At 35.8% G+C, this 72,089-nt stretch overlaps 4 protein-coding genes across 8 annotated transcripts; 2 read left to right on the forward strand and 2 right to left on the reverse strand.

Annotated features, from left to right (window-relative positions):
* Window positions 1-3,540: 3,540 nt before the first annotated feature.
* Window positions 3,541-4,317, reverse strand: LOC110935352 (transcription factor ILI6). The gene is made up of 2 exons (XM_022177759.2): window positions 4,028-4,317; window positions 3,541-3,829 (listed from the first exon to the last, which is right to left on the reverse strand). Exons 1-2 carry the CDS (start codon window positions 4,142-4,144, stop codon window positions 3,671-3,673), a joined length of 276 nt encoding a protein of 91 aa, XP_022033451.1. The 5' UTR covers window positions 4,145-4,317; the 3' UTR covers window positions 3,541-3,670.
* A 31,233-nt stretch (window positions 4,318-35,550) lies between these two features.
* LOC110935351 (aldehyde dehydrogenase family 2 member B4, mitochondrial-like) lies at window positions 35,551-39,164 on the forward strand. 5 transcript variants are annotated; one of them, XR_004885542.1, is made up of 10 exons: window positions 35,551-35,907; window positions 36,012-36,078; window positions 36,715-36,777; window positions 36,851-37,024; window positions 37,319-37,380; window positions 37,473-37,599; window positions 37,735-37,862; window positions 37,957-38,091; window positions 38,682-38,784; window positions 38,858-39,161. XR_004885542.1 is itself a non-coding variant. In XM_035986462.1 (7 exons), the coding sequence occupies exons 3-6, from the start codon at window positions 37,010-37,012 to the stop codon at window positions 37,855-37,857; spliced, it is 327 nt and encodes a 108-aa protein (XP_035842355.1). In that variant the 5' UTR covers window positions 35,551-35,907; window positions 36,012-36,078; window positions 36,715-37,009; the 3' UTR covers window positions 37,858-37,862; window positions 37,957-38,240. The 5 variants fall into 5 exon arrangements, 1 of the variants encoding a protein (XP_035842355.1); XR_004885543.1 differs by having other exon boundaries at window positions 36,864-37,024; XR_004885544.1 differs by having other exon boundaries at window positions 36,715-37,024; window positions 38,888-39,164.
* Window positions 39,165-48,965: 9,801 nt separating this feature from the next.
* Window positions 48,966-51,947, reverse strand: LOC118488980. Its single transcript, XM_035986463.1, has 3 exons — window positions 50,925-51,947; window positions 49,794-50,847; window positions 48,966-49,712 (listed from the first exon to the last, which is right to left on the reverse strand). Exons 2-3 carry the CDS (start codon window positions 50,242-50,244, stop codon window positions 49,648-49,650), a joined length of 516 nt encoding a protein of 171 aa, XP_035842356.1. The 5' UTR covers window positions 50,245-50,847; window positions 50,925-51,947; the 3' UTR covers window positions 48,966-49,647.
* A 6,090-nt stretch (window positions 51,948-58,037) lies between these two features.
* On the forward strand, window positions 58,038-61,274 carry LOC118488944 (protein FAR1-RELATED SEQUENCE 5-like). The gene is made up of 4 exons (XM_035986391.1): window positions 58,038-58,323; window positions 59,630-60,416; window positions 60,537-60,767; window positions 61,112-61,274. The coding sequence occupies exons 1-4, from the start codon at window positions 58,038-58,040 to the stop codon at window positions 61,272-61,274; spliced, it is 1,467 nt and encodes a 488-aa protein (XP_035842284.1).
* The last annotated feature ends 10,815 nt before the right edge of the window (window positions 61,275-72,089 follow it).

Here is a 72,089-nt window from a genome sequence, read left to right on the forward strand (position 1 = left end):
TTACTCATAATGGGACTTAAGTGAACCCTCACCAATTTGAGAGATAGAAAACATTCATCAGTTAGCTACATGCCATTTTGGATGATTGTTGTTTACTAAATCATAAAGTTTATGATTACAATAAAGTTGGCTGAAACAATGCATTGACTAATTGCAACCATCCAATGTCGTATTCATTTCCTAGTATATGGTGTTCTTAACATTGTTGTTTACTTGATGTTGAAATAGCAAGCATTATTGACTGCTTTCCATGTGGACTTACATTTGAAGACATATGGGTGGGCTCGAGAAACACATGTAACCGACAGACCATAGCTCGTTAATTACATTACAATATTTAAAAACTAAAATCATACACAAAAGTTCATAAATATAATGAATATCCCTATGTTCAACTCTTTTCTGAGTTCTTATATATTATGTTGCCCAGTGGCGAAGCTTGAGATTTTCGATCGGGGGGTCGAAAACGTATATACCTAAAAAAAATATAAAATCGGGGATCGAAAACGTATATACCTAAAAAAAATCTATACAAAAACTACATACCGAACACTACTGAACGAAAAGTTCGGGGTCCCGTCCCCCCCCCCCCCCCCACAAAGCTGCGCGCCCCTGATGCTCCTGGTTTACAAGAAGTACTAAACAAACAATTTACTCAAATATTGAATCATATATAAAAGTTCATAAATTTAAAATGATGTGTGATTTAGCTAAGATATAAAGATGACACTTATTACAAAGATGGGTTTTATAAACGTTTTTTTATGGTGAAATTACAATTCAGGTGGATTATATTTCAATCATTTCGTTATTTTTCGTACGGATTATGTATCGGCTTTTATTGTATAAAATTGATGCACAACGATAATATTCATGCATCAAGTACATTAGTTTTAGTGCATCAACTTTATATTAGTTGTGCCCCATATTCATGCATCAAGTTTTTTTTATAATTAGTATGAATCAGAAGTAATTTGATTCCTATAGAAGGATGATTGTAAACAAATCACTTTGTTTATTTTATTGATTACTTTATATCCCCCTCTCTTCTTCCCATTTTTTTTGGAAATTATTGTAACTTGGGCTATGCTTCTAATTGTTGTTCATTTCAATTATTCACATTTGTGTCTCATTTGTTTAATTTATCATACATGAATTGAAGTCTCACATTTTATTTATAGTTTTGATGTTTGTTTATTCTTGTGTTTAATTTTAGTATATAATGATCAATATTACACACGACTATATATGTGTCAACTTTGTAATATATATACTAACTTACTAAGTTTCTTAATAAATATTTCCACATGTTTCAATATTGTGCTTTTTTATGTAAAAATAAATGTTAATTAAAAAAATCACTTAAAAGGAACACATATAAATCTTTGATTACTATATAGTAATTATTTATTTTTTCAATTTAAGTTAAACTGAACCGTTATGAAACTTGCTTATTTGCTATTACGTGAATTTTCCCATATAGGTAGAGGATCCGGTAAAAAGTGGGACTTTTGTGAGAAGTGTGAGAAATAATTTGGGAATGACAAGTGTCCTTTATCCTAATTAATTCAAAAGGGTATATTAGTAATTTGACATTTTTATCATTTAATTGATTTCCAAGAATAACTGCCAAAAAAAAAAAAAAAACTGCCGATGAGTTTTTTAAGGTTTGAATCGAATTTTGAATTAGGAGAAATTTTAGGAAACATTATACATCTAATTGTTTTATATTCTTCATCATCTTTTAATCTCAACATCTTTTAATCATACATTGTTCATGGCGTGGTGTTTTAAAAAACTGGAGACATTGACTATGATTCAAGTTATGGTGTTTTATCTGGAGACATTGTTCATGGCGTGGTGTTTTATCTATGACTTGAATCATAGATGTTTAAAACACCACGCCATGAACAATGTCTCCAGATAAAACATCATGACTTGAATCATAGTCATGGTGTTTTAAAATCTGGGAATGTTTTGTATTGATAAAACACCACGCCATGAACAATGTCTCCAGATAAAACACCATGACTTGAATCATAGATGTTTAAAACACCACGCCATGAACAATGTCTCCAGATAAAACACCATGACTTGAATCATAGATATTTAAAACACCACGCCATGAACAATGTCTCCAGATAAAATACCATGACTTGAATCATAGTCAATTTTATCCAGTTGTTTTAAAACACCACGCCATGAATCTGATTACAGTTCTCTTTATGATAATGTATGACGAATATGTAACCAAAGACCTCCTACAATTAAGGTGAATCATTAATTCCTATATTTAAGGAAAAATGAGTGAATGTAGGAGTTTTTGGTCGTGTATGATATGGTTACCATATTTCAAACATTGAAAAAGACACTATTGCCCTTCAATTTTACATAAGGTCCCTCTAATTAAAACACAATTTACATTTTTATACCCTATTAATCTCAACCATTAGATCAAATATCCAATGGTTTAAAACACTTCTTACCCTTCTTACATTTTAGACACTTTTTACCATATCCTTACCCTTCCCATATATATTCATATTCTTATATTATGCATATTTTGTCGTGTGTTAGTGCATCAATTTAGTAATAGTTGCGCATGTGATATTTCTTTATAATTAATAATATTTTACAAACGAACTTGTACCAAAACATGTTGCAGATTCAAAGATTGGGGATTATTTGTTTGACTCAATAATATGATGACAGTTGCTTTCAAAATATGTTTTATGAGAATATTTCGTTTTCTTAATAAAATGATTAGAAGATCAAATTAAAATTCTGTTATGTTTGAAATGTTATCCCATCCAAATTGTTAAATGATTAAAATGTATATTATTTCAAGCCATGTTTCTAATGTGCATGGAAATAACAATTTGTCTTTTGCAACTAGCCATTTATCATAATAAATTATAATTTCTTATGTTAATTCAAAGAAAAAAATAACATCCAACCATCATTATTATAGGATTTGGTTCAAATACATAATCTCATATAACAAGAAGTCGTAAGAAGAGTATCAAACGGACACCAATTGAACTCATTCTAGCGCTGAAACCATCTCCTCGAACTTTAGGTTTTCGCTTTTGGATTTTTAGGTTCTAATTATATGATTTTTGTTTCAGATTATTGTGTCTTTTATTTGACATTATGTTTTTTTTCGTCACCGTGCCTTTTTTGCTATTCATTGTAACTTTTTTCGAAGTCGTTGTATTATATTTTGCTTAGCATTGTGTTATATTTAATTATTTATTGTATTTTTGTCCCTTTCTAGATTTATAAATTTATAAGACTACGTATAATAACTCAACCCTATTATTATAATTGCATTTTATCTATATATTTTATAAATACATCAAGGGATACTAAAGAAAACAATTATGATCCTTTGTTTCTTTTATAGAGAGACATAAGACTAAGACTGCTACCTGGCCACATAATCACATTTTTTTTCCTTTCTCATAATATCTTTAAAATATTACGTATAATTAAGTTCTTATTTAAAAAAAAAAAATTGGTATGTATAAACACAATCCTATATATATTGTGTGTATGTTTTGAGAAATTCTTAGCAATTGAACATACTCAAGGAAAATGTACGTACATGCAGAAGAAATCAAAATGACATTGATCAAATAACATATATAGAGATAAATAAATATATTAGCTAGGGTGACATAAGTAAGGTTCTAATGATGGCTGCTTGTGGACTGTTGGTGTCCATGGACTGCAAAAGCTCTGATAGCCTTTGACTCAAGTCTTCAACTTCTCTCTGTAAACTTCTAACGTAACTACATGTCTCCTCCAATACCTTTGCACTTGAACCCTACACATTATTAGTATTTTAATTATTCAAAAAACTATGTTCAAAAAACTATGTACTATTAATATAAACAAAACTAGTACTTAAAGTAATATCTTTAATGCAAATGTGTGATACACAACACTTGTAAACTGAAGTTGCTAATTCAATGTACTTTTATTAGTGTTCATGTAGACGATAAGAAATACTTAAGATCGAAACCTTGCGACGATGATCGTTAGGAATGAGTTGTTGTAACTTGTATATGAGATCCGCGATTTGATCGTCGGTGATCCTCGATGGTCTGGTTTGTCGGTAGCGTGATCTTGAGGTAGACATGGATGAGTTTGCAAAGAGATGAGGTGATAACTAAGATAGTAGATGGTTTGATATAGTGGTATTCGTGTGAAAGTGGTATATATGAAGGTGTTGAATGATTCCGACAAGTTATGGGGAGAAAAATAATGGAGAAGATGAGAAAAATAAAGACACTTGGAGGTGATCAAACAAACTCAAGTGTGCATGGAAGAAAGACTATGAGTTATCGCTAGTTTTTATATAGAAGTTTTAATGAGTGGGGTGGGGTGGGGTGGGGTACGGTCATTCTAATTCTAAATAGTTATCAAATTAACAACAAACAATGTGGATACAACTTCGATGAAGTTGTTATTTTTGATACAAAGTCTCTCAAAAAAATATTGTAAGAAGAGTTTTAAACGGACTCTAATTGGCCTTTTTTAAGCTACATTATAACTGTTTTATCGAACTCTACGATGTTAGATTTTAAGTTTATGTTTTTAGATGTTTAGCTTGTAGATTTTAGACTTTTTATTTACAACATTGTATCTTTTTATTTATCATTGTGTTTTTTCTATATAGGCGTACTAGGTTAGAACCCCGTGTAATACTCGGGTTGGATAAATGTAATTTTTTATACCAAATAATAAAACAATATATCTTTGAAAATCCCGTTTATTACATTGGAAATAAATGTATTTTTTATATTAAATAATAGAAAAATTATATCTTTAAAAACCTCGTGTATTGTACGGGTTGAGTAAATTTAATTTTCTATATTAAATAATGAAAAAAATTACATTTTTAAGAACCTCGGGTTGAGCACATATAATTTTATATACCAATCAATAAAAAATTATATCTTGTTATATCTTTATATACCATGTGTATTATACAGATTGAATAAATCTAATTTTAGATCATAATAATTTTTAGAAACCCGGTGTATTACACGAGTTGTATAAAATGTAATTTTGTATAGTAAATAATAAAAAAATATATCTTTAAAAAACCTCATTTATTACACGGGTTGAACAAATCTAATAAAAAATTATATCTTTAAAAAAACTAATGGATATACTCGATATATGATGGATTGGGTGATTGTTCTTATAAATGTCACGTAAACATAGTGAATACCGCATTTGAGTTGAGAGATGAACACGAAAATAAAAGTATAGAACCAAAAAAATATTGATTAATGTTTTTGTTTACCCCTTATAAACATTTTTTTATATGGGTTCTACCTTAACTACTTTAGTTTAATAAAATAAATAAATCATTTACATTATATTAGTTTATATTTAGTGTATGTCTTTTGTTAATTTCAGGATAAATAATTTTGAAATCTAATAATATTTCAAAATATTATATTATCTCCTATACGAATTGTTTAAATTTATATTAAATTAAATTTTATAGTTATCTTTTAACTAATATTAATTATTTATAATTAAGTAGGATAGAGAGGAAAAAACTAAAATATATATGGCTACAATAAATGATATGTGTCCCCTCATTAGTTTCTTTTATTATATAGTCAGTTGCGCAGTATAGAAGCGGCAGGGAGGGGCGTCCGACCCCCCGAACTTTTCGCTCAGTAGTGTTATATATACGGTTTTCGTATAGAAATTTTTGGGTATATATGTTTTCGACCCCCCGGTTCTATAATTTTTTTTTTTGGTATATACGTTTTCAACCCCTCCCCCTTGGTCATTCGGGTAAAGCTTCGCCACTGTATATAGTATAGGTATAGATGATCTTCTATACAACAATAATATTATTTTATATATTATCTTACATAGTATAGATTTTTTATCATACAAAAATATATATTTAAGCTATAGTACGTATTTATCTATTTATTTATATATTGTTTTTGAACAATCATTAGGGATTATAATACACTCATAATTTAAATGGTTACGGAATGGAAATTTGAAGTTAAATATAAGTCCTCAACAACCTATTTTATTAATTTTGTAAATAATAAATAATTATTGATTATAATAGGATTTTAATCCTATACGAATTGTTTAAATTTATATTAAATTTAATTTTATAATTATCTTTTAATTAATATTAATTATTTATAATTAAGTAGGATAAAGAGGAAAAAACTAAAAAATAGATGGCTTAAATGAATGACATGTGTCCCAAAGTTGGTTTCTTTTATTATATAGTATAGATTGTGTTTTTTTTTTTTTTTTTGGTGACATCGTGTCTTTTTTCTTCAACGCGGTGTTATGTTTTTCGTCAATGTTTTATATTTTGCTCGACATTGTATTATATTTTGTGATCCATTATGTGTTTGTACACTTCTTATTTGTAGGAGGCTTTTAAAATAACTTTACCCATTTTTCAAAAGATAGTGAAGTAGTTGTTAAAAAAATAAATATAGAAGACACAACTTAATACCCGTATTACATTGTACGTAATTGTTGCTTTCTTATACATTGAACCTGGAAGTGCCCATCGTTCAGAAAAACCTGTTCCACAAACTCGAAAACCTTGTAGACAGGCACAAATTATCATCAATGACAAAAATTCTTGTCAATGTAGTATCCAAGTTATTTAGGGTGTGTTATGAATACATCACACAAAATCAAGTAAAACGTATATATCAATTTATGTTTCTATATATTGCATCTTGTGTATATTTGTGTCTTGATATTATAAATATCATATCATTTTTCATGTTTATATATCATATCATTTTCATATAAAGTAACAAAATTCAGTTACATACAACTTGATATAGATTTCTATAGCAAAATCCGTGAGCATTGGAGATAAGTTGGTGATCAGATAGAGATGAGGATTAATCTACTAAAAATCTTTCCAAAGATTTTTCTCTTATCATGATAGTCTTAGCTCTCATATACCTCCTTAGCTTTTGTCTCCTAATGTGGGTGTCTAAGTCATCTGGATTTTTTTTTTAATTATTAAAGAAGTAGCATTATATTTGCTTTTAACAAATATTAAAAAAGAATTAAGAAGTATTTCTTTGTTGAGATTCTTTTAATGTTTCTGATGATCTTGATTTTCGCATATCAACTTTTAGATAACTTAACAAGAAACATCTACATAAATTATTTATCAAGCCAAAAGTTAGAAACTATAGTATCTTTATTAAATTATTTATGATAAAGCCAAAAGTTAGAAGTGTAAAATTGGTACAGATCTAACACAATCTCAAACAGAAATATACAAAACACCAGAAATAGTGACAAAACTTTATTAATTATCCAACCCGAAAATAACCCAACCAAACCCTAGATCTCAAAAGTATGAGATCTTAACAATACAAGATACAGGTTCAACAGATTGAAGAGATCTGTTGAACATAAACTTGAACAATACAAAAAATACATGAAATATAAAAGGATATAAACGAAGAGATTAACACAATCTCTTATACAACAATGATCTCAACACAGAGATCTAAACCGCACGACGATCAACTTCAGATGATGATCTTCAACACCAGACGCCGTGTACGAATCACACAGAGAGCACAAGTGAACAAGTGAAACCCTAGAAAATATCACAACTGATCTGAACCTTCTCTCTCTTCTATTATATATCCAGATCCAAGCTCAAGTTACACTTTAACCCTTGTACTTCCAAAGATGATACAAAACAACCTTGAGCCCATAACAAAGTCTGTTAACAACTAACAGACTAATAACAACCATAACAGCCCAATAATTGATAAAGCCCAATAACAGATATAAGTCCAATATGTCCAATATGTTTATAATATGAATTAGAGAAAATAGTAACACTACTTTTAACACCCCCCATAATTCATGCACTAAACATATTGTACAAACCTAATTTTTCACATAAACTCTCATGTTGGGCAACACTTAAACCTTTAGTGAAAATGTCTGCAATCTGGTTTTCAGATGCAATTTTTTGTGGGTCAATAATGCCACTTGCAATTTTTTCTCTCAAAAAATGCAAGTCCAATTCAAAATGTTTTGTTCTTTCGTGGAACACATGATTTTGTGAAATTAAGATAGCAGATTTGCTATCACAAAACAGTAAAACAGGTAATGTACAATTTATTCTTAACTCAGATAAAACATTTTTAATCCACATTACTTCACAAGTAGCAGAGCACATTGCCCTGTACTCAGCCTCAGCAGTAGATCTTGAAACAAAACCTTGTTTCTTGCTTTTCCAAGACACAAGAGTATTTCCAAGAAATATGCCAAAACCAGTGACTGATTTCCTGGTTGACAAACACTTAGCCCAATCTGAATCAACAAAACCTGATATATCAAAATTACCTGTTTTCCTGAACATAACACCCTTTCCTGGACTTTGCTTTAAGTATCTTAACAATCTTAGAGCAATGTCCAGATGTGACTGACATGGTTTGTGCATGTATTGACTCAAAAACTGTACAGCATAACTTATATCAGGACGTGTCAAAGACAAGTATATCAATTTACCTATTAACTTTTGAAAACCACTAATATTTTCTAAAAAACTTTTGTCCTTATCAACCTTGTTTGTAATAACATGTGACTGTTCAATAGGAGTCCCAACAGGTTTGCACCCAAGATATCCGAACTCATTCAAAAGTTCAAGACAATATTTTCGTTGGGACAAACAAACAGATTCACCTGAATACAAAACCTCAATACCAAGAAAATATTTAAGCACACCCAAATCTTTTATCAAGAAACTTTCACTTAAACACCTTTTAACCCTAGTAATTTCAGTAGAACTGTTTCCAGTAACTACTATGTCATCAACATAAACTAACAGAACAACAAGAATATCACCTTTACTCAAAATGAACAAAGAATGATCACATAGACTTTGGGTAAAACCCATATCAAGAAGCACAGAAGTTAGTTTTTCATTCCATTTTCTGGGGGCTTGTTTAAGTCCATAAAGGGACTTAACAAGCTTACACACCTTATTTTTATCTTCGTTAAAATATCCTAAAGGTAATGTCATATACACATCTTCAGACAATGACCCATACAAGAAAGCATTGTTTATATCAAGCTGATACAAAGGCCATCCATTATTTACAGCCATTTTCAATACAATTCTTACAGTTACCATTTTAACAACTGGAGAGAATGTTTCTCCAAAATCAATTCCCTCCTTTTGGTTAAAACCCTTTGCTACCAGCCTAGCCTTATACCTTTCAACCTCCCCATTGGCTTTATATTTTATTTTGTATACCCATTTACAGCCTATGGGTTTTCTACCTTTAGGTAAATCAACAACAACCCATGTATTATTTCTATTAAGAGCTTCCATCTCTTTATTCATAGCTTCTATCCACCTAGGATCTCTAATAGTCTCATTAATGAGCTAGGCTCAACAGATTTGTTCAAAGAAGAAACTAAGCACAAATTGTCAACAGATAAACTAGCATAGTTTACAACTTTTTCAATTCCATATTTTACTTTTCCTTCAACAACAAACTCATTAAATCTTTGTGGAAAAACAACTTTCCTAGAAGATTTCCTTGTAACCTGTCCCTCAGATGGGTTGGTCTCATCATGAGATCCTACAATGTCCTCTGCCCCATCAGTGTTACCTTGCAAACTACTACCTAACTGTTCATCCCCATGTTGTACACTATCAACATTAGGTACAGTGGCAGATGTAGAGGGCAACACTGGTGGCTGATCATCACTGTAGTGATCTTGAACACCAGCTGTACCCTCTTCATCATTGGGAACTACAGGAACTTCAGGTGTTTTTGTTTCAGTAATATCAAAAAAATTTATCTGATTTAACTCAATGTTAGAATTTGTACCTTGACTTTTATTCAAAATAGATTTGAAAGGATACACAGTTTCATAAAATTTCACATCTCTTGAATAAAACACCTTTTTACTATCTAAACACAGCAACTTATATCCCTTTTTAACATTTGAATAACCAACTAAAACACACTTATCAGCATAATAAGCAAATTTATCAGACTCACTTAAGACAGTACTAAAACATAAACAACCAAAGTTCCTTAGATGAATAAGTGAGGGTTTAAAACCATAAACAACTTCATAAGGACTCCTACCATTTAAAACAGATGATGGTAACCTGTTGATTAAGTAAACAGCAGTTAAAACACAATCAGACCAATACCTAAGAGGCAAATTACTCTGAAACAACAAAGCTTTAGCTGTGTTAAGAAGATGTCTATGCTTTCTTTCCACCACACCATTCTGTTGTGGTGTATAAGAACATGATGTTTGATGCAAAATACCTTTGTTTTTACAAAATAAATTCATCTGATTATTCACAAACTCTGTTCCATTATCACTTCTTATAATTTTTACTTTTGTCTCAAACTGTGTTAAGATCAATTCATAAAAACTACACACACTTTCAAACACTTCTGTTTTATTCATCAACATGTAATACCAAACAGTTCTAGAGAAGTCATCAACTATAGTTAAAAAATATTTAAAACCCTCATAACTTGTAACTTTATAGGGTCCCCAAACATCAAGATGAATTAACTCTCCTACTGACTTTGTTTTGTGCTCACTAAGTGGAAAAGGAACTCTTACTTGTTTTGCCCTATGACACACATCACAAGGACCATATTCAATGCTTTTAACATCAAAATGATCTTTTAACACAGCTAGGACTTGATCAGAAGGGTGGCCTAATCTACTATGCCACAAATTTGCCTTAACATAACTATTAAAGCACACATTCATGGAATTACCATTTTTTCCAACAAAATAAAGACCACTGTCCTGACTACCAGTCACCAGGACTTTCTTTGATTTGGAATCCTGTAACACACAACTATCCTCATTAAACACCACTTTTATATCATTATCTCTTGCAAGTCTATGAACAGACAATAAATTTACATGATACTCTGGGACATAAAACACATCTTTTAAAACAATATCATTTGTTAACTTGACATTCCCAATTTTTAACACTTTAACATTAGTTCCATTTGGATGACCTACTTTAATGTCAAACTCAGAAACATCAACAGTATTAAACATATCCTTATCATTATTTATCATGTGTTGACTTGCCCCAGAGTCAACAATCCAGCTAAACACACCTCCATAAAACAAAGAACTGGAACAACTAACACAATTATTAACAATACAAGACTCACCTCCTACACTTGTTGATTCCACACCAGACTTTTCACCAACTAAACTTAACAACTTTGCTATCTGCTCAGATGTAAAAGGTAAACCAGAAGTAGACATACTAGTAGAAGAACCAACAGCAACATTTGACTTATTCGTTTTACCAGATACAGTATTAGATTTTTTTCTAAAACCTGGTGGATAGCCAATTAACTCAAAACATCTATCAATAGTATGACCAATCATGTTACAATGTGTACACTTTAAGTTTGGATTAGGTCCTCTTTGATTAGTTGTTTTCTTCTTAGACTCAAATGACTGATTTGGTTTAGACACAAATGATACATTCTGTCCTTTTGACCCACTACTAGCCAGTCTATGTGATTCCTCCCTAGAAACCACAGAATAAGCAACCTTGACAGATGGAAAGACTTCTCTGGTTAACAGATTTGTTCTAACTGGTTGATAAACATCATCTAACCCCATTAGAAACTGCATTAATTTGATTAACATAGAAAAATCATTGTAATCTTTTGCTGCTTTACAAGAACATGTGGACAGTTGAAGCATAGCATCAAACTGTTTCCACATAGTAGTTAACCTATTATAATAATCTGCCACAGTAGAACCATTTTGTGAGATACAATTAATTTTTTTGAACAAATCATAAACCACAGAACCATCTATCTTGTCATAGGTTTCTTTTAGATCCTCCCAAACCTCTGAAGCAAGACTAGAAAACACTTGACCTAAGAAAAGTTCCTCAGACACAGAGTTTAACAGCCAAGTTAACACCACAGAATTACACCTATCCCATTGACTAGCAAGCACAAGATCCTCTGTGGATCTCTTACATTTCCCATTAACAAACCCAAACTTGTTTTTAGCTTCTAAAGCTAACTTCATAGAAGTTGACCACACAGAATAGTTCTCAGTACCTTTTAGTTTAACACTAACAATAGTTAAGGCACTAGAATCACTAGGATGAAGATACAAAGGATCTCCAATATCTAACTTGCTAATCAAGGTCTGAGACGTACTAGCATCAACCATGATAACACACAAGATCAAGAAGAAGAACACACCACAACAAGAAGACAGATAAGACTCACAAACAAAGCGACAGACAAAACAGAAATACAACACACTATGGCGAAGCTGTATCAGTGTCCAGATTTCAGGTTCATCACTTATAGTGCCTGAACAAGTCTTAATACAGGAGCCAAAACCCTAAAAGAAAAAAAACCACAAAGACAGACAATCAAAAAACAAACAATAACAAGCAACAATGGTGCCGGTCCTCACTACCCCGACTTCAACTAATCAACCATCAAAAAACAGAAAACTAACTACAGAGAGAAGGAAAGATCTCACAGTGGGTGCAATATCTTCACACACGATGAAGACTGTAACCTTCTAGGGTTACAAGTCAACACCAAGAACAAAGAACAAACACTGGTTAGTTTGCTCTGAATCCTTCTAGGGTTTCAGAGACCAACACAGCCTCCACACGAATCCCAAGAACAGTGTTAAGATCCACACCGTTACACTCCCAAGATCAGATGAAAGAACACAGATCTACAAGAAACAAACAAATATCAGAACAAATCTATACAAGATCTAACAGCGGAAGACTTAGATCTGAGTAAAAGAGCTTTCAAGCTCTGATACCATGTAAAATTGGTACAGATCTAACACAATCTCAAACAGAAATATACAAAACACCAGAAATAGTGACAAAATCAGTGACAAAACTTTATTAATTATCCAACCCGAAAATAACCCAACCAAACCCTAGATCTCAAAAGTATGAGATCTTAATAATACAAGATACAGGTTCAACAGATTGAAGAGATCTGTTGAACATAAACTTGAACAATACAAAAAATACAAGAAATATAAAAGGATATAAACGAAGAGATTAACACAATCTCTTATACAACAATGATCTCAACACAGAGATCTAAACCACACGACGATCAACTTCAAATGATGATCTTCAACACCAGACGCCGTGTACGAATCACACAGAGAGCACAAGTGAACAAGTGAAACCCTAGAAAATATCACAACTGATCTGAACCTTCTCTCTCTTCTATTATATATCCAGATCCAAGCTCAAGTTACACTTTAACCCTTGTACTTCCAAAGATGATACAAAACAACCTTGAGCCCATAACAAAGTCTGTTAACAACTAATAGACTAATAACAACCATAACAGCCCAATAATTGATAAAGCCCAATAACAGATATAAGTCCAATATGTCCAATATGTTTATAATATGAATTAGAGAAAATAGTAACACTACTTTTAACAAGAAGCTATACTAGGAAAAAAAAGAGTGATATCAACACTACACATTTGAAAGAGTGAAATGTATTAAATATAGGATAAATTACATTTTTCGTACTTTATGTTTGTAGCGGGTTGCAATGTATGACCTTTAACTTTCATAATTACAATCACAATCCTTTATTTGGAAAACTCATTACGCATTTCGTCCTTTTGCACTAACTAGGTTAAAAATTTTAGTTAAGTCTATTCACTTAAGGGTATTCTGGTCATTTCATGTTTTTATTTAAAGTGTTTATTAATAATAATGCCAAAAAATATATATACACATCAATTTCTCCAATTTCCCTAATTTCCCCAATTCCCCATTCCTAGCCCTAGAATATCTCTCTCCTTTCTCTGTCTATCTTCAACTAACCTCCATCACCACCACCACCACCAGTCCACCACCACCATATCCCACCTGAATCCTCTCATTGTCGTCGGATGCCTCCGCCACTAGTAGTTTTTCCGGTGGTGGTGAATTGAGCGTGCTTGTCGGCTGCCACCGGTCATCTGAAGCGTGCCACCGCCCTTGGTCGTTTTTCCAATTCACCATCTGTTTCAGATCTGCTCTAAGCAATATCTTCTACAAACCGTTTTATCGCAAATGGTTGTTTGATCTGAGTATTGGATGTCCTATGATTACTTTTAAAAAACACATTCAAACACCACATTCTGTTGGTATTCTCATGTGAGCTGCAAGTTTAGTGGATAAGCTCTGTTGATAGTATTATTAGATTTCACCTTCTGTTGCTCTGTGGAGATGGCCAAATGTCAATATGAAGACAAGAAAAAATCGACATATGAAGAAAAGAACCAATATCAGTGATACATTCTTAGAAAATTAGAAAGGTATACATTTGACCCTTTAAATCTTATTATTTAGTTCCAAGATTTTTTTTTATTTTAGACAAAATGGTGTCCTAACAGTGAGAGGGAGACAACGACGATGGTAGGTTCATTGAAGACTTGGAGATTAAGCGCTCAACGAATTTCATATTTGCGTCTCTCTCTGTTGTTTATGTTCCTATTTCTCTCGCTTATTTAATGTAATTAATACATATGTATGGCAGGAGGGAGTAGTGGTGATGGTTGGCAGCAGATGGTGGTGGTTGGCGGTGGGGTGATGGTGGTGGTCGTAACTGTCAGTGGTGGTTGTTTTAATTTAGATACATTTTAAATAAAAGTGTGAAATGACCAGAATACCCTTAAGTGACCAGACTTAACTAAAATTTTTAACCTAGTTAGTGCTAAAGGACGAAATGTGTAATGAGTTTTTCAAATAAAGGATTTTGATTGTAATTATGAAAGTTAAAGGTCATCCATTGAAACCGCTACAAACATAAAGGACGAAAAATGTAATTTACCCTTAAATATAACATGAAGATACACTTTTGAAATAAAAAAAAATAATCATTTTCAAAATATATACATAAATAAAATAAGGTATAATTTTCAAAATTGTAAATTCCAAAAATTGTTTTAACATGACACTATTACAAATTACAATTACAAATATTTATTTATTATTGATCAAAAGCTACAGTATTCATAATACACCTTAAATCGTTTTAACATTATATTATATTATATTATTGATCAAAAGCTACATCATTCATAATTCTTTTGAGTTTGTAATACGAGAGTTCTTGGTTCTGTAAATTTAAACATGGCAACAACGTAATTTAATTTAACTGAATCAGTAGGGAAGTGTCAGGCTGTCTAATACTATTTTTCTCTATGCCTTTTGTATGTATATAAAATAAAATGTATGTATCTTATAATATAATTTTTTTAGTTTGTGAAATAAGAGAGAGAAGCCATGCTTGGTGTTTCCAAAATGGGGTTAATGTTGAAGTGGGTTAGAGAAGGGTTCAAACCTCCTTTGTGTCAGTCTGACCACGCAAACCCATGTTATTATTATCTTCTATCCCTATTTGTCTTTCTAAAATTTAATATAAAAAACTGTCACATGTGTATACAACACCATGGGGGAGTTATTATGGTTTTCAAAAAATAATCATTTAAGATGAACACATCTGGAGCTTATAAAAAATGATAGGACTAATACGTATCATGACAAATCTTCGTAACACAAGTTCATCTCAATATAAATAATTAAATACACTTATTTTTTAATAGTTTAAAATAAAGAATATTATAACTTTGAATTTCAAAAGATGGATCAATCGGTTGAACGAGGTTGTATCGGGCGGTTCAACTGAGTTGACTAATTAACCCTATAAATCCATATAATATAATTTCAACTCAAAAAATAATCCAAAACTATATCATTTCATAGTAAAAAAAATATTCCAAAAATTAATCCATAATAATAAAAAAAAATAATCTAAAGATTCACTATTGGTGCGTACCTATTTTGGCGCTAAGTTTTACTAAGAAGGTAAATCGTCATCTTTTTTGCCCATAAAGATTAAAAGTCCAAATTTTAACCTTTGAACAAGTATACCGGTTTAAACTGATATAACCTAATTTACCGGCGATACAACTTCTTTGTCGTTCCCTTAATTTACTGGTGTGATTCGTGTCGGCCAAGGTTCTGACATCCGGTTAATCGGCCGGTATAAACCAGATTTTAACCTTGCCTCTAGTTGATGTTTGGGACACACATTCTAGCTTGGAATCATCGAATTTTGGGGTTCTCTAACCCTATTCTCTCTATGACTCTACCTTATGATTTGACATCAAGATATTTTTTTCTCTTCATTCTAAATACGGTCCCAATTACCCTACTAAAAGCTTTGCGTTGAAAATTCAAAGGGTTTGACAACTAAAACAATTGTGGCCCTATAAATTTCTATTTACAACTTTTATACTATTTTTTTTATGTTTTTCCTTCTTTTACCTTTTTTTTACTTGAAATATAACCGGTGGAGAATTGTTGCGGTGGAGTCAACTATTTACAGCGTTGTACTCATTTTCCGTTTGTTTATCACTGTTTCAATTTTGCTAGGTTATGAATTACTTAGCGGTGGAATCAACAATTTAAAGCGTGGTACTACTTTTTCGTTTGTTTATCATTGTTTCGATTTTGCTAGGTTCGGAATTACTTAAAAGATCGAATTAGTAACAACATGAGTTATGCTTATTTTTTTGTTCATTTATTTATGTTTAATTGTTTTTAATTGCTTAAATACCAAAACTCACTTAAATTACAAAATTATGTCATAAATACCAAAATCATTAAATACTTTTGTTTAAATACTAAAATTGCATTAAATAACAAAACTATGTTACAATAAATATCAAAGTTATTAAATACAAAAAGTGTCCCTGGTAAAAGTGTCTTAAAATTAAGTGAAAGGACGTGAAAAAGGACGGGCAATTCACTGTTGCGTCAGCCAAAAGACTTACGGCAAGCAACTCCTTGGGGGACGGTAGTTATGGGATTAGATGGAAAGGTTGGGTGCCGCTGAAGTGTAAAATTCTGGTTTGGAGGGTCGCTCGGAACCGTATCCCCACCATCGCTAAACTCATCAAACAGGGAGTAAGTATTCAACACACCGGTTGCAGCCTTTGTCAAGACGATATGGAGACAACTTTACACTTATTTACCGGGTGTATTTTTTCGCATGAAGTGTGGTTTCGTATTGAAGATTGGTGCAGGCTAAGCCACAATTTCGTGTTTGATATTCCGGCTCTTCTTCAAATGTCGGAGTCTCAATCGCTTTCTAAGGAGTCGAAGTACATCTTAAGAGGCATTGTTTATACTACCATTTGGATGCTTTAGAATTGAACGCAATGAACGTGTTTTCAACGACAAGAAGCGGCGGCCTATTCAAATCGTGGAGAACATCAAAGCGACGGCCTACTTTTGGATTCGTAATAGGTCTAGATGGAAAACTATTGATTGGAAAACTTGGTGTAATTTTCCTTTGAATTGATGTAATTTCGGTGTTATAGCTCGTTAAATCCTTGCTTTGAGGCCTTCCGAGGTTGTGTTTATAAAATTCTCCTTTAAAAAAAAGTGAAATATCAATAAATATAGTATAATTTATAATCAGCTGCCTCAATATTTTATATTATTACATCACAATAGGTCGTATAAATAAAATCACCATCGCAACACCTTTCAATAAATATAGTATAATTTATAATCACCTGCCTCAATATTTTATATTATTACATCACAATATATTTTAAAAATCTTGATTTTATGTTGGTGCTACCTCTCCCAGCTACATGAGATTTTCTATCATCTAACCTCTTCATATCATCTTCTAACTTTTATACTTTTACCTTAGTGTCTCTCTCTTTTTTTTTTTTTTTTTTTTTTTTTTTTTTTTTTTTTTTGTCATTGCACTTTTACTAAACTATTTCTATATTCCTCTAGTTATTCGTTTTCGGACGAGAACTGTTATCGATTTATAGGTTGAAACCTCTTCATATCATCTTCTAACTTTTAAACCTTTATTTGTTGTCGCGTCTCTTCTGCCGTCATTACACTTTCACTAAATCTATTTTTATATTTACTGATTATTCGTTTTCGGTCAGAATTGTTGCCGATTCTTTAACATAATTAAATTTATATTTTCATCAATCTTGGTGTGGTCTTGAGTCGCATACATTGCTTTCCTAAATGTGAAACATGGAAGGTGATATGTATCAACTCTTTTCGTTGACTAATTTCAATTGATACGCATTGGCGGACCTACTTTTACGGGTGGGTGGGCGGACGCACCTCTTGAAAAAAAGAATTTAGTGTATTTTTTAGGCAAAAAACCCGATCGCATCCCTCGAAAATATGGTTGAACCCTATACACCCACACCCTCAGAAAAAAATTCTTGGGTCTGCCATTGTTTATACGTTGTTTTCGTCACAAGCCACCACTTTAAATGGTCCAATAAACCTTTAACTTAAGTTTTCACTTTCAGAATTGAGTCATCCTTTACATGGCGAGACCTTCAACGTCATATGATCTTTCACACTATATACATTTGTCTTTTTCTATTATCTGCAATAACTTTTTTTATAGTGGGTCATTCTCATTATTTCTCAAATTTGTTTGATCTTGTTGGTAGCCTTATGAATTGATATGTTGAATATTTCTCATATGACTTTTGGTGCTCAATCAATGTGGTTAACTTCCTTCTCCTTTGGTTTCCATTTAACCGACATTTTTTAGTTCGAGTCCATTTTTGTCCGAATTGTTACGTTTATATGATCTCAGTTGTCGGTCACTCACTCATGGCATTATAGTCTAGTGACATCTTGGGGTGGGACGATGAGGCTTAGAAACCATTAGGTTCTGGATTTGATTCACACAAGGGAGTTTTTCCTAGATTTATTAGGTTTTCGCTTGAATTGATGTATAGATATTGTTGTTTAGTGGAGATGGATATGATTGGGTGGTTCCGCTGGTGACACGATGATATACTCCATTGGCCCATTAGTGATTCAAATTTGCCGTTAGAAAATTTTTTGTCGGTCATTCACACTGTAAGAAAGCATCTATAGGATTTTTCGGACAGGAGTTTTAATTTTGGAATATTAGGTAGTGATTCAAATTTGCCGTTAAATTTTTTTTTGTCGGTCATTCACACGGTAAGAAAACATCTATAGGTTTTTTCGGATAAAAGTTTCAATTTTTGGAATATTAAGTTTTGAGCCCACCCGGGTATTCGACACACTGTGTGTCACGCCAGAGAGTTCTTCTCTTGTGGTGGCACAACGATTGTCAAGTGGCAGCCGACGATATGGTTTCCCGGGGGAACGCCCAAGCCAAACTCTGAAGCCAGCGTGGGCCCGGTTAAGACAAGATAGTCTGGCCGGAGTGAGGTAACGAGTCTCTTTAATTTAATGAGTGCGATAGCCTAATACAAGAAAATCATCGTTAAAAAAAAGTTTTCAACGATTTGACCAAATAATTGTACTACATTTGTTTCATTAAACCCTTGATTTTTGTAAATTTACCTTTCTTTTTTACCCTTGTTTGACATTTGAAATCTTTGGTACAATTATCTCTTTACTTAGTGTTTCTTTATTCAAATTTTCTTCTCACATATAGGGTATGTTTGGCATGGAGCTTTTAGTAGCATCTTGCTTTAAACTTTAAAAAAAAACTCCTACTCAATAAAAAGCTTTGTTTGGTTGAAAGATGTGACAACCCTCACAAAACCAGGTATCCGTACGACTTGATTAACTATTAATTGTTGCCTAATTACTGTGCTTAACTGAGATTTCTGATAAATTGCTACTTGATTGTTGATACTTGTACATATCTGCATCATACTTTGATTTCCGTCACTACATTATTTACTTACTGAACTCTAGTGACAAACATGATGCACAAAAGCACAGTAGCATTTGAACGGATAACCTATTGAACATGCTGATATAGCCAGCATCAGGCAACCACTGCCTCTAAAGGCCTGAATGAGCCAGAAATATTTTACTGCACCCATAGTGTGTGTAGAAATACAAGGGTTGTATAATTGCGTCTCTAGGAATAAGATATAGAGATTGGATGTGCCTAAAACGTACTCTAAGCACAAAACACAGCACTTTTATTTACATACTAGCTTCTAGCTAACTAATAAAGTGCCAAAAACATGAGGAAATATTCCTGAAACTTTGCAGAATAAATTGTGTCGCTAAAAATATTATTTACGACGCTTAAAGGATTACTTAAGCACTTTAACGGATTACTATCCAACCGAACAACCGGACTATACCCGGAACATAAAAATATTGCCAGAAATATTATTGGTATTTTTCTGAGCCAGTTAGGGTCCCTGATTACCCTAACACCCGCTCTATAACGCATCAAACAACTAACGGGGTTAATCTCTAAAAGTAACCGACTTAACCAAACTAAACACTAACTGAACGATCGAGATCCAACCGGGTGACCCCACCCCCTTTTGGGCCGGTTTGGTCCCTTTGTAACTAAGGGTACACCTTTTGATTATTTAATTAGATTACGTGGATATCTAGACGACATAAACCGATGGACGATAGCACTTGAATTCTCTATAAAAACCCTCCACACACACACACACACACAAGACATCACCATCTCACCTTCACTCTCTCTCTTGCCCTCCTCTCCTCTCGGCCGTGACCACCCACCCCCATCCATCATACTTTCGGTTCTTGTCTTGCCATTCCAATTGTACACAAGTGTCGGGGATCACGCATTAGGAGCTTTGAAGCAAACGGAAGTTGGAGGACCTCGTTCATTTGCTTTTATCCACGCCATTTTCGCCAAAGATCTTCCCTAGCCCCGAGCTAGAGGTATAACATTTAAAACTTGTTCTTGATCGTATCTAAAGTGGTTAAAAGGATTTTTAACGGTTAAAAGTCGGTAACCCATCTTTTGAATCTAAAAAGTCTACTAAAACTCGAATATTGTTGGTTAAAAGCATATAACGCGTGTAAAAGTCGTAGTATTCGAATATGTTGGTTGTAGAGACCCGATCTACGATGTGGTGGCTCTTATCATCGTTTAACCCGACTTTGTTAAGATCCCGAATCTTGACATACACTTGTTTCTTTTGTACAAGGGTTAAAAGGTGAAACTCCACCACACGGGAAACATGAACTTGTGTAAAAGTGTTTTGACATGTAAAATAGTATTTAAAACGAGCCGATCTACGTATGTACAGGTGGTATATTCGTAGAACCAAGTGTCGAGAAAATCATGTTTTATATAAGTTGGATGACATGTTAATAAAGATGATTTTTACAAACTACAAGTGTATAAACACTTGTGAAACGAAAGATCCGACAAAATAACAATTTTTATAAAAATTGTCGGGAAGTTGTAAAGAGTGATTTATTCCAAAAACGGGGTTTTTGCAAGACTAAACTATTTTATACATAGATCCACTAAATATAACGAGATCTACACAATAGTTTTAGAAAAACTACAAGTTCATGTAACAATGTGATGTTACATACTAGTCTACAAGTTTGAAGTGTTGAAACTTGTTTAATGTGTTGGAAATTGATTGGTTGATTTAAAAGAAGTGTTGAAATGATTTTGTAAAAGAAAATGATACGCTTGATAGCGTGGCCACCTCCAGTTACAGGGGAAACTCTGGCGAAATTTTCTAAAATCTAACACTTAGAATTATTTACAAGTGTTAGACTACTTTTGACATATTTTCAAATATATTTCGCTATGACTTTATTTACAAATATTCGGAGGTGGGGTTTTCACAAAAATAAACGTGATAAATATTTATTCGATAAATATATTTTTCACAACACTGTTTATGATTATTTTGTGAAAATGTATAAATATTATTTTTAGAGTAAAAATAATATTTACTAACTTTGTCGAACCCAAAATAATACAAACGCTTATACGACAAACATATAAGTTACAACGGTAATTACTATTACCATTTAATCGCCAAAACGTAACTTACGCATTATCCGGAAATATTCATAAATACGGATATTGTCAACATATTATTTTGGAAAGTACTATGCGAAGAGAAAATATATTATTTTTGAGAAAAATAATTATATTTTGGAATGAGAAATAAAATATATTAAGTGAGACTTAATATTATAAACACGCATGTATTAATTCCCCCATCCTTGGGAAGGAGATTTTCTACCAAGTATATACACGGAACGGTTGTCTAACCGTTTCCCGAAAAATTAAACTATAAAGCTAAGGCACGGCCATCCGTCTAATAGAATTAGCACATGTAGGTCGTTGCGCAGCAGTTGGATATTTGGATTACTTGGTATTGTGACGCACTCACTGTGAGTTCATGTCCCCCTTTTCTCTTAACTGTTTTCAGTTTTATAAACTGCGGGGGTGAAATACATGTTACAATGATTATGAATATGTTGATACATGGTATGGTTAGCGTAAGGAGGTTTGTTACTCAGATCATGTGAGTGGGTAGGCACAACTTGAGGCCATTAATCCTCGTAGTAGGACCGAGGGACAGGAGCGGTAGATCTATCTGGGTGTAGCGAGCCCAGCCCCAGGTCCAGCATAACGGACCTCGGGGTGACTTAGTGCCCGACGCATAAATCCGCTAGGTTTGAGTCATCCCTACTTGCACTTCACACATATCAATGGCCTTGCAAACCATTGGTGATCTCTTTTTCCTTATTTGCTACATACCAGGTTTTTGATAAAGATAAAGGTTTGTTACTCACTTTCGCATGAACTCGCTCAACATTATTGTTGATTTTTCAACTTACATGTATTTCTGGAAACTAACGATCTGGCGCGGTATGGCTTGTTTTTCCCGCTGCATTAGGCCCGAGGTCATCCAGGGTTCGAGGCTTGTGACTCTTTCCTGGACAAGTCACAGTCCTTGAATCATGTTTATGTTAAGTTTGCATTTGTAATGTTTAGACAAGTTATGGTTGTTGGGTGTTAACCCGTTAAGACAATGTTTTACTATTTTTATTATCAATGGATGATCTTGCATATTTTTATTCATATAGCTTGTTATGACTAAGCTATGGTATTAAGAAGTCACACCAAATTAACCACGCTTCCGCAAAGCCAGGGTGTGACAGCTTGGTATCAGAGCTCTGATCATAGCGAACTAGGATTCCTTCTCGAGTCTAGACTATGATCACTAGGGCTCTCACGAAAACATTTTTACTGCATACCACTTAAGTCCAGATCCAAAACGTTTTTACAAACAAATGTTGAGCACATTTCATTTATTCATTGTTAGGCTCAGTCTTGGAGGCTGAGGCTCGGTCTTGGAGGCCGAGGCTCGATCTTAGAGATCGAGGTAGATGTTTGTTGTTTTAGGCTCAGTCTTGGAGGCTGAGGCTCGGTCTTGGAGGCCGAGGCTCGATCTAAGAGGTCGAGATGGATGATAGAGCAGTCTTAGAGACTGGGAGGAATTTGGCTAGTGGGACTAGGAATGTCAGTCTAGGAGACTGGGAGGCTAGTGGGACTAGGAGAATTATTTAATTGATTATTGTTGACTTACATGTTTATATGAATATATGATTGACTATTATACGTATGTGTGTTTGTGTTACACACGGCATGCCTTCATCATGTACTAGAAAGATGGACACTACGAATCCCATGGCCATAGTATTAGACGACATGGTTCATCGGAGCACGAGGTGTACGTTCCCGATACTACCGGCACAGACGATGACGACTCTCAGCCCTTTTTGCGCCGCCTGAATGTCGTAGTAGAGCCTACTGATGGCCATCTTGTTGGGAATTTACCCTTCGCGGTGACCCCTGTTCCTGTGCCCCTTGCCGCTTACCCTATTGTTGATATGCCCCCCCCTAACGTGGCCTCTGACGACGATAACGATCTACTAGAAAGAGGACCCATTTGAGGGCGAGGCCCTATTGCTGCTGGAATTAACCTACTGCTTGCGGACGCTCCTGCAGGGGAAACTTATGCCCATTCCCCTGTCCCAGACTCATTTGAATTTCTAACATCCGCATTTTCGCATATTTAGGGAGTGCAGCACCATTTACGCGACGCCGACCCTGATACGGCATCATCAGCTGCACCGGTTCCCGCACATAGCTTTGAGTTTGATCACAGTATTGAGGGTAATCCTGTTCTCCCATCTGGTTTTGACCCAGACCATGACCTTGAGTTCATACGCTTAGGCCAGCCCTTGGAGGATCCTGTAACCCCCTGTGATGGTTGATCCAGCTGATTTTGAGATAGAGTTTGTTGATCCAGAGCCAGCCGTGGCCCTGAGCCAGGCATTGCTCTTGACCCCGCATTAGAGCATGACCTTGTTCATGCCAATGCACCTGCTGTCGCTCCTTGGTTGATCATCTGCTTGGACGAGAGAAAATTTGGGGTAACTGTGCAAGACAATTTATTATTACGGGGGCCCACGTAATAACGACTTGTAGTGCACAGAAATCCTGGTGATTCTGCGGGCCAAGCTAATGAAAACCAATGTAGCAGGAAATAACTCGAACACGAATGACCAAGGCGATGAAGCCTCGAGTTCATTCTATTTCAAGCAACAAGCCAAATTGGCAAACCTATGTGAGGGCTCAGAAAATTTATTTCCCACCCATACATTGAGTATATTTATGTGTAAAATTGGGTGAGTACATGATGGCTTACGGTGCTATGTATCTCATAGACAATTGGAAATTTGTCTAACCCACTTCATGCCATTCCGGCAGAAGAGAATGCCACCCAGGCGTGACACAAACACCAGTATGTTGCCAAGGATAGGAGCCGAGCTGCAAAAACGCAACTCACAGGCAATTGCACGACATGAAGCTCTCCGCTTTTAGCACAGCAATGGCACTATTGGAAATAATCCCTAGCTGACCGCACCTATAAGCAGTTCCTAAACTGCAAGCCTTTGAACTTCGACGAAACAGAAAGCGCCATTGCATTTGTTCGTTGGCCTGAAAAGATTGACTCCATTCTAAGAAAGACAAACTGTTCGCCCCAAATGGAGTGATACCTTTACCTCAAGGTCATTACTAGACGGCACACTCTCATGGTGGGACCCTCATGTTCAGGCCCTTAGCACGGATGCTACTTATGCACTGAGCTGGGACGAGCTCAAGGAAATGATTAAGAAGAAATGTTGTTCTAGGACTGGAATTCAGAAGCTTAAGGTGGAGTTCTGGAATTTGAAAATGGAGAGACCCGAGATTCCTTAACATGTCCAGAAATCGCACGACTTGCCTAGGGTCGTCCCCTACTAAGTCATTATTGTTGTATGATACAGTTATGTACATATAAGCTTTACATTGTGGTCTCGATTTGTGGTAATGCAATCGTAGTATTCTCATCACTTGTGATGTTTGCTCTATGGTTTATGTTCTATGACATGAGATGTTATGTGGCTGATTTATTGATAGCATGAGATGTTATGTGCTGATATTGTTGAATACATACGTACATTTTACCTGCTACGACCTAACCTATGTGAAACATCTTTTAGAAGATGCCACCAAGACGCGAAATGCGCATACCCACCAACGAGGCGGAACTTCAGGAAATCATTGCTGCAGTCATCGCACAATACGAGGCCCATCACTCCGAGCGCAACGGAGGTACCTCGGAAGATAACGGTTGTCCCTACTGGCACTTCCTCAACTACAAGCCTCCGAAGTTCGACGGCACTGGAGGTGCCATAGCTTTTGTAAAATGGATTGAAAGTATGGATTCCATCTTTCGAATGAGTGGTTGTACGCCAGAACAACAAGTCCTATACGTTTCTGGGTTGTTTCAAGATGGAGCTCGACTATGGTGGTACCTTCAGGTTCAAATGAAGGGCGAAACCGCAGCATATGCATTATCATGGGATGAACTGAAGGGAATGATGCATGAGAAGTATTGCTCCCAAGAGGAAACCTAGAAGTTGGAAGGGGAATTCCAGAGCCTGATAATGGAAGGTCCAAAAATGTTGGGATACATGCAAAGACTTCATGACTTGGCACGAGTTATTCCCCACTTAGCGGAACCAGAAATGAGGAAATTGGGACAGTTCATTTGGGAACTGGCACCAGAAGTCATGAGCTTAATGGCAGCATCTACGCCACCAACAACTATTGCTGCAAGCAAGATGGGTTTGGCACTCGTTACGGAAGCCATTAGACTAGAAAAACTTGCAAACCCTGATAGGGAGACTCAGGTAGAGTCATCTGGAAAGAACAAAAGGAAGCTTACCGAAGATACCCGAACAAATAATGATGAACAAAGATCTATTCGAGGTTGTTTTGACTGCGGAGACAAAGGGCATTTCAGGAAAGATTGCCCTAACAACAGACAGGCCAATGATAAGATTTGCTTAGAAACTAAAGCAAGACGCGCTGGGTGCAAGTATCACCATGAATGTGGATGTCGGAAGCCTAGGTGCGGGAGGAAAAGGCACAACAAGGATGGTTGTGGGATAAAGAGTTCCAAACAAGGAGAAAACTGTAACAACGCTCAAGGTGGAAGCAGGAAAGGAAATGGCCGAGTGCTAGGATGCTTCCATTGTGGGGACATCGGACATCTTAAGAGAGAATGCCCGGAATTGAAACAAGGCCGTGAGAGAACACTCAGCATCGGAGTTTGTGAAGCATGCCAGGATCCAGGCATGATTACTGGTACGTTCTTTAACAACCAAAACTTTCGCATCTATTTTGTTTGATACTGGTGCCGATTATAGCTTCGTATCATTAGAATTTAGAAACATGCTTGGTTTAGCCGCTAGTAAGTTAGACATTCCCTACTCGATTGAATTGGCAAATGGGAAGTTAGTAGAAGCTAACGAGGTGATTCGAGGTTGCGTAATCGAGCTGGGAGAGCGTGAGTTTGCTCTCGATCTACTACCAGTCCAGTTGGGAAGCTTCGACGTGGTAGTAGGGATGGATTGGTTATCGAGTAACAAGGCAGAGATAGTTTGTCACGAGAAGATTATTCGTATCCCGACCGATGATGGTGAGACCATTGTTGTTCATGGGGAGAAGCGTGAGACGCCGTTAAGGATGATTAGCTGCCTGAAAGCAAGGAAGTGTTTGAGGAAAGGATGTGTTGCTTTTCTAGCACACATTGTGGATAAGAAGGCTGCTGAGCCGAAGATCGAAGACATCCCTGTCGTGAGGGAATACCCAGAAGTCTTTCCAGAAGACTTGCCTGGCTTGCCACCTCAAAGGCAAGTGGAGTTTCGCATCGACTTAGTTCCAGGCGCTGCGCCTGTGGCTAAGGCACCTTATAGACTCGCTCCGTCTGAGATGCAAGAACTGTCGACACAACTTCAAGAGTTGTTAGACAAGGGTTTTATCCGACCAAGCTTCTCGCCTTGGGGAGCTCCAGTTTTGTTTGTGAAGAAGAAGGACGGTAGTTTCCGCATGTGCATTGACTACAGAGAGTTGAACAAGCTGACGATTAAGAATAGGTATCCCCTGCCAAGAATCGATAATCTGTTCGACCAGCTTCAAGGTTCGAGCTTCTATTCAAAGATCGATCTTCGAACTGGATACCATCAACTACGGATACAGGAGGAGAGTATCCCGAAGACAGCCTTTAGAACTCGATATGGACACTACGAGTTTCTCGTTATGCCGTTTGGTTTGACAAACGCACCTGCAGTGTTCATGGATTTGATGAACCGAGTTTGTAAGCCATACCTGGATAAGTTCGTGATTGTATTCATCGATGACATCCTGATTTATTCGAAGACAAAGGCTGAGCACGAGCAGCATCTTAGAACTATTCTGGAGCTGCTAAAGAAAGAGCAGTTGTACGCCAAGTTCTCTAAATGTGAATTTTGGCTACGTGAGGTGCAATTCCTTGGGCACGTGGTGAATGGAGATGGAATCCATGTGGACCCAACCAAGATCGAGGCGATCAAAGATTGGGAAACGCCAAAGACGCCAACTGAGATTCGGCAATTCTTGGGTTTGGCTGGCTATTATCGAAGGTTCATCGAGAACTTTTCAAAGATCGCTCAACCGTTGACACTCCTCACGCAGAAGGATAAGAAGTTTGATTGGGGAATCAAACAGGACGAAGCGTTTCAGATATTGAAGGATAAGCTTTGTAACGCGCCGATCTTAGCTCTACCGGAAGGTACCGACGATTTTGTGGTATACTGTGACGCATCGCGTCAAGGATTGGGTTGTGTGTTGATGCAACGTCAGAAGGTTATCGCCTACGCATCACGCCAACTGAAAGTGCACGAAAAGAACTATACCACTCATGATTTGGAGCTACGCGCAGTGGTTTTTGCCTTGAAGATCTGGAGACACTACCTTTACGGTACAAAGTGTACAATCTTCACAGATCACAAGAGCCTCCAGCATATATTCAATCAGAAGGAGTTGAATATAAGGCAAAGGCGATGGGTCGAGTTGTTGAACGATTACGACTGCGAGATCAAGTATCATCCAGGGAAGGCGAATGTGGTCGCCGATGCCCTAAGTCGTAAGGAGAGAATCAAGCCCATAAGGGTTAGGGCTATGGAAATGATAATTCAAACCGACCTTTCCTCACGCATTCGTGCAGCACAGAAGGAAGCTCTCAAGGAGGGAAACCTTGAGGAAGAATATCTCCGTGGGATGGAGAAGATATTGGTGCCAAACAGGGAAGGAACGTTATGTTTTGAGAAAAGGATTTGGGTTCCTCTGTTTGGTGGTTTAAGAGAGGTTATCTTTGATGAAGCTCACAAGTCGCGGTACTCTATCCACCCTGGAGCGGATAAGATGTACCAGGATCTTAAGGATTATTACTGGTGGCCTAGGATGAAAGGCGATGTTGCTATTTACGTGAGCAAATGTTTAACTTGCGCCAAAGTTAAGGCGGAATACCAGAAGCCTTCAGGACTTCTGCAGCAACCGAAAATTCCCCAGTGGAAGTGGGAAGAAATCTCCATGGATTTTATTACGAAGTTGCCAAGGACGCCAAGAGGCCATGACACTATCTGGGTGATAGTGGATCGCTTAACGAAGTCAGCACACTTCTTACCTATCCGCGAGAAGGATCATACAAGCAAATTGGCCGAAATCTATATGAGAGAGATTGTTACACGCCATGGAGTACCTCTCTCGATTATTTCTAATAGAGACGGGAGGTTCGTATCGAGGATATGGCAATCCTTCCAGGAAGCTTTTGGCTCAAAGCTGAATATGAGCACAGCTTTTCACCCGCAGACCGACGGCCAAAGCGAGCGGACGATTCAGACATTGGAGGACATGCTGAGAGCATGTGTGATGGATTTAGGCGGTAGCTGGGATAAGCATTTACCCCTGGTTGAATTTTCATACAACAACAGCTACCACACCAGTATTGGTGCCGCGCCATTTGAAGCTTTATATGGGCGCAAGTGCAGGTCGCCGCTCTGTTGGTCTGACGCAGGTGATAGACAATTGGTAGGTCCCGATGTAGTTCAGGAAACTACAGATAAGATTGCGCAAATCCGAGATCGCATTAGCGCGGCTCGTGACCGTCAGAAGACCTACGCAGATCTGAAAAGGAAACCTCAGGAGTTTGAGGTTGGGGATATGGTTTTGTTGAAGGTATCACCCTGGAAGGGTGTGGCACGCTTTGGGAAGCGTGGGAAGTTGAATCCGCGCTACATTGGTCCTTTCAAGGTTTTGGAAAGAATTGGGACCGTAGCATACAAGTTGGATCTACCTGCCGAACCGAATAATGTTCACGATACATTTCATGTATCCAATTTGAAGAGAAGTCCAACTCAAGTTAGCGTTGCCATTCCTACCGACGAAATCCATATTGATGACACGCTCCACTTCGTTGAAGAACCTGTCGAGGTCACGGATTGGAAAGTTAACAAGACCCGCCGGAGCAGTGTCAAGCTCGTCAAAGTTCGCTGGAATGCTAGGCATGGTCCTGAGTTCACCTGGGAGCGTGAAGACCGAATGAAAGAGAAATACCCCCACTTATTTCCTGAGAACCCTGCTTCTACAAGCAGAATTTAAAATTTCGGGACGAAATTTATTTAACGGGGGGAGAATGTGACAACCCTCACAAAACCAGGTATCCGTACGACTTGATTAACTATTAATTGTTGCCTAATTACTGTGCTTAACTGAGATTTCTGATAAACTGCTACTTGATTGTTGATACTTGTGCATATCTGCATCATACTTTGATTTCCGTCACTACATTATTTACTTACTGAACTCTAGTGACAAACATGATGCACAAAAGCACAGTAGCATTTGAACGGATAACCTATTGAACATGCTGATATAGCCAGCATCAGGCAACCACTGCCTCTAAAGGCCTGAATGAGCCAGAAATATTTTACTGCACCCATAGTGTGTGTAGAAATACAAGGGTTGTATAATTGCGTCTCTAGGAATAAGATATAGAGATTGGATGTGCCTAAAACGTACTCTAAGCACAAAACACAGCACTTTTATTTACATACTAGCTTCTAGCTAACTAATAAAGTGCCAAAAACATGAGGAAATATTCCTGACACTTTGCAGAATAAATTGTGTCGCTAAAAATATTATTTACGACGCTTAAAGGATTACTTAAGCACTTTAACGGATTACTATCCAACCGAACAACCGGACTATACCCGGAACATAAAAATATTGCCAGAAATATTATTGGTATTTTTCTGAGCCAGTTAGGGTCCCTGATTACCCTAACACCCGCTCTATAACGCATCAAACAACTAACGGGGTTAATCTCTAAAAGTAACCGACTTAACCAAACTAAACACTAACTGAACGATCGAGATCCAACCGGGTGACCCCACCCCCTTTTGGGCCGGTTTGGTCCCTTTGTAACTAAGGGTACACCTTTTGATTATTTAATTAGATTACGTGGATATCTAGACGACATAAACCGATGGACGATAGCACTTGAATTCTCTATAAAAACCCTCCACACACACACAAGACATCACCATCTCACCTTCACTCTCTCTCTTGCCCTCCTCTCCTCTCGGCCGTGACCACCCACCCCCATCCATCATACTTTCGGTTCTTGTCTTGCCATTCCAAGTGTACACAAGTGTCGGGGATCACGCATTAGGAGCTTTGAAGCAAACGGAAGTTGGAGGACCTCGTTCATTTGCTTTTATCCACGCCATTTTCGCCAAAGATCTTCCCTAGCCCCGAGCTAGAGGTATAACATTTAAAACTTGTTCTTGATCGTATCTAAAGTGGTTAAAAGGATTTTTAACGGTTAAAAGTCGGTAACCCATCTTTTGAATCTAAAAAGTCTACTAAAACTCGAATATTGTTGGTTAAAAGCATATAACGCGTGTAAAAGTCGTAGTATTCGAATATGTTGGTTGTAGAGACCCGATCTACGATGTGGTGGCTCTTATCATCGTTTAACCCGACTTTGTTAAGATCCCGAATCTTGACATACACTTGTTTCTTTTGTACAAGGGTTAAAAGGTGAAACTCCACCACACGGGAAACATGAACTTGTGTAAAAGTGTTTTGACATGTAAAATAGTATTTAAAACGAGCCGATCTACGTATGTACAGGTGGTATATTCGTAGAACCAAGTGTCGAGAAAATCATGTTTTATATAAGTTGGATGACATGTTAATAAAGATGATTTTTACAAACTACAAGTGTATAAACACTTGTGAAACGAAAGATCCGACAAAATAACAATTTTTATAAAAATTGTCGGGAAGTTGTAAAGAGTGATTTATTCCAAAAACGGGGTTTTTGCAAGACTAAACTATTTTATACATAGATCCACTAAATATAACGAGATCTACACAATAGTTTTAGAAAAACTACAAGTTCATGTAACAATGTGATGTTACATACTAGTCTACAAGTTTGAAGTGTTGAAACTTGTTTAATGTGTTGGAAATTGATTGGTTGATTTAAAAGAAGTGTTGAAATGATTTTGTAAAAGAAAATGATACGCTTGATAGCGTGGCCACCTCCAGTTACAGGGGAAACTCTGGCGAAATTTTCTAAAATCTAACACTTAGAATTATTTACAAGTGTTAGACTACTTTTGACATATTTTCAAATATATTTCGCCATGACTTTATTTACAAATATTCGGATGTGGGGTTTTCACAAAAATAAACGTGATAAATATTTATTCGATAAATATATTTTTCACAACACTGTTTATGATTATTTTGTGAAAATGTATAAATATTATTTTTAGAGTAAAAATAATATTTACTAACTTTGTCGAACCCAAAATAATACAAACGCTTATACGACAAACATATAAGTTACAACGGTAATTACTATTACCATTTAATTGCCAAAACGTAACTTACGCATTATCCGGAAATATTCATAAATACGGATATTGTCAACATATTATTTTGGAAAGTATTATGCGAAGAGAAAATATATTATTTTTGAGAAAAATAATTATATTTTGGAATGAGAAATAAAATATATTAAGTGAGACTTAATATTATAAACACGCATGTATTAATTCCCCCATCCTTGGGAAGGAGATTTTCTACCAAGTATATACACGGAACGGTTGTCTAACCGTTTCCCGAAAAATTAAACTATAAAGCTAAGGCACGGCCATCCGTCTAATAGAATTAGCACATGTAGGTCGTCGCGCAGCAGTTGGATATTTGGATTACTTGGTATTGTGACGCACTCACTGTGAGTTCATGTCCCCCTTTTCTCTTAACTGTTTTCAGTTTTATAAACTGCGGGGGTGAAATACATGTTACAATGATTATGAATATGTTGATACATGGTATGGTTAGCGTAAGGAGGTTTGTTACTCAGATCATGTGAGTGGGTAGGCACAACTTGAGGCCATTAATCCTCGTAGTAGGACCGAGGGACAGGAGCGGTAGATCTATCTGGGTGTAGCGAGCCCAGCCCCAGGTCCAGCATAACGGACCTCGGGGTGACTTAGTGCCCGACGCATAAATCCGCTAGGTTTGAGTCATCCCTACTTGCACTTCACACATATCAATGGCCTTGCAAACCATTGGTGATCTCTTTTTCCTTATTTGCTACATACCAGGTTTTTGATAAAGATAAAGGTTTGTTTACTCACTTTCGCATGAACTCGCTCAACATTATTGTTGATTTTTCAACTTACATGTATTTCAGGAAACTAACGATCTGGCGCGGTATGGCTTGTTTTTCCCGCTGCATTAGGCCCGAGGTCATCCAGGGTTCGAGGCTTGTGACTCTTTCCTGGACAAGTCACAGTCCTTGAATCATGTTTATGTTAAGTTTGCATTTGTAATGTTTAGACAAGTTATGGTTGTTGGGTGTTAACCCGTTAAGACAATGTTTTACTATTTTTATTATCAATGGATGATCTTGCATATTTTTATTCATATAGCTTGTTATGATTAAGCTATGGTATTAAGAAGTCACACCAAATTAACCACGCTTCCGCAAAGCCAGGGTGTGACAAAAGAGCTTGAAGCTTTTAGGTTAGAAGCTTGAAGCTTTTGGTTGAACGCTCCTACTAGTAGCGTTTAGAAGGAGCTAAAAGCTTTTAGGGAAAATAACTATTTTAATCTCTAAAGATAATGAACCTTTTAATACACAAACTTTTTAAATTTTTAGTTATGTCCATTTTGGTCATTTTATATATTTTATTAAAAGCTCCAGCTACTCGCTACTCTGTCAAACACCAAATATATCTAAAAAGCTACAACTACTAGCTACCAGCTTCCAGGCAACAGCTATCAGCTTTCAGTCACCAGCCACCAGCTACTTTTGCCAAACATACCCGTAAAAAATACAATAAATTATTTTGCTGCAAGTCCTGATCCTCTATAGTATATACATGTGCATTAGAATCGCCCAACACCCCCCCCCCCCATAAATCACCATGTCACCATAAAGGTGCATTGGTTCACAAAAACTCAATGTTTAAAATCCGGTTTTTAAATCGTACCGGATTTGGTTCAGAAACAATTTAATCGGATGTATCGGACGGTATAACCGGTCTAACCGGTTCTACCGGACGGGTCAATCGGTATAACGGCCGGTTTGAACCAGTTTTTAGAACATTGCAAAAACTTTAATGATTTTTTTTAAAAGGAATAGGAACTTAAAGGAATAAAATTTGGAAATAAAAATTTGTTAAAAGAATTAGAAATTCAAATGAATCAAAATCTATAAAAGGAATTTGAATTTGGGAGGCAAAACTTTTATAAAGGAATTTAATGGAATTAGAATCTATCACTATGGCCATCACCTACCAGTCACACCATCGTCGATGACGCCGCCCCACACCCCCCCCCATAGGCCTCATCGCCACAACCACCGATTGACTGCCACAGCCATTGCCTCCACCTCCTCCATTGCAACCCCAACCTACTTTGATGGACCAAGTAACAATTTCAGTTCATTTGTCAACCAAACACATGATGGAATTAATATTCCAATTCCCTTAAATTTTATGAATCAAACACATCAAGAAATGAACTTCCAGTTGCAATTCAACTAAATTATGCGAACCAAACACACCCTAAGAATCACACTCACAAATATGTTTTTGGAAGAAAGCAGGTAAAATCTCATCGAAGTTGATCCATTTTTATCTCACCAATTTAGTTGATATAACATTAACTGATGTGTACCACTTTGTTTGATAGATAACCCGTTAAAGTGGGTCAAACTCCCAAGAAAACAGATGGAAACTAGAAGAATATTTAGAGAGAAACTCAAGACTTAATTCATTTATTCATAATCATAAGGAAACCATGGACGCCTTTTATAGGCTTACAATATAAAAGGAAAATAATCCACTAACATCACTAACCCACTCTTCTAAACACTAACTAACTAATAATCACCATAAAAATAGAAGACAATGGAAATACATGAAGTAATGGCAATGTGGGAAAATGGTTTGTGAAAACGGAATCGAACATGTCACTTATCATTCCCCAGCGCTTCAAAATGTTCTTGTCCTCAAGAACGAAAAGAGTTTGCCACGGTGGTCTCCATTCGATTTTTTCGGTTGCATTTGGTGCGGTCTCAACGGGTCTCCATGGTGGGCACCATACGCGTCTTCGCTTGTCGTGTTGAATGATGCGGATTTCATCTTTTTCGTAGCCGTCGTTTTTTATGGTGTGGTGGCGGAAGCTTGTTTCGGTGTCATGGTGGAAATGAATGCTGGTGGAGGTGATGGTACGAGAACGGAAGTTGGTGGTGGTGAGGCGGCAACGGTTGACAAGGTTGGCAGTGCGATGACGGAAACGGGTGGTGTTGTAGAAAAAATGAGTGAGGTTGCCCATCATCGGTACTCCTTTTTTAGAAGATTGATTATTTTAAAAAGAGTCGACTCAATCTGATTCATTGAAGCCTTCCATTCACGGGCGTCCATAGGAGCGGATCAAGACTGCTCTAATACCAAATGATGTGTTAGTTTGATTATAGATAACCCGTTAAAGTGGGTCAAACTCCCAAGAAAATAGATAAAAACTAGAAGTATATTTAGAGAGAAACTCAAGAGTTAATTCATTTCATTCATAATCATAAAAAAACCATAGATACCTTTTATAGACTTACAAAATAAAAGGAAAATAAACCACTAACCCACTCTTCTAAACACTAACTAACTAATCTATTATCTATATTAAAACAAAACACTTTGGTGCCACTTGGCATCCACTTAAAACACTTACTGCCACCTGTCATCTCTTAAGGTTGCTGGCTTTGGAAAATGGCGCTCAGAATTTTGCTTTGCCTTCACCGTTCTCTTTTTCCATTTTCTCATCACTTTTCCTTTTCCCTTTCCAAAACCCTAAATTCAACCATGGCCGCATACCTCTTTCCACCATGACAATCTTCGATCTGAATATTTATATCCATTATTATTCTGGCCGTTCACTCCATTTCGCAATGAATCAAGACTTGATAACCACAAAGAATTGCATCAACAATCGTCAAGAATCAACATAATCCATGTTAATCATCGATTCTTGCTTCCAATTTCTTATTATAGGTATGTTTTTTCAACTTTTACATGTTTTTTTTTCAAAGTTGTTTAGAATTTTATTGTTTTTTGTTCGATTTACAAACCCTAGATTGATTTTTTGTTGATGCTAGAGGATCTGCCATATAATTTCAAGGTTGTGGTTAGTTGTGGATGATGGAGGCGGCGATGGTGATTAAGGTTCTTTCCCTTTTTTCTTTCATCCTCTTCACATTTACAAACCCTAATACACATATACTACTTTACTACTTCTGTGGCACATATGAACCCTCACCGGGTATGTTTTCTTCATTGTATTATGACGTATTCTGATAATCCTTTGAATCTTCTGCTTTAATCAATGTTTAATATGTTAATCGTCGACATATGTATGGAGTTGTGGAACAATTTTTTTTATTTTGTTGTTCAATCGCCATTGAGCTGCAATAGGGTTTGTGGGTGTTTGAATCAGGGCTGTAGAATAAGATTCAAAAGAAATTGGAGCAATTGCTCATTCTACAATACTCCTAAACATCGAATTGTAAAAAAAAAAATCTTGCTTAAAATCCCTGCATTTTTCTGAATTCAATGGGTTCTTAACAAATTAGGATTTGAATAATGGTTAATTACTTATTACTACAACACAGAAGATGGTAGTATAGATAGTGTAAGGGTTAAAAATGAGATAATTGTATCTAATCATGAGTGAAACTGCCTATAGACAAGTGGATTTTAAGGAATCAAAATTAAAAAAAAAAAGAAATTCTAAGGCGGCATGTAGATGTGTGGATTATTAAAAACTACTTGACATATCTATATTTTTTGTGAAACTCCAAGATGGAACTGTGCTTCTGAAGAAGGAATGTGATGATGTGCCATTTGAGTTCAAAAAAGATGAAGGTGAGTGCCATATAGGTAAGTTGTCATAGTAATATCGAATCTTTGATGGAGCTTATATCATAATCTGGAACAGTTAATTGTTATAGAATAAGAGAGTTGGTGGTCGGGTTGATTCTAGAGACGAAAAATAATATCAATGGTTCTGAACTTTCTACTCTACTTGCTAGCCATATGGATGTGGACAAGGTAAGTTTCGGGCTATGGCCCAACTGGTGCAGCTCTTGCTAGCCATATGGATGTGGACAAGGTAAGTTTTTAATATCTATATCATTATATTATACTCTAATAAAATCAAAATTATCATCCAGTTTGATGATTTAATGCTGGGTTTTGCAAATTGCTTTTACCGGATCAACAGAGACCGGTAAAATTATTCAAGAATTGGCTTTTTTTTTTGAACAAGTGTGCATTTTACATTTTTTACATATATTTGATTTATTTTTTTCTCGATATTAGTAAAACAAGAACTTATTTACAGTAATTGGTTTTTTTTTTTTTTGAACAGGATGATCTTTACTATGAAATTATATTTTTTGAATAGGATGATATGCTGATAGCTCAAGATGAGATATTTGGTCCTGTTCAAACCATCTTGAAATTCAAGTAATTCCCGTATAATCATCATAACATGTTATAACATTGTTTACAAACTTCAAAACCTGTTAAAAATTATAATCTCATGATTTTGATGACAGGGAGGTTGATGAAGAGATACAAAGGGCCAATGCGACGCGATATGGACTTGCATCGGGTGTTTTCACCCAAAACCTTGATACTGCAAATACGTTGACTCTATTTTGGGCTTCTTTTATATTGAATTGGGTTGGTTCCGCTTTCATACTCTTTTAATACTATATTTATCAACTTAAAGGGCGTTATGGTCGTATGTCATGAAACTGATTACATGATTTACAGTAACCAGAGTCGAATAGTGGTTTAAACGTAAAAAATGTGCAGGGAGAGGCGGTATCTATGCTTATAGCGCATACACAATGCGTATCTTCAGTTTTTTGGCTCATTCTGGATCGTGGGATCACTCCATTAGAAGATGGGATGTGGAGACAGGAAAAGACACACTAAACCTGGTACGTAGTGTCATAATTAAGTTGCTTATATCATAAGTTTACATGACTATTTCCAAGTTAAATTTTGATCGCAAACGTTTTATTACGTGCACAGTTTTGCGGGAAAGTGATTAACTGGATACATGTTGCGGTGAACAACTCAGCCAAACAAAACACCAAACTGACTTTCAGTGAACAAATCAGCGAATAGATTCAGCAAACTGATTCAGCGAACTGACAAAAATCTGCAGTGTATTTTCGTTCTTGATTTAGCGAACTGATTCAGCAAACTGATTCAGTAAAATGCAATTTTCGTTCTTGAGGTTTGGTAATTTTTTGCGACTTTTGTCCAAAGGTTTGTTTTTCCGCATCTAGATCCAAAAGGTTTGAAATCTTGCCATTTTCATCCGGCTCCTTAACTCCATCCATTTTTCTCCATTAAGTCAGGGGTATTTCTGTCTTATTTGCTAACTTAAAGGGCAATTTCGTCTTTTTCACTTTATGTGAAAAGACTGGATACCCCTGAAAAAGACCGAATTGCCCTTTAAGTTAGCAAAAAAGACAGAAATGCCCCTGACTTAACGAAGAAAAATTGATAGTTAACGAGCCTGATGAAAATGGCAAGAATTCAAACCTTTATGATCCAAATGCGGAAAAAACAAACCTTTGGACGAAAGTCGCAAAACTGGCCAAACCTCGTGGACGAAAATGCCATGTTACTCTTTAATTTATTACATATTTTCAGTCTCAGTTAAGTTAATACTGTAATGTTTGTGGATCTTTTAATCCCCAGTAATCATATTATTTAATCAATTAATCACTACGCTTACTATCTTGCAGGGGCTTTTATTGAGAAAATACAAGGCTATATCAGTTATCCAGCCTGTTTTTTTCTTCTTCTTCTTATGATCTGGTATTAACAAAAGCAAATACACATATTCAGGTTGGTTAAAAATTGTTTTTTTAAAGGTGATTGTACGCTATAGCTGATAATATATGCTGCTATCTTATTATAGGTTACTTATGAAGGTTTTCAAACTTCTTAGGTGGAAGCTCTAGGTCCATGTCTAGACCAACTTACAAGTTTTGATGTCGTGGAAGAGCCAAAGGACTCGGTCACTGTGAACTGTGTTGCGGGCAGTTTCACAAGTACCCGACTCGGTTCAACTGAATGGTCTTTGCTTATTGTCTTCATGTCTGTTACTTTTGTCGTATTTTACTTTTAATTTTGAAAATACTTGATTAATGGTTTCACTGATTTATGATTATGTGAGGCAACATTATCGCATTAGTCCGGCTGAACTCTGTTAGATAAAATGTGATTTGAGATATAGGTAAGTTGTACAAAATCAGTGTTAAATGTGATTTGAGATATAGGTAAGTTGTTCAAAATCAGTGTTAAAATGTGATTTGGTTAGTGTGGATTGGTGCTGCAGCATGATGGCAGTGTGGCTAAATTCTACCAGTGGCGGCGGTTTCAAACATAATGTTCGGGCAATAGAGGTGTGTACCCGGCTGCCGTTCTCGAATAGGTTGCCGCAAAGGTAAGTTTGGTTGTTATTTCAACAATTTTAAGTTATATATTTGTGTGTTAAGCCACCCGCGAAGCTCGCGGGGTCTTAGGCTAGTAATAACCATAAAAGGAAACAACGAAAATACATGTAATGTGGGAAAATGGTTTGTGAAAACGGAATCCAACATGGCACTTATCATTAACTTATAGTGTGACATGGTTAAGGATTTTATATACTAAAATATAAATAATAAGAGTAGACAATGAAAATGCCATGTATCTAAGAAAGTTATATGTCAATAAACATATCAAATCATATTGTACATCCACAAGACTGCAACCATGACATAAATGAAATAATATTTTCACCTATTATTAGTAATGTTTTGCATTCACAACTTTAGCCTACTATTTAAAGATAAAAAAAAAAGTAGATTGATGAAGAGTGAATGTATGAACAGGTGATGTGTGACCAAAAAAATGTGTATATGAATAGGAAAAGTAAAAAACTTGATCAAATTTGAAAGATCTATGACATTATTTATGATATACAAACACCCAAGCTAATTTCATGTATTACATGACTATATAGAGTTATAAATTTCTGACATGAAAACTGATGTATGAATATACAAAAAATAATAATAATACTGTTTTGTGTTTTTTTCTCCAAATAGTAATAACAAGACATTAGAACCAAACTTGTCTCTTAAATGTGTGTCCCAAACCAAGATTCAAAAAAGAAAGTGTAGCTACAAGTGTCTACATTCAAGTAGGTTTAACCAACCAATGTTTTTCTTCAAACATGTGATCGTGCACATGGGTATGTCCATTATAAACAATGACCACTAGGCACCATGTATAGGGGTCAACACAAAACCAGGCTCACATGGCCTTTCCAAAAACAGTTACTTTGTTTTGTAATGGATCTTCAAGACTTAAGGGACCTAGAACAACCCTTTGTAGATTTATACTTGTCGGTTTTATAAAAGCTTTTGATACATAAATGTTTAAAAAATGATATGATGTGATCCATTTGTTTCGTCTTATCTTTGTAATGTGCATACATATCAATAGATTACAATACTGCCCCGATTTTGGAAAGGTTTAATACACTGTCCTAATGGGTTATGATACATATGTTTAAATTACTCTATTAAATCGTTTTAGTGGTGTGTCAAAAAAATAGTTTTACTTGATGACGACATGCTCTTCTAAGATATCCCACATCTTCTAGAAGGAGTGGAAATTTAACGTCTACATCGAGAAAGGGTTGAGAACGTTTTTTGATGGGCAAGTTACATGTTGCCATGCGAAATTTGTGAAGTTTTGCTCAAATATAGTTATATAGACTTGAAGGTGTGTGATTATGGGATTTAATCAGGTTGCATCATTCACAACCTGCCAATGATGAATCAATTGGACTGCAGCAACTCAGCAAGTGTAGTTGCAATAACCAACCTTGACAGTGGTGTAAATTTGATGTTATGTATTTGTTTGGTGTAGCCGCCCTTATTTTTCGGGGTTTTACGTCGTGAATAAAATATACCTTTCAAAAAGTGTTTTTACTAGCTTGTTTTCAAAAAGTGTTTTTACTAGCTTGTTTGTCACAGCTATTATCAATTTTGTGTGGCTTAATAATTATTGGATCATATATATAGGGGTCAACACAAAAGTAGGCTCACATGGCCTTTCCAAAAACAGTTTCTTTGTAATGGATCTTCAAGACTTAAGGGACCTAGAACAACCCTTTCTAGATTTATACTTGTCGGTTTTATAAAAGCTTTTGATACATAAATGTTTTAAAAATGTCATGATGTGATCCATTTGTTTAGTCTTATCTTTGCAAGTGCATTCATATCAATAGATTATATGTGGTAATAATAAATCAGAAGTGACTGATATATATATATATATATATATATATATATATATATATATATATATATATATGTATATATATATGTATATATGTATATGCATATGAATATATGATTGATTATGCCTTGTTACTTCACATAGAGACTTGAACATGACCTATCTAGTGTCATAGATACTAAAATTTAAATATTTACATAAATATTCTTCATTATAAACATGTAACTAGAACATGTCCTTTTATAACTTTAGCTCCAATGTTACTTGGGTCAAACACTAAATAAACGAGTAACGTCTGTTTGTGTAGATGTTCTGTTTCTAGCAATCATTTACATAACCAAAAAGTATCAAAGAAGCATAACATGTATCAATCTAGAGATTTCGTTTTTTAATTAGCAATCATTTACATACTAATTAAATAATTGGATTTATCATCTACATTCGTAAAGTTTGTTGGTATGCTGGTATTTGTTTGAAGATATATGTAACTACTTTCATGCATAATTCTTAAACTAACATTTTCAATTGTATACCATTCTTAGTTCATATGTGACTTTTATATTAATTTTTAGTATTGTTTATAATACATACATATATATATATATATATATATATAGGGTTAGGATCATGTGAGAAGCACTAGGCTAATTGAGAAACTTGAGAAGCATTCTGGACCACACATTTTCTTTAAGCTTTTCGTAATATACACATATGTATAGTTTAAAATTGACTATATACACATGTGTATAATTCAAGATTTGACAATATACATATATGTATATAGTTGATTTTAAACTATACATATATGTATATTACGAAAAGCTTAGAAAAATGTGTGGTCCAGAATACTTCTCAAGTTTCTCAAATAGGGTGGACTTCTCTTAGGATCCTTACCCTATATATATATATATATATATATATATATATATATATATATATATATATATATATATTACTTTTATATTATTTTTAGTGTTAAAACTTCGCATTACGACACAATATTAATAATATGTTTATTTTTATTCATATTTCGATATGAATTTTTCGCAAGGTTGATACCGGTGTACAATCACGATTTGTTTAAATTACGACGTACATATGCGTCGTTACGATGTTCACAGTCGAGCCGCAACTACAATGAACCCAACACATGTAGATATTTCTTTGGCTAATGTTACGACCTATTTTTGATTTTCTTTATCCTTTGTCATAGTGTGCGATCCCCATCGAACTCTCACCGCATCCCCGTCGCAACGTTGTTTGTTCTATATTAACCCTTCAATACACCATGTAACAAATTTAATTCTCTTTTTAGTCAACCTATTGTAGTTAAAGCTAACTTTTAACTGTAGACACGTTTACTTAGCATGTTGTTTGCTTATTATTACTGTTCTTTAGATTAAAGCCTAAATGATCTAATATTAATCATGCGAAATACCAGATAACAACACATCATCTCTAGCATCCTCCTACGACCTCGTCGCAAAGTGCGGGCTCAAATACTAGTTATATACATATGTATCAAAAATCATTATAATCGTGAATCAAACCTAATAAGTCATTAAGTTGACACACCACTAAAACCATTTAATAGAGTAATTTAAACATGTGTATCATAACCCATTACGACAGTGTATTAAACCTTTCCAAAATCAGGGCACCATTGTAATAGTTTTGGTACGCCTTTATATCTTTGTTCTCAAAACTCATTACAATAGTGAACCATCACAAGGTTTTAAGTCACGTTATAAAACATGTGCTTTAAAACACATACAAAAGTAAATCAAACATGCAAAGTGGATGCACCGTTGTCAATGTTTGATGTACCTTCAAAATTTTTGGGCCTAATCTCATTACAATATTGTATTAAACTTGTAGAACTTAACACACTATTCTAATTGCGGATCCAGAGTCGGATTTCACTGGGTTCCTTTCAGTGGCGGATCTAGAAAATCCGCCAAGCCGTAACGTTTTATAAATAAGCCGTAACGAAATCGAAAAAACCTCAAATTTTTCCAAAATTTACACTAATTTTTCCAAATTTTTCCGCGCCAAGCCGTAGCGGCGTTGCCCCCCGGCATAAGGTAGCTCCGCCCCTGGTTCCTTTTGGTAGTTTTTCACTAATTTTCATTATTTTTTCCCAAATCATACAACGTTTACACTAATTTTTTTTCCATTTTCTTCGAATCGAATGGGTTCCTGGGAACCCATGGAACCATGCTAAATCCGCCCCTGATTCTAAAGATTTTTATGTACCGTTATACACATATGTATTACAAATTATGCTTAGGACCTCTAAAGACCTGTTGGGCATTCGTGAGCAGGCTTATGGAGGTAAATGGGCTCAAAAAGTGATTAGAGGTATTGTTTATATTTCTTGATGGGTGTTATGGAAATTGAGGAATGCTAAAGTTTTTCAAGATTCGAATCTTGAGGTGGTAGAGGCGGTTGCTTTGGTTAAGTCTTGGTCTTTCTTATGGTTAAAAAACATGTCTAAGTTCTCTGGTCTAGAGTGGAAAGAATGGGTTCGTAATCCTTTGTATATGTTGTAAGTGGTTTTGTGACAGTCCTTGTTTTAAGGGCTAATGAAGTTCACTGTTCAAAAAAAAATAATTATTTTCGATTCGGGTTTCATTAATTTGGTAAATATTATAAAAGGTCCTCTCTCTCCTCTCGTATGGATAAAAATAGTGGTGTAGATTGAACCAAATTTTGTTTTGAAACGTTTTCTAATATGGCCCAATTAGAAGCCCACTCATGTAATCTTCTTGTGAGTTGTGACCTTGTCTTTTCCTTATTATATATTTATTATTTATATGACTAGTTTAGTTAGTTTGTTGATAGATCTTATAATTCATTGAAAATTGATATATGATACGTGTTATTTTAAATTAGAAAGAAAATAAATTAGATAGCTTGAAGATGTTTTGATCTAAAATCAATCATCCAAGAAAAAGATAAGTAGTAGTATAAACGTAAAAAAAATGGTTTTACTATACATCTTGATGACGACAAGCTCTTCTAAGATATCCCGCATCTTTTAGAAGGCGTGGAAATTTAACGTCTACATCGACAAATGGTTGAGAATGTTTTTTGATGGGCAAGTTACATGTTGCCATACGAAATTTGTGAACTTTTGCTCAAATATACTTATATAGACTTGAAGATGTGTGATTATGGGATTTAATCAAGTTGCATCATTCACAACCTGCTAATGATGAATCATTGGACTGCAGCAAGTGTAGTTGCAATAACCAACCTTGACAGTGATGTAAATTTGATGTTATGTATTTGTTTGGTGTAGCCGCCCTTATTTTTCAGGGTTTGACGTTGTGAATAAAATTTACCTTTGAAAAAATGTTTTTACTAGCTTGTTTGTCACAGCTATTATCAATTTTGTGTGGCTTAATAATTATTGGATCATATATATATGAGATTTTATAAATGATGTATTTAAGTTGTGATAAACATGGTTCAACATGTAATCAAACCAGTTATAGGTTTGTATGTATTTTTATATTCTTTTAACTAAACATATTAGCAAGATGCAAGTTACACGTGTCTTAAAAGGAAAAAAAAAACATTATATTCTTCAAAAGAAAAAAAATAACATGTCTTGTGACATAAATTATTATTTTGAATTTTAGGATCGTTGTAACAACGCTGAAAGAGAATACATAGGAATAATTATGTCACTTGCAATGCCATTTTAATTTTCTTTTTCTTTTTGAATCCGATTCTGATGTTGATCTCTTGTACATATTACACGGTTCATTATGGTCATGAATATATTCTATAAATTTATGTTCAATCATGGAGTAATTTGTACTTGTCACAATATACTTTCACACGATTGGTTTTTACATTCTCATGATCCTTTTTGTTATTATTTTGGTTCAAAAGGTATCAAATTATCATATATACATCAATATACAAAAGGATGATAGGATGCAATCAAGAGTGGTTTGAATTTTCATCACTTAATCTACATGAGCCTAACAAAATTTACGGATTTAAGTGTAGTATAGATGGATCGAATCGGTTTTGGTTAAAACAAAGAATACGTTTAGCTAAACATGTTAGGGGCTGTTTGGCAACTTCTGAATGGTTAAGTGTTGAACTAGTAAGAGATCTGAACCATTAAGTGTTGAACCAGTATAAGGTCTGAACCATTAAGAGCCAGTATAATGTTTAACCGTTCAGAGAGAAATGTTAGACCAATTCAGATTAGAGGTCTTAATCATTCAGACTCAGTATAATGCTCAACCATTCAGAGGCAAATGTCTGAACCATTAAGTACTGAACCATTAAGAGCCTCATTAGGAGTTAAACAAACAGCCCCTTAATCTCTGGTCGACATGGTAGATTCGCAAGTTGACTAAATTATTTTCATAAATTTTAGGAGGCATTTAATGTTAAAGCGATTGCGTATTTTATGTTATAGCTTTAAGATTAGAAATGTAGAAATTAGGGAATGATTGCGTATTTTATGAAGGACATACTGTTAGGATGACGCTAACCCAACTTAAAGTCACTACTAAACACGAGCGCGCAACCCAACTTAAAGTCAGATTAAGAAGATCTAACTTGGTGTTAGAAGTCGGTCTATAAACTAAAGTTGGTGTGAGTAACGTGTGAGATGCCTTCGGTTCGACCTAATGGACTTTATTTAGCGATCAAATTGTTAAACTTAGCCAAATAAAGCCCAATGGGTCGAACCTAACTAGGCCCAATCCAAAGCTCCACACCAAGTCGTTATAGTGTCAAGACTGTTGGATGTATTTTCGTGCAAACAATGGCATTGCTTAGAAAATCGATTAATTATAAAATATGTTAAACACATATAAACACAAAAAAAAAAAAAAATCTTTTTAAAGTGTGTATTCTATGGCCATTATTAATTAGAATACAAAAAGATCTTTTGTAAAAAAAAAACTTTAAGTTAGGTAAATAAATTCGGGGCTAATGCTCTATAATTATCTTTTAAGCATATTCATAATTGGCTTTTAATTGTTGGGACTTCAATTTGATTTCCTTATCTTAGTTTGTTTAGGATGTAGCGACTAACACAATAGCATTGCCAATGAGCGAGCTAGTGGTGTAGTGGTAAGAAAGAGACCTTGTGTTTTAAGTGACCCAAGTTTAATTCCTGCCCTTAGCATTTAGTTTCTGCGGCACCTGGTGATGATGGGAGACTAGGCGAGTAGGTGGCGATCGCTAGTTCGATCCTTGAACTGAGCGGGTTTTACCTCACCGCACTGTCGTGCCTTCGGGCGAGTGTTCATGGGCTTCGGCCCTAGGTGAGGGTTTTCCCCGGTTCGGAAGGCGAGTGTATCCTGATGTGGTGAATTTCGCCAGTAACCCATTTGAAGAATTCGTTGGCCGTTCAAAAAAAACACAATAGCATCATTACACCATCAACGTATTCAAACACAAATACAAAATAGTTAAAAGTGTGTATTCTATGGTCATTATCAAACATAATATGGTTGATTAGCTGGGTGAGAATTAAAAGAAAGTTTATTTTGGCTAAGAAATATAGGAAGCAATAAGATTAGGACATGTGACAAAATTTAAAATAAAGAGGAAGGGTATTTTAGTCAATCTTATCCTTTTCTTCTTCCTTCTTCTTCCCAGTAACATCAAAACCCACCATCTTCAACCATTTCTTCACTTTCTATCTCAATAATCACTACATTATAGTGCGATTTTTCGTCACCACTCAATGATTCAAACACCCGATCAACGTGTTCTTCAGCTTTCTTTGAAGAAAACCCAGTTTAATTTCATACAAAATCTCGTTTTTTCTTCTGGTGATTTTGAAGATAATCACTCGATCCGTTTGATTCGATCTCTGATAAGTGTTTCAATCATTCAAATTTCGTCAATCGTTAAAGAAACCGACTTCGATCCATATAAGAAATTCTTTAATTTCATTTTTATTATCTGGGTTTTTGATTTAGTCATTGCGTTTTACTATTTTGGCGGGGGTCCGGGGGCAGCGCCCCTGTTAGCAGGGTCCCAGGGGCGGCAGCCCCTGGTGGGGTCCAAGGGGCAGAGCCCCTGGCTGGGGTTGAGAAAATTTAATAAAAAATTAATTTTCTGTAAATTGTTTCTGAAAACTGCATTCGTAGACAGTCTTTAGATCTCCTACTTCCTGGTTCAGACAATTCATAGGCAAAACTATTGTCCCCGTTCAATGCGTTTTAGAGAGAAAACACTTTCTTTGGTGTTTTTAGGCCATTGCGTTTTAGAACTAAGACATTTTTATGTGTTTTCTGGCCATTGCGTTTTAGAAAAACACATTTTTGAAGTGTTTTTAGTCATTGCGTTTTAGGTAAAACACATTTTTAGGTGTTTTCAGTCCATTGCGTTTTAGAGAGAACACTTTCTTTTATTTTTTAGGCCATTGCGTTTTAGAAATGAGACATTTTTAAGTGTTTTCTGGCCATTGCGTTTTATAAATAAGACATTTCTTTGTGTTTTTTGTGCATTGCGTTTTAGGTAAAACACATTTTTATGTGTTTTCAGTCCATTGCGTTTTAGAAAACAGACATTTTAAGTGTTTTCTAGCCATTGCGTTTTAGAAAAAAAGACATTTCTTTGTGTTTTTGGTGCATTGCGTTTTAGGTAAAACACATTTTTATGTGTTTTCAGTACATTGCGTTTTAGAAACAGACATTTTAAGTGTTTTCTGGCCATTGCGTTTTAGAAATAAGGCATTTCTTTGTGTTTTCTAGCCATTGCGTTTTACAAATAAGACATTTCTTAGTGTTTTTGGTGCATTGTGTTTTAGAAAAATGTCATATTTTAATTTTTTTTTTCATTGCCTTTTACGCAACGAGGTTTTTTCCATTGCGTTTTACGCAACTGGTTTTAAAAAAAATTCAAAAATATAGCAATAGTATACTCGTTTAAAGATAAAAAAACGCTCGTTTTTTGGTGCAATTTTTATAAAAAAATAATGTCGTATGAAAGAGTTATTACCGTTTAAAAAATGGGGAGGAATTGGAGGAGAGAGAAACTATTGCCTTGAATTTACTAGAATGACCCTAAACAAACCCACGCGCCTCTTTTCTTCCCTTCAATTTCCCTCATTTAATCTTAACACCTGATTAACTAAATGGATGGTCAATATTACTTCCTAATCTTATTAGCTAAATAAACTTTCTATTATATCCTAACCCTGATTAGCTTAGAAATCAAAGATAATAAAATTACAACTTAACTAGAATTTTGTAGTATCAAATTTGTATCAAAATAATTTTGAAAACTAATTTTAAAAACTAAAACTAAATACTCCTAATCATTGTCTTTTAGTTATACACTGTTTTTGAAAGTTGGCACCATGCCTAAAGCCAACTATAGACATGTGACCCATATCTAATTTTGAATATTAAATATAGTTAGTGGACACTTGTATATATGTGTATAATTTCAATCTACATAAAGTAATTAACTAAAAATATATTTATAAAACTAACTAGAAACTTTATAAGACCGTGGGGTATGGTGGGGCTTGGGTTAGGTTTGGGTTGGGGCATTAGTTGATATGTGGCTTGGAGGGCAGATATGAGGCGACCCACATTCAACACGGTATGGTGGGGCGGCGGTTTGGGACGTGGGTTTGGTGGGCTTCGCTGGGCTGACCCGCTGAGCTGTTTGTTTTAAAACAACAAAATTAATTTTTTTAATATTTTTAAATAAAAAAATTACATAAAAAAAATTCTTAACGTTTATATTTGTTTTTTATCTCTTCTCTCATCTCCAAGACTAGTTGCAACTTGTCACCCTGTAAGTGATCAATCGGCTGGGATAGAATTTTCAAATCATCCCGTCTTTGTTTCAGGGCATCTCTAGCGGCATCTCTAGCTTCTTTGCTCTTTCGTTGTTCTGCTCTTTGTTGTTGGAAGACGTTGAATGTATCTAACTTGCATGCAATGTCATCCAACTGATCGCTGTATATTCCCCTACGCGAGCCCGAACTCCCAGCTGAAGGCGATGCCGTACCGGATCTTGATTTTTGAACACGCCTTTTTGCGGCATCTCTTCCATACTCAGGCCGGTTTGGGCTTGGCGAATCATCCAAAAGGTCCTCAAACTCTTGATCCCGTGCATCAGATTGGGCTTGGGATGAGGCCCTTGACCTTTTGGAAGATGTGTTACTTTCGCTACCACTTTGGATATTCGCCCACTTTGGATGGAACTTACAAATCTCCCAACAATGCATGAAACGGAAGTCGGTCCCACATTTGATTTGAATTGAACCAATGCATTCGTCACAATGTCGGCTTCGTTTTCACCACTTTTTGGGTTTTGCTTTGCTTTATTTAAAAACCCACTATATTTTGTAAGTTCCTCGCTAATCTCGCTTCACTTCGAGGATAAGCTATCGGTTTCACGATAAGTCTCCCTTCACAATTCTTGATGGAATACTCTACTAACCGCTTCCCACAAATGGGTTCGATGTTGAGAATTTCCTATTTTAATAAAAACAAAATTTAATATATTACAAAGTTATATAAAAAATAACCATTAATAAAAACAAAGTTTAAGAATACCTAAAGTTGCATGTTGAGATTGTTGAAACCAACCCCTCGCTAATGCAAGTTCTTCAGGAACGGTCCATTTTAGTTGTTTTCGTTTGACGGTTTCGAGTGCTTTATCCGCCTCGGTTTTTTTCTTATAGCTTCTCTTTTTGATGGGTTTCGATGCGGAAGGACCATCGTTGGGTGGTTGAGTTTCGGGGACGGTTTCGTTTTGTAAGAGGTCGATGGAGGTTGGTGAAAGGTTGATGGGCGATTGTGTAAATGGGGTAGGTATCGAATCGTCGGTGTGTGGGAAGTTAGTAAACACACGATTCCCGATATACGATGCATAACTCGCTTCAACGGGCATAGAAGAGTGTATGAAAAATGGACAAGGCATTGGACGATTGGGTGGTGGGCTAGGATTATTTTCTTGGAATGCAAACGGGTTGCTCGGGTCATAAGCACGGTTATGAGGATGCATTTTTTCGTTTTATAGAAGGAGAATTGAAGATGATTAGAGAAGATGTGGTTGAATGTGGTAAAAATGGAAGAAAAATGTGAGTTTTATAGTAAAAAAATAATTTTTTTTAAGATAGCTGTTGGCCAACGGCTAGTTTGGTTTGTCCAGTGAGAGCCCGCCATGTCAGCTTGGCCAGACCGCCCCACGCCCGGCTTGAAACCCAAGCCCCAAGGGCCACGCCCCAACCCAAGCCCCATACCCCATAGTCTAATGACAATAAAATACTATATCACAAGGATATCCCAGTTGCTTTACTATTTCCTTCAACACACCAATACCAAAATATTCCACATCAACACTTAGTAGCGGACCTCGAAATTACTTTCTAGGGGTGTGAACGAGGGGTTCGACCATATTTTCAAGGGTTGTGATAGGGATTTTTGCCTAAAAAGACATTATTATTTTTTTCAAGGGGTGTGCCCACCCATCTTACCATCAACATGGGTCCGCCCCTGTCAATACTGTCAAAGAAGTGTGTTCTACCACCTATGTATGACCTATCTGGATATGTAGAGAACTCACCTCCATGGAAGATTTTCATAGAGAAAAACGTGGGCTCATCAACTGCCACCAAAATCATAAAGAAATATTAGGAATTTAGCTAACATGCATGAACAAAGTAATCTAACTATAGAACTTACGGTAAATGGAATATGGGTCAAAGTATTTTGCATCATCACTAACCCCCCACCATCCCACCAGGCATCGATCAACATTAACAACTTCAATTCAGTGTTCAATCCGTAACAACTTTACTTGGAGCGAATTTTGGTCAACCACAAGGTCGATAAAAGATTGGGGGGTTAGGGGTTGTATACAATTAGAATACGGCTTTGTGCCAAGATTACAAAAATACCCTTCATGGTAACAGTCAACTCACAAAAGGTTGTATTATGTAATGCTTTTCAAATGTGGAGGTTATAGACAGCAAGAAGTTTCTTAAGGTGACCTGAATTGATTTTCCCCTGAACCACAAGGTTGTAAATTGAGGTTTACTAAAAATAATCAAAATGTATAACACTAAAGTGAATACAACGCATATATCCAAGCGTACAAACCTAAAAACACTTTCTCCACTTCTCCTTATCACAATTTCACTCATACGTACATTAGGGTTTCATGTATTTCCAACCGCCATGTCTCTCAGGCTGGAGTGGTAAGTTACGGTTGACTCCCCATTTCTAAAGGTGGTGAACAGATCGGGAGGCGGAAAAGGTATCACCATGGTCTCCGACAACCTAGGACGATGACGATAAGTTGGACGATGACGGGTAGTGTTTCCGTTAACTGCATGTCACCTATTTTGTTGGATCTTGGGATTTTGACGGCAATTAAACGATGACGCGATGTGCCGATGTCAAAATATTTTCAAACCCTGATCTGTCATGTAGTTATAGATAGTGGAGAATATAGCAACCACCGTCTTCTGTCGCTTGATCTCTCTCCCGTCGTCACCAAACTTATCACCCGAAAACACCTCGTCGGTTGTGCACTCCTATCGTTTTTGGTTCATGGCTGCCACTTGGATCCTAAGGAAGGGCAATATTATACTTTTCTTTTTAGATGAAGGGCAATACGGTCATTTGCGTCATTGCACTATAGCACCGACATTGGTGATTTTTAGGTGGTGGAGCACTGGCCGGAGATCAGCAGGTTTCACATGTGTAGTTTAAACCAAAGGGACCAAAGGTGTTAGTGATTAAATCTAAGGGACCAATGATGTGTAAATTAAAATAGTCTTGTGGTCATATTTCAAAACCATTAAAGTCAACTGGCATTAAGGCCTTCACAAATTATATATATAATAAAATAAAATAATATCATGTGACCAAAAGAAACATTGTAAGATATTAAATTTAGAATGACCGTGGTACCGACCAGGCAAGTTTAGAAATAATACATCCGAACATGACTTATATGTATTTACATATCAATCATCAAACTCTAACCCATGCTTAAAACTATGTAATTTAGACGCAATATGTATAATTCGTCTATCTAAACAGATCAAATGAATTAGTAGGTTGTAATAAAGTTGTAAATATGTTAAATTGTTCATAATAGGATGGATGGTTTGAACTTGTAAATAATATCTTCTTTTTAGTCAAAACTAATTTACGTGGATGGTCCCTTTTGTTTGGCCCAAATCATGGATATACCGGTGTAAGCCTGTTCGGCAAGTCCTAGCAGTTAACGAAGAAGTTTACGTGATTATATTTGTTTATTGATGTTTCCTAGCTGACGTACTTGATTGATGTTAAAGTTTTAAAGCTCTCAAAAACTTCCATTCCCTCGTTTTTTTTTTTTAAAAAAAAACTAGGACTCGCTCAGCGTGGCTGAATTTTTTAGCCTGTGTGTCAGGTAAAAAGAAAGTCGATGTTTAAGTGTCGCCCTTGGAATGGACTAAAGGCTACCCATAAGAGTGAAAGACTGGCATCCTAGCGACCCTAGTTTATTATCTGTGTTATTTGATGTTTTGTTTTAAGACTTTATGTTAACTATTTGATGACTTTCGTTGCCATTGTTATTAAATTACCAGTTTAAGGATTATTTAATGGTTTTATGATCCAACTGGTGAGGTTCCTGAGTTAGGGGTCCTACATTTCATCCATGGTCCAAAAGGTTAATTAGGTTACTTATGGGCGCGAAATGAGGCATGTGAAAAACACACCAGGGTAGTTCAAGAAGTTTAGCTACTCGTTATGGTCCAATAATTTAAAGTATTTATTACAAAACCTAGGTAGTTCAAGATGCTTAGCTACTAATCATGATTACAAACAAATCAAATCTATAAAACGTAGAAAAGATGATTGAAACAGGTTTTGGAATGGATTGAGGATCGAATAAAATCAGAAAACAAGGAAATATCAACCAAAAAGCACTTCAATTGTTCGACCCAAAACCTCTAAACCTTACATTCTGCTCCAAAACCTTTAGATACATCAAAAATAATCGTATCGTATCAAAAGGTGGGTAAAAACTCCGTCAAAACGGCTTAAATAAGCAAACCCTAATTTTTGGTCTCGACAAGTCGCCCCGGAACGCAACCACTTTCCTTCACGGTCCACGATGGCCATTCTTGACATATTTTATTCTTCTCTTTTCAATTTTCCCTTTTCACCAATTCTTTATTTTAACTCCGCTTTTTGCTTCCAATTTGCTCGTTTCTTCGCTGATTCCCACAAATTCATCAAATAAACAAATAAATACCATTTCCACATGAATTTGTAATGAAAACCAATCGAAGTGTAAGGAATATGATACCGGAAATATGTATGTATACAAGTATATCACTCACTCACGCATGTTATCAGTCAGTTGTATTTATAAAAATATTAAAAAAAAAAGACGCTCAAACCTTCAAAGAAAAACATTTTGTCTCCCGCTCACATATTAAAGAAGACACTTAATCCAACTTAAATAAATTATTCTAATAGCTTAGTACAAATTTGTTTGAGTTTAAATAATCTTAGACAAGATTAGTTAAACATTTAAAGGAGTTATAACTCTAGCCTACATGCAACTACAATTTTTGAAGGTTCGGGTGATCTTTTAGGAGTTAGAACTTATGGAAGGCACCTTGCAGTTGGTGATAAGTACTCTCATAGTCTCGTTTGTTAAGGTGATAAAGATTGCTTCATTAGTGATGGATGCAGGTTTATGAATGGGATGTGGACATGGTGATAGAATTGGATTCGTTGCCGACTTGTGTGGACACCCTCTTGATGATCTAAGCTTATTAACGTGTAATGTTGGTACTTATTTTTCTAAACTCAAACTTAGGTGCTAACATGTCTTGATATAACATTCTCTTTTCATTTAAGCATGTATTTACGTTAATTAATAAAAGTATAAAAACACATGCGTGTCATAAACATATGATCAAGTTGGATTGTATAATAAACCAAAAACCTTTATTCACGTGTAAGTGAATAATTGGATGAACTAGTGTCAATTGTCAAACTCTAGGAAGTATTAATATAATTGTGAGTGCACGTCGGACTCGTTTTCTTTTGGGGTTTTGGTAGGTTGATTGATTCTTTACAAGTTTGTTTATTCTTAGAAAAAAAAAATCTATAATGTTTAAACCAAAATAATATTTTAATTCTTAAAATTTGAGTAATGCACGTGTCAGGGTCTAACAAATCTAACCCATTATATTTCTTTTAAACGGTAAAAAATCTCACGTGTAAACTTACTCTACACGAGGCTATTTCAAAGGTTAATTCCTTGACCGTCATGAGATCTTGCCCCCTATGCATGGGAACCGGATGAAATCCATAAACCCTCGCCCCGGTCAGATTTAAACCCGGGATTAAAATCCCAATTCGTCCCTTCGCCTACATCGAAAATGGCTAAAACGGGAATCGAACTTGCGTCTCCACTGAGGAGAGCATACCAATTAACCGTTGAACCAAATTCTTAGGACTAACCCATTACACTTAGATAAATTAAATAATATACTAATCATAATTAATAAATTATAATTCTCTTTATGATACTTTTATTTACCCTTTAGACAATACCTGATAACTGATGCTATGTAACATGAACTTTGGAATTCCAGGGTGTGATCTTTTGGCAAATACTTGATTATAAAATAAGGAAAGTAGGTACGACAACAGCTTCAAGTTATTAATTAATTGGTTTTTAATTAATAAATAAATCTAACAACTACAATAAAAGACATTTTGAGGACACTTGTCATCATATTAAGCCATATCTTATAGATAATTATTATTTTAATTTAATATCTTTTAATTAATTATAGATAATTCTCCTACTAAATATTATTTAGTTTAATTATTACTTTTATATTTATCCATTTACTTCAAATTCAAACTTAGCTATCTAATTTGATATTAGAGTTAATTACGATTTTGGCCCCTGTGATTATATCACTTTTACCCTTTTAGCTCAAAAAAAGAATTTATTAACATCTGAGCCCTCAACGTTTTTTTTTCTAACCCTTTTGGACCCCAACATCTTTTTTTCTACCCCTTTTGGCCCCTAAAAGTAAATGGATGGGTTAGTGTTAGGGGCCAAAAAGGTTAGAAAAAAAATGTCGGGGACTCAGATATTAAAAAATTCATTGTTTGGCTAAAAGGTAAAAGTGATATAACCACAGAGGCCAAAATCGTAATTTACTCTTGATATTAACTATCACGTATCGAGTATTATCCATCTGTATATTGAAAGATATGACTTTTTTATTATAGATATATAATTTTAGATTTATTAAACCCGTGTAATACACGTGGTTTTTTAAATATATACCTTTTTTTATTATTTATTATACAAAATTACATTTATTCGACCCGTGTAATACATGAGGTTTTTTAATATATAATTTTTTATTATTTGATATATAAAATTAGATTTATTCAATTCGTACCATACACCGGGTTTTTAAGGATACATATTTTTTATATTCAATATAGAAAATTACATTTATTAAACCCGTGTAATAAATGATGTTTTTTAAAGATGTATTATTTTATTATTTGGTAAACAATATTACATTTATTCAACCCGTACAATATGGTTCTTATAGATACAACTTTTTATTATTTAATATATAAAATTATATTTATTCAACCCGTGCAATAAAGGAGGTTTTTAAACATATATTGTTTTATTATTTAGTATATAAAATTCATTCATTCTACCCGTGTATTACACGGGGTTATAACCTAGTTAATATATATATACACACACGCTAGCAATGTTGTAGAAAGCGCTAGGCGTTAGTTGGGCGGTGAGGTACCGTCTAAGGATTAATCGGGATTAATCAGAATGGACTTTATATGTATAATTTTATGAATTTATATACATATACCATTAATTTTATATTTTTCATATATAAATTCACAAGTATAAGGATTAAATATAATCTAATAAAGATGGAGGGGGTTATATGTTAAAATACCCAAAATTAAATAACCCTAATCATCAAAACTTTCATTATACGCCGTTTCCTGCTCTCCATCTCTTCTTCTTCATCAGATACAAAAACAAAACACAAGCCCCAATCCCCATATTCCCTTCATCTAAATAATGATTGAATAACAAATTAAGGTCGTCGGAGAAGAAGACTAAGGTTGCCGTCGTCGGCGATGGATGGAGGTGTGCTGCGACAATGAGTCAGGTAAGTTTCTTTAGAATCTTTGACTACGGAGTTAATTAGGGTTACAAATTATGAAGTATAAACCTTTAAAACCATGGTTCGGCTCAAAAATTCGAGTTAAGCGAGTATAAATTTCTGGGTTCGATTAGTCCGATTTTCTACGACTAGGTCCGATTTTGACCGTCTTTGACCGGGACCGATTTTTTAACCGATTTGCAACTTTTTAGGCGACGGCTCACCGATTACCGCCTAGGCGCCGATTAATCGGCCGCCTAATCCGACTTTTACAACACTGCACGCTAGTGGGAATGATAGAGTGTTGGTCAATAAGTCAACAGCTCAGTTAACAAGTCAAAGTTGAAGGCCAAAGACCAGACAGCTCAACACAGATGACCAGAAATACTGGATTCTAAAGGTGTTGTAATTCTTTCAGCAGTTTTGGAATCCTAGTTGTTTTCCTTGTATTTACATTAGTTTCAATGTGTGTTTCCTAACTGTCCAACAGTTTTGCAAACTACTGGCAGTTACTTTATTTAAGAGGTTGTTTAGAGTCGATTTTATGGTGACGTCACCAACAGTTCTCTCCTTTTATAAATAGAACAATACACGTGATGCAAATGTAACTCTTATAATTGAATATCCACTGACTTTGAGAGAAAAAAAACATAAGAAGTAAGAGAGAGAATTGAATATAATTACATCATTCAACAATCATATCCAAAATCCAGTTGTGTATTGAATTGATGTGTTTATTATTACTATTTTGATCGATTTCTAAACTGTTTTATAAAAATAATTACTTTTATACCCCTCATCGGTACAAGCCAAGAAAAAAAGAGTAGATGCACGGTACCCCTGACCGCGGAGGGGATCCCCCTCCCAAGCTAGCTTATCGAATCGCTGCCTGACGGTGAAATTACCCAGTCGAAGCTGGGCACCGGTGTCCCTCAGACTCGAACCCGGGTTTAAGCCAGGGCTAAAGCCCTCATCGGGATGAAGAATGCCAACTGCGCTGCAAGGCAACTTCAGTACAAGCCAAGAAGGTCTGATCAAAGTGCTAAAATAAAGGCACCGGTAGAGAAACAAAAAGAAAACTGATGAGGATCGTACAAAAGTTGTCCATGAGTCAAAACAATGATCAAAGTGATCAGTCAAGTCCTAATGAAATCAAGCCCGCAAGTTATCAGACATGGATTCCAAAATCATTCCGCTGAGAAGTCTTTTTCACAATTAAAAAGATGAAAATAGAAAATTAACATAAGATAAAAGGGAAACTATTTCTTTTCTTCATTTCATTCTAGACTGTTGGAACATTGTAGTTGTTTCCTAAAATCTAGTAGTTTTCTGTGACCAAGACACAAATCCTATGAATATGGGTCACTTACACCACACTCAAAATCATCTATTGATCAATTGCAAACCTTAACTTCCAATTTTACTCTTTGAGATCTCATCATTCCCCTCAATTAATCATGGCCAACCTTGTTTTCCGTTCTACTCATAACCTACTTCCTTATCTTACCAAAGAAGATGATCATCCCCAACATCACTAAATCATTGACCTTATTCTGAAATACCTTTTCCATCATGCATTAATTGTTAACCCACCACTCTATAAACAACTCTTATGGAGTTTTGGGCCATTGCACGCCTATCTCAAGATGATAAAGGCAAAGTGTTGGCCATTGTTGCTATTGTGGGAAAGAAAGAAATTGTCATCACCTCTGAGATTCTAACAATCAAACTCCAACTTAGAGATACTGGTGATGATGACAAATTCTTAAAACTTGTGATGGATGTGGAATTTATTGAGCAGGGATATTATGGTTCAACAAAATATGCCACTTATGAGAAAAAGCATTGCTCTGCTGGTCTGAAGTATCTATTTCACGCTATCATGCATTGCTTGTCAGGTAAATTAGGTTCTTGGAAAGAAGTTCCTCAGACAAATCAATATATATACTTATTGACCAGCACTATAATTGACCCATGTATAATTATATATATATATATATATATATATATATATATATATATATAGATAAAGAAAATGTGTAACGTACAATAGGGCTTATCGTACCCTCATACGCGATTGTGAAATCGCATGTTATAAAAAACATGTTGGTAAATATGATGAATTCGCAAGTTGGTAAAATTGATGAATTCGCATGTTGGGTTTTTGTAACAATTTCTCATGTTGTTCGTTTCATCAAAAACTGCATGTAAAAAATAAAGTCGCATGTTGAAATCGCTTAGGGATGAAGATCTGACGGCGGGGGTTATCGCGCACGCAATGTACGATAAGCCACTTTGTACGTTAACTGTCCTCTATATATATGCATATATATATATGTATGTATAGGTACAGGATCAGGAGAAAACGCCCTAAAGTGTGAGAACGGATCCTGGCCCAACACATGGTAGGGGGCGCTAATTGATATGCAGGGGTACAATTGTCCTTTTATACGTTCCCTCCTTATTCGCGTTATAAATATGTTTCAAATTAAAACTCCAAAGATTTCGTGTTAGCTGTTACCTCCTTTCCAAACTTTCTCAGATCTATAGCGTCTAACGTGGATTCTGTTCGACAAAGTAAAATTCGATAACGTTTCATCTTTTTGTTCAAGCAAATCATGCAACAGATATGACATTTTGTTCTTTTATGCTTGTTTCGTTGTTTTTTTTTCAAATTAATATTTCATAATGTGTTGTATGTTTTCAATGGCGTTGTTCATGTATCCAATTTATTCGGGCGTTTTAGTTGATAGTTAAACAATTAGTAAGAACTGATAATTGGAGTTTTCGTTATTAATTTTAATTGCCGCTTGGGATCCAGTATATTTCTTATGTTTTTACGATCATTGGCGTTTTACACCTGATTAGTTTTGAATATTATTAATAGTATTTGTAAACATCAGTTATTACTAATTGTTAATTTGTGTAAACATCAGTTTTGTTAACTATGGCGTTTTCATTATCATGTTATTTTTGTTAGTTATTCATGTTGTTAATTGTTTTTAATTATTCATCTAACGGCGTTTTCATTATCATGTTGCATTAGTATTGTTAATTCATTGTTTTTGTTAATCAATAAAGTTATGGTGTGCGTATTTTGGCGTTTTCAATTAATGGTGTTTTAATCTATAATGTTATTACCAGACATTTTCTATTTTTAATGGCGTTTTTCTGAATTTTTTGTTCCACACTGTGTTTTCTCAGACAAAGTTGCTTCCTCAAGTGAAAGGTTTTGCCCCAAAACTGGATTACCATTTATCATTCCTGACGTTAGTAAAGAAATAAAGCCCCAAATGGACATGATATTTACAAGCCTCGATGATTGTTATTCAATGTATGTTACGTATGCCAAGGCTTGTGGTTTTTTAGTCAGGAACGAGACTGCAAAGATAAACGCCAAAGGTGAAAAACATATTAAGTATTACATGTGTATGAGAGCTAGGGTATATAAGGACAAGAAGGTTGATACGTTGGACCCCAATCAAAAGGAACGTTTAGTGCGATCCAACTTTTCAAAGAGGACTGATTGTGGTGCACTGTTATGTGTAATTTTTGAGGTTGGATCATGGAAGGTCTATAAGTTTGTCGAGGAGCACAACCATGATCTTGTTGAACGCCCTGATAAGCATTTTCTTCCAACTGAACGACACCTCACTCAGCTCCCGAAGCATGTTATACACAACATGTCTAAGTTGAATTTGGGTCCAGTTAAGGCGTTTAATGTTATGAAGACTTGTTTTGGCGGTTTTGAAGACGTCAGTGCAAGTAAAGTTGAATTTAAGAACTACAAGAGGCAAATTAACTTGTTTATAGGGGAATACGACGCCGAGATGGTTGTGAGACATTTGGATGAAAAAAAAACAGCCCAGCCTAATTTTTCGTACGATTACTTCACAGATGAAGACAATCGTTTGAAGGGACTTTTTTGGTGTGACGATCAAGCCAAACGTAATTACCACGTGTTTGGTGATGTGATTTCGTTTGACGCCACGTATCGTTCCAACAAGTAATATTTTATAATTCAACTTCTTCTGTTCTTTTGGCGTTTTATGAGTTTACATGCAATGGCGTTTTATTATTGTTTCAGTTCTAATGGCTTTTTCATATGCAGATACGCTATGGTGTTTGTACCGTTCACTGGTATAGACAATGATCACTGCAATGTTACATTTGGTGTTGCATTATTGGCGTCGGAAATTGCTGATACGTATATTTGGTTGTTGAGAGTTTTTCTAAAAGTTGTTGGTTCTCAACCAAAAGTTGTTGTCACTGACCAAGATCCAGCAATGAAGAAAGCTATTTCTGCATTATTTGTTGACACGAGGCATCGGTTATGCATGTGGCATGTGATGCATAAACTTTCTCTGCATGTTGATATGCTTATTTTTTACCTTTGGCGTTTTAGGATATAATGCGTTTTAAAATATATGGCATTCTGTACCCTGTTACTGGTTTTTAATTAATTTTTGTCTTTGTGTAATATATATGTTTTTTTGCATGGCGTTTTCATGTTTATACATAGGTTGGTATTAGGTTATGCAATTCCACCAATTTCAAAGAACGTATTTGTGGTGTTCTGTGGACGGATATTCTTACACCTGAAGAGTTTGAATAAGAATGGGAAGTGGTTATCGGAGAGTTCAATTTAGCAGATAATGACTGGCTATCTGATATTTTTGCACTCAGGGAATCTTGGATCCCTGCATACTATAGAATGGAAGAGCTGTCGGGCCTTATGCGAACGATATCGAGGACGGAGAGTGAGAATCATTTTTTTGGTCAAGTGTGCAATTCAAAAGCTACTCTTGTTGAGTTCATGACTCATTATGAAACTGCAATAGAAGCATAGCGTCACACGCACCGTAAAAATGATCTTGAATCTCGACACAAACGGCCCCAGTTGAAGAGTAATTACCAAGTGTTGGAAGGCCAAGCTGCTGACATATACACAAAAAATATTTTTTGTGACGTTCAAGTTGAGCTAATCAGAAATGCGGATTGCATAAATCAACGTTACGAAGATCAGCCCGATGGGTTTGTTAAGTTTTACATAAATGATTTCCAGCAGCCTTGTACCTCCTTATTTGAGGTAAACAATGATGTTTTGTTTTTATTTGGCTTTTTCTGTACATGGCTTATCATATCCAGTTGTGTTTTTTTAGACAAACATTCTCTGTATGGCATTATAGAGATATTGTTTTTGGCGTTTTTCAGGTAATGTACCGTAAGTCTGATTGCACATACAGTTACTCATTTAAGGCGTTTTGAGCAGTTTGGTTTGCTATGTAGACATATATTCTATGTTTTGAGAAGTTTGGACATTAGGGAATTTCCAAAACAATACATTTTGAATAGATGGCGCAAAGAGGCTTCCCCAAACTGCTCTCCCGAATACTCAATTAGTCGTGAATATATGACCAAGCTTGATCCCGATGTGCAAAGTATGATGCGAGAGATTATTTTTTCAACGAAGTATGCTTTGAACCGTTTATCGGTTAATAAAGAGGAGCTATCCTTATACAAGGATCATGTTCAATCTTATATGAAGAAGCTTCAAGATATGCAGATTGTTTCTCCCCCCGCTAGTACTAGGGATAGATTTGCGGAGATAACCGGTCAATATAAAAACAACAAAATCCGATAAGAATCCAAAGGTTCTGGATCTCGGAAACGCCTGAAATCTAAACAGGAGATAGCAATCGAGAAAAAGAAATCAAAGTCGAAACTCGGGGCCAAAGAAAGACAGTGTCAGAACTGCAAAGGCTATGGACACTACGCATCGAGATGCAAACAGGCCGTTATTAAAAGAAGATCGACAAGGTCTTCGAGAGCCAGTGAAGAGTAGTTTGGCGTTTTGTATTTTTCATTCTTACAAAACACACACAGATTTCAGTTTGGCGGTTTACATCTCTTATATATCATTTTTTCCATCTTTTTTTTCTACCTATTTGTTCATAACATGTTACTTCGAAGTTACATAACAAACAATATAAGATCAAACAAGCAAATCAAACGCCAAAAAAAAACAACGCCACTAAATAAAACTACCATAACCCTCTAATTTTGGTCATGCTAAACTCAATAATGTTTTGCTGAATGAGATGGACAACATTGTTAATCCTCAGTCAAGAAAGATGTCTAACAATGTTGTCCACCCCATTAAGCTAAACTTTATTGAGAACAAAACTGAATCTCCAAGAAATGTCGTTTTTTGCAATTTTGTGGTTTTTGTATGTTTTGGCGTTTATATTAAGGATAGACTCAATAAGATTTTACTCAATGAGATGGACAATATCCCCACATAAGGATTTTACCCATCACATTAAGCGAAAGTTTTCTGAGAAGATAGTGTATCTCAAAGAAACGTCGATTGGATTCTTTGATATTTGGGTTTTTTGGCGTTTCTAATATGAATGATATATAGGAAAATATGGCGTTTTGGGTTTGGTGTGATTATTAGAAGGTCTGAGAGGTTGTTTATATAGAAAGTTTTTGGCGCGTATTTTAGGCGCGATTTTATTATAATAAATGCTAGTAATTAAGTTTCGTCGTTTTAGTTACTGTTTATTCAGTTTTATCGGTTAAAAACAAAGTTTGGTGTTTTATATCTAATGGCTTTTAGATTAGGATGATGTGTGCTATGTATGTTAAGGCGGGAATTTAATGGCGTTTTATTCATGAGTTTAGCGTTTTGTGTAGAGAAGTCAAAAGACTTTTTTACCCTTAATGAAGGTGTCCACTTAATAAAATGATGTTATTTACGAAAACGCCACCGCGCCATCTAGTCCATAGATTGTTTTGTTCTGATGATCCATAATCGTTCTCTCCGTTCTCACACTTTTCACCGTTTTCTCTAAATTCTGACCCTATATGTATATATATATGTATATATATAGGGGCAGGATTTAGGGAAAACGCCTAAAAGTGTGAAAACGGTGAGAACGCCCCTCATCCGTTGGATCAAAACAATCTATTGATTAGAATGGCGCGGTGGCGTTTTCGTAAATAACATCAATTTTATTACGTAGACGCGCTTCATTAAGGGTAAAAGGGTTTTTTTACTGCTCTAATACAAAACGCCAAACTCATGAGTAAAACGCCATTAAAATTCCCGCCTTAAACTACAAGCCATACACATCAATCCCTTCCAGATGAAACGTCATCTTTATCTAAAACGCCAATCATACAAAACGCCAAACTTTGTTTTTCAAATACCACAACATTATTTTGCCTTACAAGAGTTTGATTAGTTTTATTTTGCCTTCTTTATCTAAAACGCCATTCATACAAAACGCCACTTAATGATGGGACACCTACAACTTTAACAAATAAAGCTGAACAAACAGTAACTGAAACGACGTAAGCATCATTACTAACAAATTAAGAAAACGTCATTAAAATAGAAAATGTCTCCTTAAAACATTATCGACGAAAACACCATTAATCGAATAATAAACAAGAGCCAATAAATATATAACTGAAAACGCCATTAGCTGAATAATTAACAATATGAAGAATTAACAATATTAAATAAAATGTGTTAATGAAAACGCCATAAGTTGAATAATTAACTATATTAAATAAAACGTGTTAATGAAAACGCCATAGTTAACAAAACTGATGTTTACAAATTAAAAAATAGTAAGAATTGATGTTTACAAATAGTAAGCCAAACATTCAAAACTAATCAGGTGTAAAACACCATTGATCGTAAACAATAAGCATATATTAGATCTCAAACCACAATTAACATTAATAATGAAAACGCTAAATATCAGTTCTTACAATTTGTTAACAAATAATGAGAATGCCAAATATTGGATATATGAAGAACGTCATTGAAACATAAACACATTGTCAAATATTCCTTTGAAAAAAAAAAATGACATTGAAACAAGCATAAAGAACAAAACGTCATATCTATTGCATATGTGTTGCATGATTTGCTGGAACAGATATGAAAACGTCATCAAATATTACTTTGTAGAACGAAATCCACGTTAGACGCCATAGATCTCGAAAGCTTGGAAAGGAGGTAACTGCTAATACGAAATTTTGGGGTTTTATTTGAAACAGAATTATAACGCGATTTATGGAGGGGAACTTGGATAATGACAATTGTATCCCTGCATATCATTTAGCGCCCCTGCCACGTGTTTGACCAGGATCCGTTCTCACCATTTTCACACTTCAAACCGTTTTCTCCTGGTCCCATTTCTATACATATATATATATATATATATATATATAGAATTGCGCTAAAATAAGAACCACCTCGAGTTGTAAGAACCGTGAGAACTACTTGATCCGGGGCGAGTTGGACCAAATTTTTTTTCATAAACGTAGATGCGTGTATTATAAACACATTTGTAAAAAAAATTCAAAAAAAATGTCGTGTGTGTAGTTTTGAGCCCCACAAGTTTGTGTTTACGGGTACCGTAAATTTTCCGGTAAGATTTACGGTACCCGTAAACACAAACTTGTGGTGCTCAAAACTACACACACTACATTTTTTTTTTTTGAATTTTTTTTTACAAATGTGTTTATAATACACGCATCTACATTTATGAAAAAAAATTGGTCTACCTCGCCCCGTACGGTGTAGTTCTCACGGTTCTTACAACTCGAGGTGGTCCTCATTTTAGCGGTCCCCTATATATATATATTGTAAATAAAATATATTAAATAAGTAACAAAAGTAATAGGCTCGTAGGCTCATGAGCCTATTATAGCTTAACAAATGAGGTTTTTGTGGGAAAACTAGTGGGATTTTTGCATTTCGCAGCAGGCTTTTGGTTGGCATTGGCCGGTTCGTTAAGGTACCGGAATAAAAAAGACACTCGTTATAGCAGTCGAAAGAGATGAAAACTAATACCAATGCGAATACAACTTTAGTTTCAACGGAGTTTACACCGGAATGTCGAGACATCCATAAAAATGAACCGATAGCAATGTTGTTCAAACAATCGGTCCGTTACGGTAATGAACAAAAAATTAAAGTTATATTTGACCTGTTTACTGCCTAAGTCAACTTTAGTTGTAATTTCCGACACCCTCTTACCTTCAACAGGGATAGGATGATTAGTTTGGTTTAAAACTAAACGATTAGGATTTTGATTTTTGTTTTTGTTTTTGTTGAGTATTCGAAGCTTTTTGAACCGTAATGTGATTGCATGTCAATTTTGTAACATGCAATGTAAAAAAAGCATAATCTGGTTTCTTTTTGGGCGATTTATTGTTTGGTTGCCGGTTTGTTGTGTTTTGTTTTTGTTGGAGATGGGTTTTTTGGGTTGTTTGTACCTTTTTTAACATATTATAGTTTATGTTATGTTTTACCAATTTACGTTATCTTATTCGATGAAGATGAAAGGAGAGTTTCATTTGAGATCTATACGATTAATATTATTATGTGTTTCTTTTTTGTGCGAAATTTTATTGTTTCATTATGATTTCTTGGATTAACGCTTTGTTAGTAATGAAGTGTTTTGGATGGTGTTTCTGGATTTGTAAACAAAGTCTAACCTTTATTTCATTTACCAACTTATGGTAACATTATGATGAAGATGAACACTTTGTTTCATCCGATAATATCTGGGTTAATGCCCTTTGTAGTTTTTTTTGGGTGTTATGTATGCACATATGTTAGTTTGTATACGTGTGATAATTTTAGTATATTGTTGAGATGGTTATGTTGTATGCTCGCTTTCGATGACGATGAATAGGCGGATTCATACGAGATCCTTTATTGTTGGTTGAAGTCTTTATGAGGATAGCTATAAGCTCATCTGAGAGCTATTACATACCATGATTATAAATGCGATGATGTTGTTTTTCACGTGGCATAGCATTATTTCATGCAATTGTGTTAAGACTTTGAGCGTTAATAGCATATGTATCTTTGACTGTTTGAGGTTGTGTTTTCGTGCATATTATCAAACATGTGTTGCTTTAGGTTCATGTGGTATTGATGAATACATGTAATTACTAAGATGGTGCGTCTCATTTGGCTAAGTAATGTGTGTTGCAGTCGTGATACGCTTCTGAGATAGTTATCTGTCTCACTTATTTGTATAACTACTAACCATCAACAACACTTTGCATAAGAGTCTTGTCCTCTCGAACCATACAAATCTGTCAACATAGAATTTAGGTGAGTTTCTAGACTTCCTACCTTGATTTGATGTAGACTGCGACTAAACCTGCAACATACGTTAAAACAACGTCAATACAAAAGTATTGGCGAGTATACAAGTTTTGATAGTGTAGCGTAAATAGATAAAAAGTGTTGTGAATGACCAAATACATAAACGAGATACCTCAACATATATGCATATAAGACTGATACTACCAGCTAAGTCACTCGAGCTGCGATTGCGATTGCTATTCATCCTAACTAGACCCCGTCGGGTGCTATAGTACTATACTAGTTAAGGCGGGACCTCGCGAGTATAAGTCCTAACACATATGTAACTAGCATCACGTATAAATATGCATAACAGTTATTCGCAAGTGATAATCGTTTGATTGAATAATTCGTTTTGATAAATTTGATTTAATAGGAACGTATGTTACACCCAAAATGCGATAAAAAGAGGTTCGAGTATACTCGGCAAGCAAACACAACTTGGCTGGATTGAAGGGGAGCGCGTCTGAGATTTTCCTGATTACAGATTGATAGTGTAAGCGTTGAATGGTGCGTAAAACGGTGCAGGCATCAAAAGATCGGACGGTACTCCGATCGATCGGGTGAAAGATGTGTTTGTGTACGATGGTTCGCCTTTTGAAGTTTTCGTTGTAGCATTTTGAAAACAGAGGAGTATCTCTACCTTCCAGGTCGGTCGATCGAACAGTTGTTCGATCGGTTGATAACCCGATTGGTTGGACACTTTAGTGAGAACAAGGTCACAACAGTTGTCACTCGATCGGTTTGTAACCCGATCGGGTGGCATTCCGTTGTATTGAACATGTTTGAAAGTTTTTTAAGTGTTAAGGTTTAAACGTCACATAATCGAGTGGCAATCCGATCGGGTGAAAATCTAATCGGACAGCATTTCGTTCAACGTTCAAGCCTTAGAGGTTGAATTAAAAGTCAAGTGTGGGACCCAAGGTGTACCCGATCGGATGACTGCCCTGTCCGTTCGGACGACTGCCCTGTCCGATCGGACGACTGTCCTGTCCGATCGGACGACTTTTCCTGTCCAATCGGGCGGCTGTCCGATCGGACGGCAATCCGTCCAAACGATCTAGTCATCCTCGGCCCTTGATTATTTTGAGGGTTTTTGGTGGTTTTGATCAAGACGGTGTTGTGACGTGCTAAACAACAGAACCCTATCTCGAACCAGGGGACCCGATCGGACAGGAATCACCCAAATCTGACCGGTTCACTGGTTCGTGACGGTCATTCTTGGTTAACCCAAAATTGGTCGTTTCTATCTTAGAAACCAGATCTTGAACCAACACGACACTAAGAATGAGTAGAAGGTCGGTACAAGCTCCGATTCTATCGGCCTTGAGTGCTTTGAGTGTAAAAGAGTTGAAAGAAAGTTGGAAAACCATCTTTCAATCCTTTTATTCATGATTATATGTAGATCTGTGCGAAAATGTTGTTTATTCTTGTGGAAATCCTTCGGATCTGAGTTGTTCTTGATGGAATGAGGCCAACACTTGAAGTTCATAAGAACTTCATGATGACATCACCCTAGACCTCCTCAAATCCATTGATTTCATGGTTAAAAGTTAAGATTCAAAGGTGAAAATGATGAAGAAGTGTGTGTAGTTCATATAAGTACAAGGTTTGAGTTGTAAACTTACAAGAATCGTGAGAAATCAAGAGAATGTAGCCCAAAAGCATGCTGGTCGAGTGAGAGCTCCACAACAGGGGAAATGATGTGAGAGTGGGGGTATTTATAGGCAAGAGTGGAGAGAAAGTGGTGTAGCGTGTCGGATCGGATGGCTGTCCGATCGGATGGATGTCCGATCGGTTCGCTGTCCGATCTGATGGCTATCCGATCGGATGGCCATTCGATCGAAGTGACATTCGGTCAAACGCCTCCGGTGAGTTGAGTTTTGGCATTCCCTTTCGATCATTAAGCGTTGCGATAGTTTGGGTACACATTTTCATCAACATTTTCATGTATTTATTATAATGAGCCACGTTGGGTCGTATATACATATCCATATTCCAAAGTTGCGATACAATAACCGGGTTTTTTTTCGAATATGCGTTACTTTGCGACGCTTCACGGTCATCGAGGAGGGTAGAATAGGTCCTCTCTCAATGTCATCGTGAACGTTAATGTGTGTGATGTGATATGCGTTTTGAGTAATGAGTTGCACTGCGACACATCACGGCTATCAAGGAGGGTAGAATTGGTCCTCACTCGACATCTTCGTGGTTGTCAGCAAGTACAATGTGATGTGATAGCGAAAAAATATGCGAAAATATTGTGATATAGCGGTGTATGCGATATAATCACATTATGATCCGAATCTCTGGTGCCAGGCGTAAAGAGTATAACGAGTAGTAACAACGCACGAACGTGCGGGTTGTTACAGTCTCCCCTGCTTTAGGAAATTTCGTCCCGAAATTAATCCACAAGAAGGGTCGCGAGAGTTGATGCGAATGAGCGTAGCGATTGAAAGTGACGAGATAGCGAGCGATAGATAGAAAATTAACGCGTGAGAGCATTGCGAAGACTAAGCGAGAGCGACGAGTTAAGATGATTCGAACAATCAAAGGCGATACACACAAGAATGCGATTCCAGAGCGTTTTAAATTTTCGAAAAGACGATTTAATTAGGAAAAAGTTGTTTATGAAAATCTTCTCATGGTGCGGCGTTAACTGTATTGATGTCCACACCAGTGCTATGAGAAGTGTTTTGGTTAGGTTATGAAAAGATCTAAAAAGTGTTTCAAACTCGTTTTACGAAATTTTTCTCGCCACACGGCGTTAACTTGAGTCGATTGTCACACCATCGTTACAAGAAAATCTCGTTTTGTACAAGGTTTTGATCAAATTTTAGAAAAAGTTTTGTAAGAAGAGATCAGTTTAAAATTTGTGTAAACAAAGCCTTATTAATAGTACCAAAAATTTAAATTTAATGTCGGCCCTGCATGGCACTTTTCCACGAAAGTTCGACAATATGGTTAAAACACTTATATATAGGAAGTACCAGCAGCGTATCCACCATGCTTTAACCATATGGTTTCCGTCTCGTGAGGCAGTGTCATACGTGTCGACATAGTATAGACAGATTTGCGATGACTCGGTCCAAACGAGAAAGGGTTGGATCAAGTCTTGAAAGGCGAACTGAGTGATAAAGTCGTTTTCGAACTCAGTTTGGTGACACGAGCGAGTGTGTGAAGCGATAGGCAGTACCCGATAATCGGTAGCACAAAACAAATGTAGTAAGCGAAGACGACGGCGATAAGCGAAAAGCGATAAGCGAGAAGCGACGAGCGATAGCGACAACCGTCGAGCAATGGGCGACGATCAATGCATTGCAAGTGATGCGAATATGCGATTTGATTAGATTAGATTAAACAACACCACAAATTTTAACTAACATTAGACCCCACATGGACTTTTTCTACAAAAGTCTGCTGATATGGCTAAAACACTTATATGTAGGAAGTACCAGCGGCGTATCCACCATACTTTAATCATATGAGTTTCGTTCCGTGAAGCGAGGTCATGTGTGCTAACACAGCATAAACAACATAAATAATGGTCAGCGATAGCGATGACGGTAAGCGTTAAGCGATACACGATGAGCGATGGAGCAATACACAAGCGATAAAGCGATACCCACGATAAGCGATAGCGCGATACGCAAGTGATAAAGCGATACACACGATAGGTGATGTGCGTGAAGTGTGATATATTTTTGATGTATATTTTTAAGCCCTTTTTACACTTTTAGCCAAGTTTTAAATTTATAAAACACGATATTCACTAACACTAAACACACATATGGGCAACTGCACCCATCGTGGACGTAGTATAGTGTTGGTAAGATACCGAGGTCGTCCAAGGACACAAGAGCTTTTAGTACCGGTTTATCCTCAACGTCTAATCAAATCAAAAAGGTTAGAAAAGGTTTTTAAACTAGAAAAATAAAAGCTAACTAAATGCTGAAAAATAAAAATAAAATAAAAACAGATAGACAAGATGAATCACTTGGATCCGACTCGTGTATTAGTATAACCTTTGATTATTTTCGCACTTTTGCACTTGTTTAAGAGATTATCTTAGTTATTGTAGTAGGCCCCTCTTTTGGAGGCGACGTTACCCTCAACCCAGTAGTTTGAGTCAGCAAGGATACAATCCTAAAGGGTTGGATTATTGGAAGATAATGAATTAAGTTATTAATGCAAATTATGGTAGGCCCCGCTTTTGGCGGTGACGTTACCCTCGGCTAAGTAGTCTGAGTCAGCAGGGATACAGTCCTAAATAGCCGGGTTATAGTATTAATAGTAGTTAACTTATGAGGGGGTCAAAGAGTTTGGATCCCCGCCATCCAATACCTATGGGCATTGAAGGAGATCCTACTAAATTTGACCCAGGTCCCTTGCAGGACCTCTAAACGCTGAACAAGGGCAAGACCCTGACCAAACCGTTCCCTTAACCCCCGACCAGGTAGCCAACATACCTCCATATAGACCGTGGAGATATGAATGGTGAAAATCTTTTATTTTATATAGACAGTAAAATAATGCCAAGACACCACGGACAAACGATAAGGAAAGATCACCTTCAACATAAGTAACTAGTTATTAAAGTCATTAATACAAAACCAAATAAAAAGTGCAAAAGATTAAAAATAAAAAGTATTATACTAAACACTTGTCTTCACCAAGTGATGTAAGAGACTTAGGCAAACATGGCCTTGATTGTCAAGAACTCTTACTATCAATCTTGGATCCCGAGACGACTCACACACTCTACGATAGACAATGGATGATGGTGGTGGATGATGGTGTTATGGTGGTGGTGGGTGGTGGATGAAGTGTGAGAGAGGTGGTGTGCCAAGGGATGAGTTGGAATGAAACCAAGCACTCCTATTTATAGGCTGAACAGAAGGCTGGGCACGGCCCCGTGTCCGCTGGACACGCCCCCGTGCCCGTCTGACACTCTCTCTCTTCATTAATTGTAATTCGCAATTACAATTAATGCGCCTGCTGTACTTTCGCTACGCCCCCGTGCTCACTGGATACGGCCCCGTGGTGGGCAATAGAAGCTTCTACAGGTTTGTCTTTTCTGCTGCTTCTTGGGCACGGCCCCGTGCTGGCTGAGCACGGGGCGTGTTCAGTCTTCTGTTTTCTCTTCTTTGCTTGGGAGGATGCCGTTGATGGTTCGGGCAATCTACTTTTGTTCCTTTTCTTGTGTTTATGCTAGAATTAGCTGTCTTTTTGCTTCTTTTGTGTATTTGAGCTCATTTCATCCTGAAAATACAAAAGGAAGACAAAAACACTCTTTTTCCAACATTAGTACTTTAAAAGGGTTAGTTTTATGCCTCATTTGATGTAATTTATATGTTGCATTTTACACACATCAATAGGCGATAGCGCGATGCACATAATAAGCGATACACACGATAGGCGATAGCGCGATACACATAATAAGCGATTGAGATTGCGAGATAGATTCCAACGATAATGCGA

This window comes from Helianthus annuus, chromosome 17, assembly GCF_002127325.2.
Source record: "Helianthus annuus cultivar XRQ/B chromosome 17, HanXRQr2.0-SUNRISE, whole genome shotgun sequence".
In the NCBI taxonomy this organism is placed as follows: Eukaryota; Viridiplantae; Streptophyta; class Magnoliopsida; order Asterales; family Asteraceae; genus Helianthus; species Helianthus annuus.

Bases quoted from the DNA above. Each gene is read 5' to 3' on its own strand.
- LOC110935352 (XM_022177759.2), bottom strand. From the start codon at position 4,144: ATGTCTACCTCAAGATCACGCTACCGACAAACCAGACCATCGAGGATC. The intron at 3,830-4,027 runs GTTTCGATCTTA...AATAATGTGTAG, and splicing joins CTAACGATCATCGTCGCAAG to GGTTCAAGTGCAAAGGTATT.
- LOC110935351 (XM_035986462.1), top strand. The intron at 37,381-37,472 runs GTAATTCCCGTA...TTTTGATGACAG, and splicing joins CAAACCATCTTGAAATTCAA to GGAGGTTGATGAAGAGATAC. The intron at 37,600-37,734 runs GTTGGTTCCGCT...AAAAATGTGCAG, and splicing joins CTTCTTTTATATTGAATTGG to GGAGAGGCGGTATCTATGCT.
- LOC118488980 (XM_035986463.1), bottom strand. From the start codon at position 50,244: ATGCATCCTCATAACCGTGCTTATGACCCGAGCAACCCGTTTGCATTC. The intron at 49,713-49,793 runs GTATTCTTAAAC...TTATTAAAATAG, and splicing joins ATCTCAACATGCAACTTTAG to GAAATTCTCAACATCGAACC.
- LOC118488944 (XM_035986391.1), top strand. From the start codon at position 58,038: ATGGAGTTTTGGGCCATTGCACGCCTATCTCAAGATGATAAAGGCAAA. The intron at 58,324-59,629 runs GTAAATTAGGTT...GTGTTTTCTCAG, and splicing joins TATCATGCATTGCTTGTCAG to ACAAAGTTGCTTCCTCAAGT. The intron at 60,768-61,111 runs GCATGTGATGCA...TTTTGCACTCAG, and splicing joins AGGCATCGGTTATGCATGTG to GGAATCTTGGATCCCTGCAT.